The sequence below is a fragment of the Lytechinus variegatus genome, chromosome 15 (assembly GCF_018143015.1).
Source record: "Lytechinus variegatus isolate NC3 chromosome 15, Lvar_3.0, whole genome shotgun sequence".
Taxonomy (NCBI): Eukaryota; Metazoa; Echinodermata; class Echinoidea; order Temnopleuroida; family Toxopneustidae; genus Lytechinus; species Lytechinus variegatus.
Genome location: NC_054754.1, coordinates 18,271,510 through 18,343,598, shown reverse-complemented (window position 1 = coordinate 18,343,598; position 72,089 = coordinate 18,271,510). Strand labels below are relative to the sequence as shown.

The 72,089-nt window shown below is 38.7% G+C and overlaps 1 protein-coding gene across 1 annotated transcript; it reads right to left on the bottom strand.

The window, feature by feature from the left end:
• Positions 1 to 27,101: 27,101 nt before the first annotated feature.
• LOC121428821 lies at positions 27,102 to 71,886 on the bottom strand. The gene is made up of 7 exons (XM_041625671.1): positions 71,778 to 71,886; positions 71,299 to 71,383; positions 57,054 to 57,159; positions 53,773 to 55,837; positions 53,041 to 53,124; positions 48,148 to 48,277; positions 27,102 to 27,322 (listed from the first exon to the last, which is right to left on the bottom strand). Exons 1-7 carry the CDS (start codon positions 71,820 to 71,822, stop codon positions 27,144 to 27,146), a joined length of 2,694 nt encoding a protein of 897 aa, XP_041481605.1. The 5' UTR covers positions 71,823 to 71,886; the 3' UTR covers positions 27,102 to 27,143.
• Between the last annotated feature and the right edge of the window lie 203 nt (positions 71,887 to 72,089).

The following is a 72,089-nucleotide window of genomic DNA, read 5'->3' as shown; positions in this document are numbered from 1 at the left end:
TTATTGATAATACCTGCTATTATGTAGGGGCACAGTGATTTTCCGCCATTTCACAGAATTCACGAAAACGACCCTTTGAAAGTGGCTTATCAAAGAGAAAATCAGAGAAAAAAATATTTTTCCTCAAACTGCACAGAGCAGGAACTGAAATCATTCCAAAATCTCAACAAAATACTAACCACAAAACACGATCTCACCCCCACTTATAATATTATAGCGAAGTGGGGGTGAGATCATGACAATCCAAACGTGACTACACTCGACTACATTTGATCGAATAAAAAAACAGCACAAGCTCAATTTTAGCAAAGTACCAACTAACGTAGACGGCAGCTAGCACACAGCCGTGTGTTGCTGCCCTCTACGTTCAAAGATGTACAGCGCGATATCAAAATGGTGGATAGGTGAAAACGTTGACTGCTCAGAACGATGTCCATAAAGCCCCAAAATTATCTATAAAACTTCATCCAACCCTAAATTAATGCTCACAACAGGAAAGGTGAGGATGTATTTTATGCTAAATATGTTTGTTAAAAGATGTTATGTAGTCATTTACATCCAATCAACGTGGATTTTAAAGCATTCTTAGTACAGTGGCAGATAAAAAGTTTGACCAACGCGAGTATGTGACATCGCTTTAATGCATAAAAACTGCGTACTGATTATGTTCTTTTGTCGATAGTTATTGATATCGGTAAGATATTTTTAGCATGATATCGACAGAGAATTTTCTCAACGATAACAGACCTATATCAAAGTGAAATTGATGATTTCTAACAAAATAAACTAATTTGCATATTGAATATATACTTAATAAGAATCAATAAAGATAAAGGTGCGCAATCACGCTTGAACTTCAACTTTTCTTCCAAAGTCGTTTCACAGGGTTTTTTGTTTACATTCAAATCAGCTTTCTTCCATAAGATAAACAAAGTCACTGATCATTTGATGGGAACTATTCTCTATTTCAAATTGTCTTTTCTACTCATCCCACCACCCACCCACCAACAAAAGGAAATGAAGAATTAGGAATCTGCGCTATTTCCATACACCACATAAATATAGTATCTAGGATACCAAGCTAATGTCAAAGCCTAACAAGTAGGCCCATATACTTTATCTTTTTCAATCATGTGAATATTACTCTATGTATTCATATTCATTCACGCAACCTCCATTTTTCAACATAATTTTCCATTTAGAAAACATTGTGCATACCACATGATCAGGACAATTGATCTTGATTAAGCCAAGCGTTAGTATTATCATTCCCGGTTGGAACAACGTCACACAATAAATTGCAATATAATTATCATTATTGTTTCATGCAAGGAAAGGTCTTTAAAATCATAATGAATTGTTAACATATCTTAAAATTCATATCATTAGAAATGACATACATGTATAGTTAAGTCAAAATGCGATGAAATGGGAATTCAAACTGTACTAAAAAGAGAGTAATGCTAAAAAAAAGATGAATATCACCAACACTAATAGCAATATGTGGGCACTGACATTGATTACACCTTGGGGATGGACACCTAATGACAGAATACCTCACTTATTTTGCTAATTAATTAGTATTCAATCACTAATCATTGACTGGAATCGGTCAGGAATTATTCAAATAAAGTAACACTTGGTGGCCAATTATTAATTTTCATTGTTATAGTTGTATCCCCAGAACAGAGTTCGGAGGATATTATGGATTTTTGGCCTCGTAGCACTGCGTCCGCCGCCGCCGAAGAGATTTTCTTGTGAGCGCTCTATCAGTTACATTTCGATTGTTATAACTGTATTTATGATGGATTTTGTCTACTGTTTTGTTGGAAATGAGAAAAAATAAAACTGAACTGAAAACTGAAGTTGCATTTCTTCTCCGATTATCTTCAAATTTGGCATGAAGGTAGAGTATGGTATAGGGAAGCCGCCTATCGATTTTGGTGTGGGCGGAGACATCGTTGCCATGGTAACAAGAGTTTTTGTCTTGCCCACCAGAGGTGAAGGTGAGACTTAGGGATCCAAATGTCATCTGTCCGTCACAAACCTTGCGAAATATAGAGCTCACACAGAAATTTGTCAAAAAAATACAATCATTATGGCAACAATGACCCTGCCCACATTCTGCCTGTGGGTACCAAGTTTGATGACAATAATATGACGTAGCAGATCTCTAGGTCGTTTTGTGATCATCACCAAAACTGGATTGCTCTTTGAACCATTGTACTATAAAGTGCTGATCAGACATTTCAACCATGTACATGAATAAAATTATCTCTTCTATACATGGCAATCCCACATCCATTAGGGATCAATTTGAAATGAAGCATTCATTACAGCCTTGAAGCTGAGTGACATTGATTAAATATCCAATATAAAGAGCTAATCTACCCCCACATTAATACACTGAATGAGCCCCCCCCCCCACAAAAAACATTAAATTGCTGGCAGGCCCACATTATCTGTAAAATAGTCACATATAGATAGTGAGTAAATGGGCAATTCTGATTAAAAGCACACTGAAATTGTATTTTCCCTGATATTGTAGATCCTTTAATAATGTGAAATTGTGTTGAAATCCTCTACAAATATTCATTACAATAAGCCCCCCCCCCCCCCCCCCTACCTCCATTAAAGTAATGGTCTTCTAACTCCAGCATAATGGATAATGTAGCAACGAATGAAAATCTAATAACTGAGTGAGCACTGAGTGTCTTTTTTGCTCTTTCATCCCTTCAACGTGAGCAACATCGGTAATACATGTTTTGATGTGATTACTGAATACCGATGACTTTTTCTATGAACAGAAACAGCACTTGAGTTTTCACTTTTCTATTTCATTCTCCAATGCATATTGCCGTGTCACATCCTGGCGGGTAATCACTCGCAACAAAACTTTGAGCATGCTCAAAACTTTCCTCCGTGCAAATCGGACTCGCGTGCGCTTCTGCGGGCCACCTGCCAACCTCTGGGAATGAAAAATTGTATTCCATGATAAAAAAGGTGTATTGATCCCCAAAAAAGTGTATTTCAAAATGAAATATGTGGCGCACTCGCTCATCGCAGCTCTCAAGCTGCATACAAGCTAAAATGCGAACTGCTCTTGCAGATGAAAAAAAATTTAACATGTGTATATCTCACCCTGGTTTTAACAAAATGATTGAAAAAAAAAACAAGTTACCTGAAATTACATTGATCTAATAACCATATTTGTGTAAGTTTTATGAAATAGAGACATACAGAGACGATTTTCTCAATAAATTACGATTTAAAAAAAAAAAATATTTTTTACAAAAACATTTTTAAAACAAAAAAATGTACTGCTGTATTTTGGTTGCAAAAACGTACTAAATATGCCAAAAACGTACTGGTTGGCAGGTCTGGCCATTGCGTGTGAGATTCATGCAAGATACTGTCAATGCGGGTGACATGTGGGTTGCAAAAATCATCATCCACAAGTCACACGGAATTATGTTGTTTAGGCCTGTCACTCTAACAAACATTGTTTAAGAAATAACAGGCTAGATAGGAGAGACAGAGAGAGAGAGAGAGAAAGGAGGAGACATGGATATCATATGTAGTCTTGGGATATATCCCTTTTCCAATTAAAATATTAAGTAGAGTGCAAAGGAAACAAACAAAAAAAGAAAATAGAGCATATAAAGAGAAGTACGATGGGGTCCTCAGGTCTGCGCAGCTAACAATTTGAGTTAAGATTAAACATGAATTTCTTTTTATTTCAAAAAATCTTTCAGTTGATATTTATAATGTTCCTTACATCATTATGAGTAAGTGTACCAAATATCTCATAAAAATTGAAAGAAATCATAGGAATTTCTTGGAAAAAACGTCGGGCAGTCATTGTCAGATTGAACAAAAAATGGCACCCCATGTCTGTGCACCCCATTCACTTTGCACACAATTCGGGGAATTTGATGAGAAAGGCTGCATTTTGAGGCCGTCAAATGAAATGCCCTAAATTCATTATTTTTCCACCGTTTTGAATCAGATTATTTAATGAATATCTGTATATGTATTGCATGTGTAAAGTCTGTGTTTGTTGCATATCTTCTCTTACGAGAATCTCGCAGACTTGGGGACCACCATCATACTTCTCTTTATATGCTTTATTTATTTTCTTTGTTTGTTTCCTTTGCCATCCTATGGTAACTTTCATGAAATCCTTGATTTTTTAATAGTTGGTGATCAGCGTTACCATGGTAATTACCATTGGATAACAAAGCTACCATAATAATAACTTTTATGCAATGGGGCCCTTGCGAGCAAACAAAATTATTTTTGACACAACTATGTCAGTTACATTGATTGAAGGGCATAGAACAACATTTTCCCCTCATCCATGAATACGCACACTATTTCAGTGTTGTCAGCATGAAGCGCTCCGTAAATCTAAAGCAGGCTAAGTATGAACGCACCATGAGAGAGCTAATCTCTCCCAATCTTCCAAGCTTTGGGGGTGATAGATGCCTAAACGATGGCATCCAATTTCCTCCAAAAGAGGCTGATATTAATGGCTTCCCTTTTATTGTTTACATAACGAGATGGTTGTTTAGATCATCCTAATAAACACAGCCAGATCGTGAAACAGATACTCCACAAAGCTCCAGGATTCTTCCAGTTAATCTAATATGCTTTTCACACTGCATTTCCTTAACCCCATACTATCCTTAACCCGGACTACCCTTAACCCCATACTATCTTTTTTTTTAATTCACACTGTCTTTCTTAACCCCATACTATCTGCTAAATCATGGTTAATGCCTTAACCCCGGACTATCCCTCAGCTCATGAATATTGATGATTTTACGTACCATACAGAGCGCGATTAACGTGCAATTCGACTTCTGTGTTTGGATAATGCTTAGCCCCACTTTCCTTAGCCCTGTTTCGTTTTCACACTGCATCTCTTAGCACCGCAATGATGGTGCTAGCACCACAATAAGCCAGCTAACCCTGCTTTTTTACAGGGCCAGATAGTACCATACTATTTACCGTGCTAGCCCACTTTGCTAAAACGTAGTGTGAAAACGAAGTGGGCTAAGCTTAACCCCGGGAAATTGATGGGTCTAAGACCCCCCCCCCCTTAGCCCACAAATTTCCCGGGGTTAAGGAAAAAAAAGTGAAGTGTGAAAAGCATATAAGAGACTTTGGAGTCATTTAAGAATTCTTAAGCATGCCTTGATTTATATCCATATGGGATTCAAATATTGAAATTAGATTACTAGGTTAGGGTATGAGTTTGATCAGCCTATATTTAAATGGCTTTTTAATGTGCATTAAAACGTAAATCTATGCCAAATTGATTTTCATGGAAATAGAGAAATCTGTGCGCTCTCTCTCTCCCAACTATCGCTCCCTATCTTTCTCTCTCTCTCTACAATGAAGCATATATCTCTCGATGTCTCATCTATCTACATCTCTCACCCTCTTCCCTCTTTCTGTATTTTACTCTCCCCTCTCCCTGTCTTTCTCTCTCCTTATCTTACTTCCCTGTCTTCATTTCTCCATTTGGCCCCTTTTAGGGGAGTTGGGAAGTATCCTGGAAGTAAGTAAGTAAGTATAAGTGAGTAAATAAGTAAGTAATTAAATAAGTAAGTAAGTGAGTAAATAAGTAAGTAAGTAAGAATATGTGGCTAAACCCTGCTAACTAGAGTGCATGAGAAGAGATTAAAGTTAACTTCCAAACAGTTGTAGGGACTAGATGATCTTGAAAACAATATTGTGCAAAAGAGAACAAACCCCTAGCTCTGAAAGACACACCAAAGCAGGGTCACATTATTGTAGACAAATTCAATCTAGAAATTTTCAATCATTCTAGTATGCACCCTAATGCAATTGCCATTGCACGCCAAAGATGAATGAAAATCCAAAGGGTAAAATTCAATCATTTACATTTGTTTAAAAGCTCTTAAAGCTTGTGTATAGTTTTGGTAAATCCACCAAAATGCACCTATCACTATTCCAATTCATTGCTAGCTAATATGAATGGATATGCCCTATAACAGTTATGATGTGGAGGATATGAAATGAAAATGTGTTTTACAGGATAAATTTTGCGATTTTACATGGAAATTTAACCTGATCGGGTCACCCGATCAAATTAAAATATCTGTGTGTTTTTGTCTTTCAATTAAATCCTATTCCAAATCATGGAATGGGCTGAAACTTTCAAGATATGTTCTTTGTCTATACTTTTGGATATATAATCACTAGATTTATAAGATAAGTGCTTGAATGCCCATTTTTTAAATTTAAAACAAGCATCGCCGAGAGAGGGCGCTATATATCCAAGATTTGAATGTTTGAAATTTTCTCAGAGAAGTGCAGTTGGAAAAATATCTAACGGTCTCTACGCTTCAGTAAGACTGTCATATTAGATGATATTCGATTATCAATCACATTATTGACCCTTTACCAAAGCTATATACAGGCTTTAACATTTTTTGTTTTTTATATTTCTGATTTGCAATCAGTTGTAGAAATAATAATGACAATAGTCTGCTTTCGTATGGTGTTCAATACAACAGAAAACTAAGTCTTTCAGCACTTTATCCTGGCTTGCCCACACACATTGTATGCACTTTCTCCACTCCCTGGGGAACATTTTACAAGAGTTTTCAAACTCAGTAGGTATGCATACGAGGCCTCGCACCCTACCAGTTACTTTGTAAGCACCTGGGTGGAGAGTAGCAAAGAGAAGATTAACATCTTGCCAAAGGATAATAGGCTGGATTTGAACACACGACCCTCTGATTACAAGTCGAGAGTCAGAATTGCTATACACCAAAACCCTCCACAAATTCAAGCCAGAGAGTGAATCCTAGTTTCAGATGTCATATCGGTAACATCCTTTAACATTTTACAAGATGGATTAAAATCAAAAGAGCTAAACTACATCATTCATATTTTTCCAAAGCTCAAAAGCATGAATTGCATCCTAAAACATGATAAGAGCAAGAAATGACTTTTCAGAGATGTCAGGTGAAACAAATTTGTTCAACATCGCTTAAAACATTTAAAACATCTTAGAAATCATTTCAATGAGATGGATAAAATTCCAGACATTTAACTCCTCTCCGAACCATTTTTTCAAAAGCTCAAAATATATGTTTATGTATTTCTGACCAACAACCACTGGCAGACCAAAAAGCACCATAAGTCTTCTTGATGTTAAGTCAGATGAATATGTTGAACCTCCTTTTAAAACAAACACCACATTAAAGATTTTCAAAGAAGAATGATATTCAAGAGTCTAAACTGCTTCCTGATTTTTTTTTTTGAAAAGCTAAAAACATTTGTTGGTACCAGTAACCTCCAATAAGTAGTATAGATGAGATAAAAGCACCCAAAAAAAAATTCGCAATGACAAATCAAAGAAATTTGTCAAACAACTAAGACAGACAATATGGTAATGAGATGAATAAAAGTTCAAAGACTTAAAACAATTTCCTGCACATTTTGCAAAAAAATGCAAATTTATATCGTTTGCTGGCATCACTAACCTCCAAAAACTGGTAGAGATAAAAGCACAAAATGATTATCCTAATGTAGATGTCTGTGACGGAAATTTGTTGAACATCCTTTAAAACAATGGCACACAATACTAAAGATTTTCCTGATTTAACACAATTCCTAGATTCCTCCTCTCATGATATTCTCCAGCACACGTGTGCATACCTGGCTTGGGCAGAGTTCGGCTAATATCGCATTGACTTTTTTTGGGGAACGACAATCGGGTATCATTTGCCCGAAAAACTGTGAACTCCCGACATTAAAAGGGCGCTGTGACACTGAGAGCTTCGCCACCCCGGTGCAATAATGTGGAATGGAGTGAAACAAGAGTGACTGGCCGCACTAATCTTGCTCCTACCGCTCACTTCTCTCACTCTCATCATCTCTTATCTTCATGGAATGCGGATGGAGAAAGAGAGGGGGGGGAGAGAGGGAGAAATATGATCACTGTCAAGATCTGACTTTTCTTACATCTGTAAAGCAGAGGTGGTTGACTTGAAGCTATACAGAAATCTTTGCCGGGCTTCATTTGGCGAACGTCCGAGACTTTAATAGGGTGATATCAATAACCCTCTTCCTCGCCTCACCTTTTTTTCCTACCGGTAAACCGATGGAGCGTCCGAGCAGACAAACCCGGGCAGTGTTTCATGGAGTGATTTGTCAGTGATATTCATTGCCAATTGTTATAAGCTACTGAAAGGCTTGCATTTGATTGGCTTAGAGTTAATTAGTCAGTGAAATACTGCCCAGGCTGCGTGCAGAAGATCTCCATGAATTGACCAATCCATTCATTATCCAGAGGGGGTTAATGTATAATGAGGGATAGAGTTCAATCTTAATTTGGGAGATATTAATATCTTTCGACCTTAACGACCTTCCATCTTAATGTCTTTCGAAAAAACTGATTATCCTGCAGGATTGAATGGAAAAGCAATTACAACAGCTTTCAGTGTGCTGGCCAATCAATGAAATTTCCTTCCATATGACAAAAGAATAAATCACTTTTCATTCATAAATATGAGAGTAAATAATAAAAATTACCATTATAGAAAGAAAAAGCACAGCAACATTAAAAAGAAAAGATAATATGATTATTTTCTAGACAACAGGATATGTCTGTCCACAATATGTGCTAGTCTGTACTCAACATGTACATACTGTGTTGTCCTAACAGCTCCTACCGTTGCTCAATGTTGCTTGTTTTTCTGTAATTATATGGACGAGTCAATACTAGACTAATTTAGGGTCTGTTAACAACAGCACAATTGACCTTTAAAGATCTGCCTCCAATATAGAAAGAACAATAAGATACGCTGAAAATAGCTTCGAAGGATGTTTTTTCTGTCTCATGATAGGAGGAATTAAACGATCACTCTGCCATATACACACCATGTAAAGAAGAAAGTCTGGGTGCCAATTAGACAGTATTTCTTGATTTCTGTAGCAATGTAGGGGTTCTCCAGGATAAACTGTCAAAATGAAATTTACGCCAAAGTTGACTCTGTTTTGACTTGGAATTGACAGATTTCCACTTGTTTAGAGTCAAAGTGACTAGTTTCTGAGTTGTTTTGACTCGCATTGAGTGACGTTCACCTCATGTAACACCATTCCAAGTCAAATGATTTGAAATCTGAGTGCCTTTAACTTGGAATTCCATTGACTCCAATCTGGGTCAAATTTGACTCCATCAAAATAAGTGTAGAGAGCTCCAATGAAGAGGATAAAACTAGGAAGTAAAAAAAAATGAATGAATCGAAAGTAGGCCTATATATAATGTTGCATGCCGTCTGAAAGCGGATATTATGCTATTACGAATTGGTGTTACAATCAGTCAAAGTTTGAATTCCTCTCTTGCCACACACCCGACTCAAATTCTGACTGCCATGATAGAAATATAGATACTTTTGGTCTTTATTCATGAGCGTAACACTTCCCTTATATTGCTTGACACATCCAAACAAAGTCAGTGGAAATGTTATGCAGATAAAAGTAAAGCATGCATCAGAATAATGAGTTTTCCTGTCATACACAAGGAAGCATGTTTGCACACAAAGCACATGGAAGGACGTTTGACTTTACAGAGCGCCATTCCTCAGGGAACAATTCTACCAATCTTCTCTTAATTACTTTTTTTTCCTCCACATTCTCTTTGATGTAACATCCTATATTTATGATGACAATCATCTCCCTGGTATATCTTGCCTTGGATACCATCTCGATAAAGAAATAAAACATGAGCCCCATTTCTAGTTCATCAAATCATACTAGCAAGAATGTCGCACCTTATTTGATCAGAAAGCGGAATGGTTGTCAGTTCTGTTTGCTGAACGACCAGGGAAGGGTGCCATGAATCATCTTCTCAGTGATTTTTCACTCACTAATTTGCTCTGAGCCTATCAGATCCCAGGATTTCGGTAGCTTGTAAAAGTTCTCTGTGCAAACCTCAGACGAGTGAGGCTGCGTGAAATGTGTGACATTCTCCCGACTGTCATGTATTGAACATGTGATCATTGTTGAGAGATTCAATGTTACACTCACATTGTAACTGGAGATAATTTTTTTTCAAACAAGTTCTTGATACAAGTAGGGAACGTGAAATTTATAAATAACAGCAAATGGTGTTCAAGTAACAACAGTTATGTGTAATATAACACAAATATGTGATGATAATAATAATATAGGGTATTTATATTGCGCACATATCCACCTTGTTAGGTGCTCAAGGCGTTCCTATATTACCCGGCTAAGCTAAGCGTTCAGAGCGCACACAGCTTCTTAAGGAATTACTTCCTACCGGTACCCATTTACCTCACCTGGGTTGAGTGCAGCACATTGTGGATCAGTTTCTTACTGAAGGAAATTATGCCATGGTTGGGATTCGAACCCACAACCCTCTGTTTCAAAGTCCAGAGACTAATCCACTGGGCCACAATGCTCCACATGTACAACCACAGCATGAATTCAAATACTGGATTACAATGCTTGGTGTGGTCATCTGCAAGCACTGGTAGATTTAACACCACAACATAAGACCCAAACTCTCAGAGAAAGCTTTTTTTTTAATATGCTGACAAAGCCCTGATGGGGGATTGGCAAGAAATTAACACTCAATTGGAAATCTATATCTAGCATCCCTACTTCAACCATACACTGCAAAATGCTGGTGTTAATTTAACACCAGCCTGGTATCTATATCATTCCACACCAGAGAGGTGTCAAAAGTAAAACACCCGTTTGGCATTAGGTTAACACCAATTAATGTTAAACCAATATTGGTCTAATTCTTAACTGGTGTTGTTTAAACACCTCTCTGGTGTGGACCGATATAGATACCAGGCTGGTGTTAAATGAACACCTGCGTATTTGTAGTGCATATGTCTTGCAATTAATCTGCTAATTTGCGATTGATTTCTTTCTATTTCTTTCAACAAGGAATGCTATCTCATTAATTGCTACAGCTAAATTGATCTATCAACTGTAAATTTTGTGAAAGATGTAATCGATTCCAAATATTTTCTTGTAACACCCCCCCTAAGAAGCCTCAATGCAAAGGAACTCGGAAAGGTTGAGTGGGTGTCCTATTTACTTTGGTTACACATGAGATCCCATCATGTAATGAAGAGACTACTCTATCAGAGGCTTTGACCCCGTTCTCATCTACTTTATTGAACCGGTTTCCCTGAAGTAACTTCGAAACACCAGTTTAAGATTGCTTCGTTAGCATTCTCATCTTAGCCTCCCGAACTGCCTTCCAAAACCAATCCGTGCATAGCAATCTTAATGCTTTGGAGATGCTCTCAGTGGGGTCACATGTTACGTATGAAAGAGCCACAGCATAGGCATAACACGGAGCATACACTGAGTAGAGCACCCAAAATGCACACACCAATCGCACCTCCATGCAAAGATATCTTTCCAAAGAACAGTTATCAACAGTTTAACGAGGCAGAGCGGTCTCAAAAACCATTTCCCAAGGTGGATTTCCAAACTGGTTTGGTAGACCACTGAAGATCGCTTCAAAGACCGCTTTGACGTTCACATGGCACGTTAAATTGGATTCCACAAAACTTGTTTGAAGAAAGCAGATGAGAACAGGTCCTAACAGATGATTCATTAGCCATGTTCACACCTGTCTGATACGGAAGGTACCTGTAAAATTCAATTTAAGAGTTCAGGGCTGGTTTTCAATTTGATAAATAAGTTTAAGTATCCTACTCAGTATTTTGCTTGAATAAAATACTTATCCATCTTCAGTATTCAATGACATTTTTTGGCTAAGTACTTTGCTTTAATCCAAGTTAGCCTCCTACCAGACTTAAGTCTGGCTCGCGCGCAGTTAACAAACGTGATGTGCGCAGTTATACATTTGCGCACAGATGAACACATACATTGCGCGTTATTTGGCTCAAAAGTTTATGATGTCGCAATGGATATTTAACTTAAATTTGACTTGATAAAGTAAAATACTGATCTAAATACAAGTTGAAGCATTTTCCTTAGCCAAGTTAAGTGCTGAGTAAAATGTTTACAAAATCAATGCTTTCAATTGAATGCCGGCCCTGTGTGCCAAGTAAAACTGGCACAGCTCAAGGTAATCTTCTAAAGATATGAAACCATTATGCCCGAGACTGCCTTCATCTTGTTGGGGAATGTTGTCCTTCCTAGCAGCCTACCATTGGGCATACAGAACAAAAGGACAGCGAGACACTATTGCAAGTGGCAAAATAAGCAGATTTGAATCGGAACAAAGGGAAGTAGAAGCAATTTCCGCCGACAAGGACTACTACACGCTCTGAAGGGGACTTCTGTGTTTGCAGTTATTCAATTATCCTCGCAATGCCAAAAGAAAATCAATATGAGCAAAATGCCAGCTAAATGTTAGCTGATGCTTAAGGGCACAGGACAAGGAGAAGTTGGGGGTAGTATCGATACAATGTTAGGTTCATAATCAGTGTTTTCACACCGGTCTGATCATGAAATATCTGTTAATCGTGAGAACTTGCTCAGACAACAAAATATCCGATATAGCCTTTGGACAATCACACCTGCCGGCATCAGACTGAATTTCTTAAAGTTTTGAGCCAGCACCGAAACTCTTGTGTAATGCGCTGTACAAATGATGCACATTCAACTTGTCTCACATGTCTTCCTAATTTCTTGGATTAAAGAATCATGACTAAATACATGCCACAATGGATCCTACAGCAAGTCCCTCTTATCTTAAAACATACATTCAATTTGCCTATGTTGACTTTAAAGAGTTGTTATGGTCCTTTGTATTTCACACTGGAAAAACAAATACCTGGTATCTTCTCATTGGAAAGGAGTAAAATGGTTCCATCACATTTGCTCTGGCAACAATGGCTCTGCTATGAATTCCACACACTTGACACTCAAACCTCTGGACTGAACTTCAAACCTGGATTTAACATTATACCCTACCCTAAACCTAGCCCTACACATAACGTATAATCCCATTGCTACCTTTACCCCAACCCTATCTATATCTTAGACGAACTGAAGCCAAAACCAAATGTAATGTCACCGGTAAAATCATCAAAAAAATACCTGGGGAGTTTCATAAAACTTTATAGTCAGTGATTTCAACTGACTTTGTTATAAGCTACTGAAATCCTCGCATCTGATTGGCTCAGAGCTAATTGGACAGTGAAACATTAATGAAAAGTCCTTGTAAGAATAATAGCTGGATTTATTAAGGGCTTTTTGCCTGAGGATACCAAATGCTAATTACCCCGGATTTAGCTTGAGGTACATGTATCATCACTGGTGCTCAGTGCATGCAAGGAATTACTCCTGCCGCATACACAAAATGCTGCCCAGGTATTGTTTATGACTGGGCTGGTGTGAAAGGACCCGAGAAGTGAAGGACGTACACGACTGGGGTCGGGTAACAGATTTATCAGGACTTATGCTGCCTTCCATTCAGTCTTTTCTTCATAATCTTCTTAATATTAAAGGTGGTGCTCTTCGTGATTAATCTCGAGAATCAAGAAACCCCGTCTCCACCATCGCAAGAATAAGAGCGATTCTTGCTCGAGAGGAGTATTGATGCATTATGGTCTGACGCCGTGAAATAAGTAATCCTGAGTGCGTCTGCACCTGCAAATTCGCGGGATAATTTGTAAAATAGCACGCTATTTTGCAAATAATCCCAAGTTGACTTGGGATTGCAATCTCGAGATTGATCCTGCAATAATTGCGTCTCCATTACAAATAATCTCCAGATCAGATCAGGATAACTTGCCAGATCAGAAATAGCATGCTAATTTGAAAACTCGATATTAACATCACAAATTACAATTGAAAAAAATATGAATACTGCTAAAAACTGGAAGTATTAATATACTTCCAAATAACAAGGGTGAGGAAAAGAAATGGTAATTCATATGAAAAAAATAGAAAAAATTAAGAAAAAATAATAGAAAAAAATTAAGAGCAGCAGCACAATGAGGAGTTTAAGGACGTTTTTATTGAATTCCAACCTAACGCATTTCTGGTTCGCAGAAAAAAAGATATCTTTCCCTGAAGAAAATATTCTTGCATTACTGTCAGGTAAATCGTTAGGGCTTCATCACATCACTTGCTATCATGACATGAAGTACGGCTAGCCTTTATCTTCTTGATATTGATTACTAGGAGTCCATATTCAATTGAACCCCAAAATCTAATTGTAAGAATGTGAAAAAATCTTTTAATTTCGATCTCAGACAAATATGAGCAAAAGGCTTTGCGAAGAACTAATTTACTACTGACAATCAATTGTGGCTATCAATTTTACAATAGTAATCAAATTCAAATTTGCAAATTATGAAGACTTGTGATTGAATTTGGGACCTAAAATTGAATTACAATTAATACAAATCGAGAGAAATCGTCTCCCAAAGACCGTAAGAACATACTATTCTCGCCCAAACGTTGAGTTTAGTGGGTAGTCCTTTTCAGGATGAAACTCAAAGTATACGCTATATTAAGCCTCTATCAGGCAGTTCTTTACCATGGAACCTTTCAGAAATCAGTGGGGCCGTAACACAAAGCTTAGCAATGATCGTAGAACATTTTTCTACGATTGATTCCATTGGCTACAATGTACAATCAATCGTGAAAAATCAAGCGTATGATTAATGGTTACTCTTTGTTTTACAGGACCCAGAAGCGTCTTTCATTGCGGAATCCCAAATTGAAAGATGATATGGAAGAATTAGAAATCAGGATTAAAAAAAAAGAGTGATACAACATAGTGGTTGAATGTGAGTACTTGGATTATGGCAGGCAGTGTCGTAAGCAAGATGTTTGTTGTAAAGAGGAAATAGGGCCCCCGTTCAATATGGCAAGTGCAAGTGTTATAAGTGCAATTCAAAGTCACACTTAAATCTTAGTGAACCCCCCCCCCCCACCACCACCCAGCTGATTATCACTAATAAAATGATTAAAAGGGCAAACTGGTATAAAAACCCTTGACTCATACAGTACATGTCACTGCTGACCTAAAATAACTGCAATTCTACATTACCGTCTCCTAAACATTACAATAAAGTCTGTGTTTGTAGACTAGTAGCAAAGTGCATGGAGCCAGTGCACAAAGGATAGAGAGATGATAATTCCGAGATAAGTTTCCATTGCTGTGAGCAATTCACCATCTACAATCAAAAGATCTTTGCAGTCTACCTGATTCCTCCTAATTCTCGTAAGTTTAAACTTCCCCCTCAGAAGTGGAATAGAGTATTACGATGACGCTGCTTGTAATTCTACACTGGCAGTGCAAGGTTTTAAGGTTAAAAGGTTCATGGGGATTTTTTTTCTCTTCCGCTTCTAAAGTATGAAAATGAAGAGGGAAACAAGAAGAGACCTTACTTGATAGCTTTTTTTTCATGATTTTTCAAGAAATTTCTGAAAAGCATCCAAGAAATTTCTTCCTACCAGTTCCCATTCACTTCACCTGGGTGGAGTGCAGCACAATATGGGTAAATTCTAGCCAGAGGAATACATGACATGGCTTGGAATCAAACCCACGTCCCTCAGATTGAAAGACAAGACTCATAACCACTCGACCATGGCGCCCCTGTACTGCAGTGTATCTGTATCTTATCATTCAAGTGGGCCCTTTGATACAAGACTACACTGCAAAGAGTGTTGCATTGTGGGTTAGGAACCTGACCAGATATGAGCAGTTGAGGACTGGAGGTAGTGACTAGGCTGGTGGCTTGTTGCTTTAAAACAGACGCTAGCCCTTGTCCCAAACCCCAATGCGTTAATTGAGACCTTTCGTTTTCTGAGACGAGCCATGTGGACGTACGAGATTAAGGGATTTTGGGAGCACTGCGCATGCGCGAAGTATTCTGTGACGAGCCTTCTCGTTCACTGCCCAAATCTGTGACTCGTATTTGAAGGTTTTGACGTTCGCTGTCATAGTGCTCGAACGAGCGCTTGTTCGTGCATGATGACGTCATCCAAGCTTAGCAAAAATGAATGAAGCCGCATCAACTTGAGTTTCGTTGATTCAGCAGGGCTGGTAAACTGCAAATTACTGCTTGTTACCAGCTTTTCCATTACATTTAGTGTGTCCTGTTTTCAGACACTACATATCCGATAGGTAATTGATGTTCTATTTCCAAACAACTGTGTTTTTGCGGCTTTTTGCGCAAGAGTGCAAGTGTTGCACCCTCAGTCGCCCCACTGGTTCGTAGGGTGATGCTGCGCCTGACTCTCCGGCCGAGCATCGGCCCACGGCCCGCTCGCTATCACGCTGGTATATGCTGTGGTCTGGTACGGGCCCAGTACGGGTACGTCGATTAAGTCGAAACTGTTTTCATCAATGTACGAACGTGATACTGAACGAGCGGTGTCACCACTTCCGGTGAACTAGGAATACGTTGCAGTCGCAGACAATCGAAATCTCTCTAATATTACACCCCAGACTTTGAACATACACCCAAAGTGTTCAAATTCCAACTCAGTGTATTGAATTCATACTGACACAGCCAGGTGTTTGCCTTAATAGAGCAAATTTGAAACGGGTGTAGTGTAAATCGATATGATCCTCCATGACTAACACAACACTTTGTACTTACATCCGAATATCTGCTTATCTGCTTTTATATAGCACTTAATACATCAGAACAACGTGTCTATTAGCGCTTTACAGTCTGTATATTACCCCGATCATCAGATTCAATCAGTCATTCCTGCATACAATGTATGCACATTCTCCACTCCCTGGGGAGTATTCCAGTCAGTCGCCGGAGAGGCGCACACGACTTACACATCCTACCAGGTACCCGTTTAGCACCTAGAGCAGCAAAGTGTGGATTAACGCCCTTGCCAAAGGATGCCAGACTGCGGTGGGATTTGAACACACGGCCCTCTGCGAGAGTCAGAACCACTACAACACGGCTCCTCCACAAACATAAAATCTTACCCTGATACTAATCTTAATCCGTATCCTTGTATTATCATGAATGAATTTAAAAACTCAAACCAAAATCAAAATTTATCAAAAGCAAAATCATATTTCCTAGTACACGTACATGTATCTTTAGAAAAATTAATAAAAGAATTGTTAGGTCAGCATAGTGGTTCTGATTTAATCTTCTTAAAGGTCAAGTCCACCCCAGAAAAATGTTGATTTGAATAAATAGAGAAAAATCAAAATAGCAAAACACTGAATATTTCATCAAAATCGGATGTAAACTGAGAAAGTTAAGACAGTTAAGTTTTGCTTATTTAAAAAAAAAAGTGATATGCATGACTCAAATTGAGATAGTAGATGATATCCCTCACTCACTATTTCTTTTGTTTTTTATTGATAATTTTGAATTGTATAATATTTCATTTTTTATAGATTTGACAATAAGGACCAATTTAACTGAATCATATAGTAATAAACAATACTCGTTCCACATGTTCAGGAAGGAATTAATCGTTGTTTCACTCGATAATGAGGAGAAAAATAGAATATTCCCTATTTCATATAATAAAATACAAATGAAATGGTGAGTGGATGACCTCATCAGTCTCCTCATTTGCATATCCACCAGGATGTGCATATAACTGGTTTGTGAAATTAAGAAAAACTTTAAAATGTAATAAGTTTCTTATTTAACATCCCATTTTGATGAAATTTTCAGTGTTATGCTTGTTGAATTTTTCTCCTTTTATTCAAATCAACTTTTTGTTGGGGTGGACTTGTCCTTTAATCAGAGGGCCATCAGTCCAAATCTCACCTTATGACAAAGTCAAATTCTTTCAGCCAAAATGTTACAAAATACCTTCATCCACTTTGTGGATACATCACTTCAGCAGAAGTAAAATTTCAAATCCCAAGCAAAAAAAAATCTTATAATAAACCAGATTGCACCTCACGACTCTGATTTTATAATAAAAACAAGAAAAAAGGAAGATGTCCTGTTTTTTTTTTTCATCCTTTCTTCGGGTCCCTCCTTTGATCATCCATTACCTTATGGGCAAAATCAACAAATTACTTTCCGACCATGCATTAGATTAATTGCAAATATTGCTTTAATCTCGTTAGCATTGTCCATATCAGGGAAAAAACAGAAAATGCTATTTTCCATCTAGAACAGAGGAGAGGTCAGAATATTTCAGTTCATAACAAGTGTTAAAGGGTGTGATTTCTTGGTACTATGACAAAAAGAGATGAGGGGTTATGTTTTATTACTGTAATTGTAAAGTATTGATAACATGATATGTATTGGAAAAGCGCTTAGAGATACTATCCACATATGTATTTGAGTGCTAAAAAAAATGGAATATTATGGTCATTATTAAAACATCATATATATTATTGTCATTATTACTACATTCTATGCAGGTCAAATACCCCCCCCCCCTCTCCCTTACCCTGTCTCCTACCCCCCCCCACCTTACAATCAATACATAGAATCTATCAAGTTGTGTTCACTGACCACCATGAATTAAACATTCTCTCTTGGAAGCCAGCCACTCTACCACCTTCCAATCAATACTTTATCACATCTACACCTGATCAACAAAAGAGATACAAAAATTACAAGTGCATGCTCCAATAGCCTCTTTGCTCAGCAGGGGATCCTTTGTTTTACGACACTCACGCACGCGTACCCTCCGCCCACTCCTCACCCCCACGATCATGCCCAAGACCCAATCTTCATCACGAAAATTGCCTTTTTAACAATTCACAAGAAGTACTTTGGATCTGGTAAAGGTCATCCGCAAAGCTTGCATCATCATCATCATCATCGCTTTCCGTGAAGCTCGTCACCAACCCGGCACGATGAGAGTTGACATTATTAATATCCTCTCCCCGGAATCTATGGATATAATCACGCCGGCATTAGCACCACGGCTGAGCACAAAGTCGGCGGGGGCAAATTTGTCTCCGGAATTTATTGTGTTTTGATGAATTTGGACGGACGGTCTGGCGGCAGACGCGGCTGATGATGAAGTTTGTCAAAGGTCACATCCAGTTCCAAGGGCCAGGGTTGGTGAGGATAACTAAGTTGAATTAATGGCTAGATTATATCATAAAAACTTAACATGCAACTCATACATTGTATTGTGAAAAATATGGGTACCAAAACGCTGAAGAACACTGAATGTAGTATACCATTATTCATGTTTCCAACAATATTTGCACAAGCTATATGCCCAACTGTGGAATGAAGTACATCGATGGCCATTTAAGACAGGTTGACTGTTAAGGTCTCACAATCTCTCAAGTATCAAAAAGGGAAATTTTATTCTTAGAAAGCATGATTAAGAAAACTGGGTCAATGGAGGCATCATTAGTCAAAGTCACAACGGTTTGCGATCAAATTTGGTGGTGAATCTAGCACGGAAAGTGGTACCATACCATGTATACAGGTCAAACACAATGCTTATGGAATAAACATTAGAAGGTGAAGAGTCCATGGCCACCTAAATCAGGCGCAATTCAATTGTTTAAAAAAAGCAAGGTCTCGGACAAAATAATGATTATCGTGTGAAAATGCTCACATATTCATCCTTTTTTTCTTTTAATGTTACAAAACAAAAGTTTTAAAGGTATTGAATAAATCGTGACTAGAAGTGATATGTCCCTTGCCCATTTTTCTTCCCCCTTTCCTTTTATTATATTTTAAGCAATATAAGTGACATCACTTTTAAATAATGAAGACCTGGTATTTCTATCATGGTTTTCATGAGCCTTTTCTTTTCCCCCGGCTGCTATTATTTCAAGCTTTCAGCTTACGATCTAGCTGGCCTCTGCATTTAAATTTATTTGTTATTGTTTACATGAATTATGTCTATATCTACTTAACTACTATACAATTGTCACCTTCGTAATTTGATCATTATGTATGTTTGATGTTATATCATTGTTATAAATTTTCAATTTTGATTATTAGTATGTAGCTTGGAATTTATTCAAATTAGTGTTTGAAGATTTTTTAAAGGAAAAAACAATACTGTTGAATGCCAAATAGTAAAATTCCATGTCATAATGCTTTTTTAATGATAAAAACCTATTTCATGATACCTTTTCAATGGCATATCCTGTTTCATAATGCTTTTTAAATGATATAACCTATTTCATAATGTCTTTTCAATGACAAAACCTACTCTAAAATCTAAATGTAGTTTCTATCAGCTGTAAATTGTGATCAGTCAATGTGTCCGATTATCCTGGGGTGTGTTCATGCTTCCATTGCGTAGACAGAATCAGCGTTTTCAAACATCGTTTCAGAACGCTGATCGTAAACGTGGTTCTGGGAGTGCTATTTATGCTTAACTTTTCAGAGACGAAATCATGATCTCCAGCTGGTTTTGCATCGTAATATTCGTTGAACAGGGAAACGAGATCGAAATGGGAGGGCCTTTTTTCAAAAGTTTATTTTTTATGAGTGTTGTTATGGTCGACTATTATCTAAACATCGAAAAATTACTGATATTTTAGTAATTGCATGGAGTTACTTGACATAGAATTTCCATGATGGTTTATGAACGAGGTTCTGTTTATACTTCCCCAGAAAGCCTGAATCTGGTCAAACAACGTTTACAAACGAACCTTTTTGTGAGCTTACAATCAGCGTTTTGAAACATCATTTAAACAAAAGTAAGCATGGACGCAACCGTGTTTTAGACTAATCACGTATGGAAATGCAGATTCTGGCCTGAAAAGTGGAAGCAAAAACACAGCCTTGGTTTATCCGAACATAAGTAGGTAGCAGAATAGTCCCACATGTACTGAAATCTGTTGGCTCAGGGTAATTATTTGATCAATATACCACGATACAAAAACCCTCCTTTAGAACACATAAAGGCTTCATTAACTTCCTATTACTAACACAAGCTTTGTTGTCTAAATGTCCATCACCTCTGTCGACGACGACGGGGATGTGCTTTACATTATCACTCATTGTACATAAATTTGCCAGCCATGGTTCCCGGCAACATCTTAATTATCAGTTCCTGCGAGATGTTTTCAGCTTTTCCAGAGGATAGGAAATGAAATATTTTCCTTGCATAGATTAGCATTTAGCAGAAGAGCCAGAAGAGGCGTCAATTATATTGACAAACAAAACATTAGCCCCCCAAAATGAAAGGGACTTTGATGGGTACGCCCTCCCGGTATCCTTGCCCCATTGTTATTCTTTATCATTGACGTATGAAAACGTCATCGTTCTGATTCAGAGAATAGTCTCTTCATTATCTTCACCTTCTTGTAAAATTACACTACAATAATACGTAACCAAGATAAGTAGCCAAGATGCTTTTTAAGCTGGTGGACACCGACTTTTCATATTCCCAGTGGCTTTGTGCGGGTCTTGAGGCTGTGCGATGTATGTTGACGAAAGCCTCATTTTCTGACGTCATATAAAGCATCTTCATATCAGCAAAATGCAGATACAATATGGAATATCTTTCACTTGACAATGAGAAGAAAATTAAAATATTTCATATAATAAAATACAAAAGAAATAGTGCGTGGATGACGTCATCTTTCACCTAATTTGTATACCAAACAGGATGTGCATATAACTGTTTTGTGAAAATAAGCGAAACTTTAAAATGTTAAACCTTTTTTTATTTTACATCCGATTTTGATGAAGTTTTCAGTGTTATGCTTGTTGGATTTTTCTCTGTTTTTTTCAAATCGTTCTTGTTGGGGTGGACTTGTCCTTTAACTCCATGTATCCATCCTTTTCTTCTTTCATCCACCTTTTATTCTCTCTCCCTCCTATTCCATCTTCTTTCCTCGTCTCCATCATAAGTTTTTCCTCTTCCCCATCCCAACTTCTACCCCATCCCAACTTCTACCCCTTTCCTCTCCCTCCCCCTTATCTACCTTTTTCCACTCCTCCTCCTTCCTTCCCTTCCTTCCCTCCCTTCATTCCATCATTTTCTCCTTCCGATCCCTACATCTACCCTTTCCTCTCTCCTAACCTCCCTTTATCCATCCCTTTCTTCTTTCGTTCCTTCCCCCACGCACTCCATCCTTTTCACTCTGCCTCCTTCATAGTTTTGTCTTCTTGTCCTTCCCATCCCTACTTCTACCCTTCCCTCTCTCCTTCCTCCATGTATCCTTCACTTTCTTCTTTTATCCACCTTTCATTTCCCCTTCGTCCTATTCTATCTTCTTTCCTTGCCTTCACCATAAATTTGTCTCCTTTCTCATCCCTAATTCTACCCCCCCCCCCTTATCCACCATTTCTTTTTGCTCCCTTTTCATTCCCCCTTCCCGATTTGCATCATCTTCTCCTCTCTCCTTCCTATCCATATTTCTACCCTTCCCTCTCTCTCCTCACCTTCCTTTACCCACTGTTTCTCCCTTCATCCCTCTTTCATTCCATCCCTCCCTCTCATTTCATTGATTTCTCCTTCCCTCTTTTCTCATTAAATCCATCATATTCTTGTCATCTTCTCCTCATCATCCTTACTGTTACCGTTCCCTCTCTCCTTCCTCCCTTTCTTCTTTCATCATCCCCTTCCAATTCCATCCTTTTCTCCTTTCCTCTCCTTCCCACTCCCCTCTGCTTTTCTTCGGACTCTTGTTCCCATCATCTATCTCTCCTCACTTATCTCCAAAAGGAGCCTGGTCATAATCGGCATATCAGACTCTTTCAAAAGCCAGATACACAGGTAAACACGAATGCTGACGATTAATCAAAATGTATCAACAATCCCGGTGCCGCCACCGTAAGTCTGAAAAATAAACCATCCTTCAAACGAATTCCTAAGCATGTCCTATCTTTCCCGATTGATAGATTTCTTTCTACTCTGGAAGAGGAGAGTGGTCAAATGGTTTACAAGTGGGAAGGTCTGATAGCAGTTAAAACATGCAAGCAAACAATCAACTGCTTGCTTGTCACTGAAGTATTCACCGTGAGGCAAATGACACATGCACAGATTTCCTCTCTATTTTTTTTTGTATCAGGAATGGACTTCTCAGTTGCAATGTGGTGCGGTTGGTTAGACTAAACAAATGGCTACAGTTTTAGACATATAACAAACCTTCATTAATTTCAAATTTCCAGGGGCATTTCGTGGGAAAAAATTGACATTTTAACTTTGTATCAAGACAATAAAATCAATGGGGTTGTAACTTTGCATAATGGGGGAGTATTGCTCTACAGGGTGACTAAAAAAAATGTTAAAAATCTGAAAATTCCTAGACATGGTAATGACGGTATATATACAGTTATGACACAAAAAATAATAATGGATTGCATTCTTTACAAAGTACTATCATTAAATTTGGCCCGAGTTTGGAAGCTGTAGTTGATGACTCTTTATAAACAAATATAATCCCATCACCTACACATACCCCCATAATTATCAATAATAATAACATAGGGAATTTATATTGCGCACATATCCACCTTGTTAGGTGATCAAGGCGCTCCTATATTACCCGGCTAAGCTAAGCGTTCAGAGCGCACACAGCTTTTGAAGGAATTACTTCCTACCGGTACCCATTTACCTCACCTGGGTTGAGTGGATCAGTTTCTCGCTGAAGGAAATTATGCCATGGCTGGGATTCGAACCCATGACCCTCTGTTTCAAAGTCCAAAGACTAATCCACTGGGCCACAACGCCACAATAGCAGGACTTACATGTCCAATCAAAAGGTTGTGATGGTGATGGTTAAATATACAGAGCTGCCGACCTTTCATAATAACGAGTAGTATTCCAGAAGCTCAAAAGTCATAATTTTGACATGTAAAAATCATAATTTCATATGCATAATGCGGTACTATTGTAAATTTCTTTGAAAAGGTAATATAAAGAACAGTTTCTTAAAAAAAATGAATCCTCTAAGGCTCAGATTCAGAATCATTTCTGGTAGACTACTCTCTCTTTTGTGTAAATCAATGATAAATCCAAGAGGAAAAAAGACAAGATCGAGTCAGTATTTCATGAGATGATAACATTCAAAGCAATGTAAACAAAGATACACGATCATGCAAATAAAAAAAGAGCATCGTTGGCCCTTTTCAGATGAGTTCACTACTGCCCAGTGTAGTATAGTATTATATGTTAACATGCTTCTTTGCCCTGAAAAGTGTAATATAAAGGTCAAAGCATATTGGCATAATTTGACATGAAAATCAAAATAGTTGGCAGCTCTGAATATCATCCATCACATTTGTAGTTTTATGATAATTTATTAGTTTAGTGTTGGTTATGAAGGGGGACATGTCTGAACACCTAACTATTTAAGTTAAGATTAAACGTGAATTTCTTTTTATTTCACAGAATTTGTCAGTTTATAGTGTCCTTTATATTCTGAAGAGGTGTGCAAAAAATCTCATAAAAATTTTAAAGAAATATATGATTTTATGGCAAAAAAAAAGCTCGCCAGTCATTTTCAGAATGAATAAAAAAGTGGTGCCCATCTCTGCGCACCTGCTCACTTTACACACAATTTGGGTATTTTGATGAGAAAGGCTGCATTTTGAGGCCATCACAATAGGGCCTAAATGCCCGAAATTCATTATTTTCCCACCATTTTGGATCAGATCTTTTGATAAATATCTGTCTACGCATTGCATGTGTAAAGTTTGTGGCCGCTGCATGTCTTCTTTATACTAGAATCGCGCAGATACAGGTTTGCGTGTGCGCAGACTTAGGGGACCTTACCATACAATTCTGGTAAGATCACAAGTTTGTTAACTGCAGTAGATATGAACTCATTATGGGGTGATATGTTCATATCAATGGGTGCACTGCTCAAATCCCTGGAAGATATGTTTCAATCATTGGAGATCGAGTTCACATTATTTAATCGGTAGATCTGTGAACATGTTAAGTAGATGTGTTAACATCATCTGGTGATGCATGTGTTCACATTATTGGGTAATATGTTCAAATCATTGGAAGATAAATTAAAATAATTGGAGATGTATTCATATTATTGGGAGATGTGTTCATACAATTAATGTGTTTACATCACTGGGCCACTGGAAGATGTGTTCACATAACTGGACAAAGTGATTAAAAGATGATTAAAAGGAAAAAAATGATTAAAAGGAAATGAAGGACATTGGCACTATTTATGCTAAATGTATAACGTTGTAAATTTCCCAGAAAAACTATAACACAGGAATACATATTTTTATGTTATACTGATGAAAACAAATGATAAAGGGGCCATTCAGGGAGGATACTGGAACAAACATGCATTTACACACAAGACCAAAGAAACAATTAAATAAAAACTTGTCCAACAATTGCAAGTAGAATATATTGAGATTAGTTTACCATTTTCTCTCTCTCTCTCTCTCCCTCTCACTGTTATGTTTTGCTACATAGTGACACATTTCAAGGAATATATTGTAAGTTGAAGATAATCATTTTGTTGACCACTTAGAAATGACCTCATCATATGAAACAGACAAGACCCTCTACTGCTGTTGAAAAAAACATTTTATTCTAAACAAGATGCCAGGGGATATTGTGTTAAAGGATTTGTACATGAAATTGTAATGGCAGAGAGTTTGACCATGTGCTGTAATTTGAAGAAAACGGGTATATCGTCGGCCTTATGCCAAAAGGGCCTTAACCCGATTTTAGGGGTTCTGAATATTTTATAATAAATTTAACACATTTCATGTAAAACTTAATAACTTAACACGTTTATCGAAATTGGCTTCAAAAGCAAAAAAACGACCACAAACTTTTGATTATTAGAGAGGCCAAAACCTTTAAACGCCATTATCTCGGAATGGCCAAAAGCAGTTAAGGCCCTTTTGGCATAAGGCCGACGATATTAGGATGAATTTCTAATAGCCTATTAAGACAGATGTAGATATCTGCTTTGCATTGCATTGTCACGTTATCTTATTCAACAGTGATTTAAATATCACAGAGATCGTCTTTCATCATCGTCATCAATCAACATTATCATCATCCATGTCGGTGTCTCCATAAACGACATCACCACCACCAACATCACCACCACCAACATCACCACCACAATTATTGTTGTTATAATTATCCCTACAGCTGTCACTACCACAACCATTACAACCACCATCATCACTAGCTGTACCAAAGATGTAACCATTACCTTCATTAGAACTGTCATTGCTACAGCCTTTAATTGAAATCATGAACAATTTACTATCACAATAATTGCCAACACATTACAACTACTACAATCGTAGACTATAATTAGTCTGCTATGCAGACTCTGAATGGCTCATGAGGTGGGATCTCAGCGGGCGAAGTGCACTGCTGCTGGTTTGTTAAGCAAACCAGACTGAAAGGGTGAGCAAAAGCGAGCCACAATCTGCAGCCACACTAGACCTACATGTCGTCTGCTATGCAGACTCGTTGAATCAGCTGTGGTACACACACTGCAGATGTGGGTCTACAAGACTTGACTAATAATCACTAAAACCGTCACCACTTTACACCACCCTCATCACCATCATCAGCTTCTTCATCACCGTCACCATCATTATCATTATCATCACCATCATCATCATCATCATTATCATCACCATCATTATCATCACCATCATCATCATCATCATCATCATCATCACCATCATCACCATCATCATCATCATCACCACCATCATCATCACCATCATTATCATCACCATCACCATCATCATCACCATCATCATCACCATCATCATCATCACAATCATCATCATCATCACCATCATTATCATCACCATCATTATCATCACCATCATCATCATCATCACCATCATCATCATCACCATCATTATCATCACCATCATTATCACCACCACCATCATCATCATCATCATCACCATCATCATCATCATCATCACCATCATTATCATCACCATCATTATCATCACCATCATCATCATCACCATCATCACCATCATCATCATCACCATCATCATCATCACCATCATTATCATCACCATCATTATCATCACCATCATCATCATCATCATCATCATCATCACCATCATCATCACCATCATCATCATCACCATCATCACCATCATCATCATCACCATCATTATCATCACCATCATCATCATCATCATCATCATCATCACCATCATTATCATCACCATCACCATCATCATCTTCATCATCATCACCATCATCCTCCATCCACATCAAAATTCTCCTACCTTTCCAAGGCTGGTGTACTTGACCGCCATGGCCTGCTGGGTCAAGACTCTCTGCCAGGACCTCTTCAGCTTGACCGAAGGAGCACGGAACACGATGGAACCCTTGTGGCAGGCCGCATCATGACCCCCAGATGAGAGCACAGGAGTAATGTGAAACTCACGAGCTATAACGGTGCAGAGAAATAAATTAAATAATTTTTTTCATATTTTAAAAGCACAATTTTTATGATGGTATATGATAAACTGTGCAATAGTGTACATAGTAAGAGTTTTCATGTTTCAGGGGATAACCTAGATAAGTAATTTTATTTTTGTTAGCCACTCCACTGCATTATAATATGCTTACTTTGTACACTTTCATTTTGATTGTGGAAATTAAACAAATTCATTCATTCATTTAATTCATTCACTCACTCATTCATTCAATTAAGTTAAATTCAATTCAATTAGTTAAAGGTCAAGTCCACCTCAGAAAAATGTTGATTTGAATCAATAGAGAAAAATCAGACAAGCACAATACTGAAAATTTCATCAAAATCGGATGTAAAATGAGAAAGTTATGACATTTCAAAATTATGCTTATTTTTAACAAAACAGTTATATGAACGAGCCAGTTACATCCAAATTAGAGAGTCAATTATGTCACTCACTTTCTTTTGCTTTTTTTATTGTTTGAATTATACAATATTTCAATTTTTATGAATTTGATGATTAGGACCTCCTTGCCTGAAGCACAAAATGTTAAAATAATGAAATTCCACGTGTTAAGGGAGAAATAAAACTTCATTTCACATGACAATGACGAGAAAATACAAAATATTTCATATTTCTTATAACATACAAAAGAAATAGTGAGTGATGTCATCAGTTCCCTCATTTGCATACTGACCGAGATGTGCATATAACTGTTTTGTGAAATGAAGCGAAACTTTAAAATGTCATAACTTTCTTATTTTACAACCAATTTGATTAAATATTCAGCGTTATTTTTGTTGATTTTTTTCTTTTTTTTCGAATCAAGTTTTTGTTGGGGTTGACTTGTCCTTTAATTCATTCATTCATTCAATTCATTTGATTCATTCATTCAATTCAATTCAATTCAATTCATTCATTCATTCAATCAATTCATTCAATTCAATTCATTCATGCATTCATTCAATTCAATTCATTCATGCATTCATTCATTCATTCATTCAATTCAATTCAATTCATTCATTCATTCATTCAATTCAATTCATTCATTCACTTTATTGTATGAATAGCAATGGAGAAACAGTATACAAATAACAATACAGATACATTTTATACATTGAATAAGACATAACAAAAGAGAGTCCGAGGACCAGTGGCAAATCAAGCCAGGTGAAACACACAATACAATCTTGGATGCCTTACATGGTCTCTGAACAATATTCACCTATTGCGTCTAATCCGGCTATATCAGCGCCTGCCCAGAACACCAAAGCAAGGCAGATTACCTTAATGTTAAAGTTATTTGCAAGAACAATACCATAACCGAATATCAGCTGAGCTCAAATAAAAATTATATGCATAAAAACTAAGATCAATGTCTGTCTTGGAAAGAAAAGGGAATACTGATGAGAGGACAGTTTTATCGGGGTGATGCGAAACTAATAAGCAATTAATTTTCAAAGGAAATTAGACAATGAGAAAAGTCTATTAGATTTTGGATTTCCTTTTCATTTATTAGTGCAACAAACAAAATTGTAAAAAAGTCCAAGTATGAATAAAAACGAAATCATGGTTTTTAGAGGACAGCACCGGTGTGATGTGAAACCTACAATTTATTTTTGGTCAGAGAAATTAAAACAGTGGATTAAAAACATCTCTAAATGCAATGTCCTAAGTATGAACAAAGCGGTACTATGAAAGAACAGGAAATCATGGTCGGAGGCCACCATGAGTATGATGTGAAACCTACAAGCTAGTCAGAGAAATTAAAGAAGGAAAAGTAGTTTATATCTATGTTTTCATTCATTACCATCTCTAATACAATGTCCTAAATATAAGAGGCCCCACTGTGAAAGAAAAGGGAGAGTTAAAGGTCAAGTCCACCCCAGAAAAATGTTGATTCAAATAAATAGAGAAAAATCAAACTAGCATAACACTGAAAATTTCATCAAAATCGGATGTAAAATTAGAAAGTTTTGGCATCTTAAAGTTTCGCTCATTTTTCACTGAACAGTGATATGCACAACTCAGTGTCAGTCAATGATGTCCATCACTCACTATTTCTTTTATTTTTATTGTTTGAATTCTACAATATTTCATTTTTTACAGATTTGACAATAAGGACCAACTTGACTGAATCACACAGTATTAAACAACGCTAATTCCACATGTTCAGGGAGGAATTAATCATTGTTTCACTTGACAATGAGAAGATTAAAATATTTATATTTTATACAATAAAATACCAAAGAAATCGTGAGTGGATGACATCATCAGTCTCCTTATTTGCATACCGACCAGGATGTGCATATAACTGTTTTGTGAAATTAAGCAAAACTTTAAAATGTCATAACTTTCTTATTTTACATCCGATTTTGATGAAATTTTCAATGTTTGTTGGATTTTTCTCTTTTTATTCGAATCAACTTTTTGTTGGGTTGGACTTGTCCTTTAAGTTCAGAGGTCAGCAAGGGTGTGATGTAAAACCTTCAAGCTATTATCAGTCAGAGAAAATACAACAGCAAAAGTTGAATATTCAACTTTCCAACTCCATTATCATCTCTTAATGCAATCCATCAAGGGAATGTCAAAAAATATGATCAAAGACCTACTGAGAAAGAGCACAAATTAAAGGTCAGAGTTCAGCATGGAAAAGTGAAGGTGAAACCCAGAAGCTATTATTAGTCAGATATATTCAAACAGTAAAAGTATTCTATTCAAATGTTTAAATCAATTTTTAACCCTTAATGCCATGTCCTAAATATGAAGAAAGCCTTTCGTGTAAAAGAACAGGAAGTACAGGTCAGAGGTCAGCTTGGGTATGATTTGAAACAATGGTCAGAGACATAAACACAGGACAATTCCATAAAATGATCAACCTTTTTGTATGTCGGACCAACATTTTCTCAAGTCTTACCGGTACTTCACTTCATGAAGTCATGGTCTTTAGAGAACATTGAAGACTGTCAGAAGAACCAGAAATCGGAGACAGAAAATTTCATGAAGGTCCCACATATAGGGGGTCGGACGTACATATCTTATGGAATTGCCACATAATGAAAGTAGGCAATTAGAATGGTTAATCTATTTTCATCATTCGGCAAGAACTAGGTGGTCCCTGTACTAATGCCTATGGGAATTACAGAATTGAGTATTCAATCAATTAATACGTTTAGTCTGAACAAGTAACTAGGTGGATTCAGACCGCCTTGTCAGTTCCAGGTATTTTTTATCAGGAAATTCGCCCTGAGCAGAAAATACCACATAATTTTGGCAGTGTGAAAGCAAATTACACATAATATCCCCGATTTGAATCTAGCGCATTGCCTGCTTATTAGACCATTCTGCCCATGCTTTGTAACTTTGGGAACTTTCCCCGAAGGATATGTTTTGGGTTGGTGTGAATGCAGGAATGATTATCAGGGGGTTTTTTTAGCCTGAAAAAGTTCTTGTAATTTAAAAGGGATTCTCGTGATCAAGGCAGTTTGAAACCGCCTACTGAGATCAATTATTCAAATGTCTAGACTTGATCAAGAGAAAAACAAATAAAGGAGCTTTTATAATTGACTAGCATAGCAGATGTTCTGTTCTTTGTCAGGTGCAATGTACTTTACCTAAACAGTAGATCCTCCATGATTTTACTCCCAAAAATGGATGTGATTTCATCAGTTAACTTCTACGTGAAATTTCTTTTTCAGGAAAAGTACTATATTTCTTAAACCTCAGTCACATTTGCTCTACAGCAGCTGTACGGGGAGTAGTAAACGGCCGTTTTAATTAATTCATCCAGTAATCTTGAAATAACAGTCAAAAATTGAATCATCTACTGGAATTTGTTGAAAATTGAAAGTATTAACTTACAATTCTCTGTCGTCGCGACGTCGGGACCGAATCCTACGGGAAGTTCAAAGCCGTCTCTCACAGGATTAACTTCCGCCCCTGGGGAACCAAGTGACGCTACGGTCGACTGACTCTGGCGCGGAGTCACTTGGAAAGACGTGATTGGCGTTCATTCGCCTGATGAAGCCAACAGCGGTTGGTGAAACGTCGCGACGACAGAGAATTGTAAGTTAATACTTTCAATTTTCAACAAATTCCAGTAGATGATTCAATTTTTGACTGTTGCTACATATAGGTGGTTTAAATAAAATGAATAAAACGGCTGTTTACGACTCGCATAGAGCCGCTGTAGAGCAAATGTGACTGAGGTATTACAAATGATCTCGGCAGGGGAAAAAATACATGAGTTTTGCCTCCAAATTGTAGAAAATACCCCTCGAATCAGAGAAAAAAGGCCCTTGTATTTTTATAAGCTGTGAATGAAATCTATCCAAGAGGAATAAAACTAGGGGGAAAAATCCCTCTGCAAAAAAAAATCATTTCAACCTATTTTGTAACCAATATTCATATTTCATAATGAATACCGGTAAATTCATGCAAAAGATAATTACTTTGAGTAGATGTGTGCATTGCGTGGAATCTTGCACATAAAGAGAGATTGGTAATTAACTGCGACCTTTTCAATTTTTTTTCAAATTAGTTTTACTATTCATCCAGGCATTCTCCGAGTCAATTTTGCATCAGCAAATATCGGAAAATGGAGAATTCAAGCGTCAACCTTTTGCCACAGTCACACTAACTCAATACTGACTAAAGTTATTGCGTTATTACCGTGACATAACATTCATTGGTTTGGTGTTAGTTTCATTGATGTGACTGACATTGATTTCCAGTGCGGTGCTGGCCTTGGTGTTGGAATTTGGATTGTTTCCCCTACATGTAGTTCTAAAATTTATTAAGTTTGTGAAACTGAACAAGATCACATTATTGGCATCTCAACAACTAGTGAGCGACTTTTCAGGACCATCTTCATTTTATGTTGGTGGTATGATGGTGTAAAAATTTACATCAGCATCAGCAATATATGGAAGAGAAGGTAGTCCTGTAAGTCTTCCGGTCGCTTTACCTTACACCAACACCAAAAGGTCAACACTGAACTTGAAATTCCCCAATGTTCCATCATGATTTGTTTTTTATTTATTTTGCTTGGTTCTTGTTTTTTTTTGCTGCTTTTTTGTGTGTTTGTTTTTTACTAACTCTCCTCCCCCTTTATTATGCATTCCTTATCAGGGAGAGGAGTGGTAAAGCAGATGAAAAAAAAAAAACATTGAAACATCTTTATCTCACCCTGGTTTTAACAAAATGATAAAAAAAAACAATTACCTGAAATTACATTGATCTAATAACCATACAGTATTTGTGTAAGTTTTCTGAATTAGAGACATTTAGAGATGATTTTTCTCAATAAATTGCGATTTTGTTACAAAATGAATAAAAAAAATAAAGTTGTTTTTTACAAAATCATATTTTTTTTAAAAGAAAAAACGAACTGCCATATGTTGGTTGCAAAAACGTACTAAATACGCCAAAAACGTACTGGTTGGCAGGTCTGTAAAATGTTCATAGTATGAATTATGATTCAATTTATATAAATGATTTCATTTTATTCATTATTTTCACATGTTACATATAATGAGTGAAGAAATAAAATAAGATCTAAAAAAAAAAAGTCCATCTACAAAGCTTTACAATCTCACCACAGTGAATCATGATCTTCAGATATTTTTTTCAAGTACATAGATATCAACAGCAGAGGGAGCTATCACTATTTCATGATGCTGTACAATATCAAAAGTGTTACATGTATCTTCCATAATGTCTGTACCACAATGGGTGTTCAAAGAAGTAGAGAAGATCTGTTTTAATTTCCTTTGGAATGGTCATGATAAGATAAAAAGGAATATCCTTTACACCAGTTATGATGCAGGAGGTTTGAAAATGTTAAATTTTAAATATATGGTGTGTGCTCAGCGTGTGATGTGGATAAAAAGACTTCTTGGTGGTAATAAGGAAATGAAATGGAAACTATTTTTTCAGCATGTTTTCAGATCTTTAGGAGGGAGGTTAATATTTCTCTGTAATTACAATCCCAGAGCTTTTAACATCAATGCACCTAACCTCTACTTGGAATTTTTGGATATTTGGAATTATTTAAAAGAAAGGGAATTTATTATCAGAGAAATGCATAGTGAAAACCAAATAATTCTTAACAATACCTTTATCAAAGGCAGGACCTTTCCCTTTAATGAAAAACTGTTTAAAGTCAACATTTTTCAAGTAAAACACATTGTTGACACAGAGGGCAAAATGAGAACAGGAGATTTTTTCTTTAAAAAAGGTTTAAACGTAACTGATTTATTTTCTCTTAACGAATTGTATAACAAGATGCCAATTGAATGGAAGAATTGTAGAATATCATCTGGGAGAGGTGACACACGGCACGATAACATTGATTTTTCTAAAATCTGTTTTGATATTAACAAGAATGTGCTTTCCTTTACCTCTGTGTCGTCCAAAATGATCTATAACATATTTATTAATACAATACAAGATTCATTCATTTTTAAACATCCAGATGTGTCAGCTTTAAACTTGAATAAGTCGGCAGTTGCAACCTGTTTTTCTCTCCCTCGAGTTTCTACATTAGACTGGAAGTTAAGAGAATTTCAATACAAACTTTTACATAGCATCATATATTGTAATGACAAACTTTTCCAGTTTGGCATAATACATTCCAATACTTGCTCTTTCTGTAGAAAAGAGATAGAAACATATTATCATGTCTTTTATAAATGTGCTGAAGTGTCTAAGATTTGGACTGAAATAGGAAACAATTTACATCTTTTAAAATTCCTTGATATACAGTGGTTTGAAGTATTACTTGGTGTTAGAGACAATATAAAACACAATGCTTTCTTAAATCATGTAATAATTTTGGTCAAATACATGATTTACAATAACCGTAAACTAGGAAGGATCCCTACATGTAAAGAAATATGTAGTGCCATTAAAAGGTCAAAACAGATTGAATATGAAAAGGCAAAAAGAAAGGATAAGTTGACTTTACACCATACAAAATGGGAAATTTTTTCCCAATTGCCGTTTTGAGTCACATTGTACACTCATGTGTTTATTTTTTTTTTCTCTCTTTTTTTCTCTTTTTTTTTTTTTTGTCTCGCCCACCAGAGGTGAAGGGGAGACTTAGGGATCCCAATGTCCTCCGTCGTACATTACAAACTTGTAATGATACATAACTCCATAACCGTAAGTCGCTTTTCAACCAAACTTGGATGGTAGATGGACTTGGGGGACCTGCATGTTATGCTGCAGTCTGAGGTCACATAGTAAGGTCAAAGGTCATTTTCAGGTCAACGTTATAGTTTACATGCAAGACTCTTATGACACCTAACTCCACAACTGTAAGTCGCTTTTCAACCAAACTTGGATGGTAGATGGACCTGGGGACCTGCATGTTATGCTGCAGTCTGAGGTCACATGGTAAGGTCAAAGGTCATTTTCAGGTCAACGTTAAAGTTTACATGCAAGACTCTCTTATGACACCTAACTCTGCGACTATAAGTCGTTATTCAACCAAACTTGGATGGTAGATGGACTCGGGGGGACCTGCATGTTATGCTGCATTCAGGGGCGCATGGAGGGTCAGGGGTCATTTTTAGGTCAACGTTAAAGTTTACATGCAGGACTCTCTTATGACTCCGCAACCGTAAGCCACTTTTCAGCCAGACTTGGATGTTAGATTGGCTTGGGGGACGTGCATGCTATGTTTTGCAATCAGAGGTCACATGGTAAGGTTAAAGGTCATTTTCAGGTCAACATTAGTGTTTACGTGCTAGGCTCTTATGACAAGTGTTATTCCAACCCAGTCATTTCACAATGAAGCTTCGATATAATTCTCTTGCCCGCCCTCGCAAAGCACGATATTTTTGGTTATTTTTATAAGTGGGCGAGACACAAAATTGTTTTTGCCTTGTTTTCTTTAAACTCTTTCTCCCACTGATCCTTACCCATCAATTTAAAAAGATAAAGAAAATGGGTTTTAGTTTGGCTGCTTCCCCTTCACATTCACTGTTTTCTGTTTTTTGTTGTGTTTTGTTGTTCTGTTTTTGTGTGTTTGGTTGTTGTTTTTTTGTGTGTGTGTTGATGTTTTTGTGTGCTTAATATATAATTTCTTTATTCAGATCGTGGTACATTTTTTAAGTATAAACGTAGAGACCTATTCTTTTTTGTATTTTATTATAAAATACAGAGATAGAATTTTTTTTTCCTTTTTTTATCATGGGACAACTTATTTACATCTTTATTAAGCAAAGTATTATATATATCAATTTTATTATTTGCTCAGAATTTAAAAAAGTCTTTATGTTTGTTTTTGTTTTTTTTTAAGTATACAATACCACATTATTATACAGAAAATACATGTGAAAATAATGGATTTCTTTGCATTATGGGTTGTGATAATCTTTGTTTAAAAAATGATCATCACAATGTATATTTCATTTCTTATATTGCGACTTGTATTTCACTTTACTTTGTATATTTTATTTATTACTTTTGTATGCATAAATGTGATGTTATCTGAATAAAGGCTAAAAAGCATTAAAAAAAAAAAAAAAAACAATTAATCATGCCATCACGGGTGAAAAATATAGTAGATAGGTTTTGGTTTGGCTGCTTCTCCTTTCACATTCTTTTTTTGTTTTGTTGTCATTTTGTTTTTGTTTGTGTTTTATATATAAAATCTTTGTTCATATTGCTGTATATTCTATTTTTTAAAGGTCAAGCCCACCCCAGAAAATTGATTATTTGAATCGATAAAGAAAAATCGAACAAACCTAATGCAGCAAATTTCATCGAAATCGAATGTAAAATAAGAAAGTTATGACATTTTTACATTTCGCTTATTTTTCACAAATCAGTTAAATTCCTAACTCAGCAATAGGCAAATGAGAGAGTTGGTGATGTCCCTCACTCACTATTTCTTTTGTTTTTTATTGTTTGAATAATACAATATTTCCTTTTTTACAGATTTGACAATAAGGACCAAATTAACCATAAACTGTTAAAATAATGGTAATTTCACATGTTCAAGGAGGAAAAACATACATGTATGTTTCACATGACAATGAGGAAAATAACAGAATTTTTCATATTTCATATAATATATGGTCAATTCCAGCGTAACGGACATGACATTCAGACAAATTTTTGTAATTCAAATGTTTATACAGTAGAACTAGCAGTCTTTTGATAATTGTTACTAAGCTTATCAGACACATTTAAGTATCAGTTACATACACATAAAATTTCAAATCGTTTCATTGAACAGTTGCGGAAAAATTGCACTCTTTGTGAGCGTAACGGACATGACACGAAATGGACGAAGCATTTTTACCTCCTATTGCTTATCAAAATTCCTGTGAATTCTTAGATTGCGTGTACCTGACATTGGTGTTAATTTAACCTTAAGATCATGCTCTATCCATAAAATGGTGTTTAACAACAGTTTTGCAGTGCATTCTGTATTCCTAGCTCAAAATGTAGCGTAACGGACATGACACATGAAGCGTAACGGACATGACAGTTTTGTCCACTTTTTGTAAGCGAATATAATTATTTTATTACAAGATATGGTACAAGTCTAATTGTTTACATGTTAAGGCTAGAGGTTAGAGACACATATCGTAACTGGTAATCTGTAATATCTCCTATTATTTTGCAATTTGAGAGGGGGTCTTTTTGTACAATATTTATAAAACAAAAAATGTTTAGAAAAAAATATTTTACACCGGTTAACAACAGTTAATGAGTATTTTCCAGTTTCTACCATCCACCACACCTAATTAAAGGAGAAAAAGTTGATAGAAAAAATTATTTTTTATTCATGCCCTAATATTTGATAATATACTAGCGTAACGGACATGACACCCTTACGAAGTGAACTTCATCAGCACTTCTTAGTTTGAAAATGAAAGAAATATCAATAATGAATGTAATTATGTAACAGCAAAGTACCTTTACTAACACTCTAATGAAAAATATGTAGATATTATTAGCAGGTATCATTAAATTAATAGCTATAGCCTAAGTGATAATTTTATATTGAATACAACGTTTATCGTACCACTACGATCGACACACTGAGAAGACCAAATCTCATTTTTTGTGAGAAGAAAACAAAATTTACCAGACCTGTACAAATCCAATAAGAACATATTATGGAATGTATTGTATGATAAAGAACATGTACTAGTATTAATGTCAGTTATAAGATTACAAAAAATGGTATTAAAATTTAATAGCAGTACCTGGAAACCGGTCTTTCATTATCGATTATGTATGAGTTTAAAGGTAATCGGAATGCTTGTAAATAGCTTCTGAGATTTTTTTTCATTCAAAATAACTATCATCCTGAGTATAATCATCCTTTCATCAAATCTTGGATGTTCTAAATCTTACAATCTTGCTTGCTGACAAATGTGGCTGTATCTAATTTCGTTGTATTGTCCGCGCTGCTTGTGTACAATTGAAGATACATCATTCAAATCGTGATTATGGCTGACCAAAATACTATGATGACATAATTTATTGATCGCGCCACATTCTTTCCACGGCCCCTTTGCTTTGTGATATTGCAAAGAAGTGCCACTGTAGATTCATGGATTCATAGAGCTACATCATGTAACACAGATATCCGAATACAAACTTGCTTTTAAATGTGAGCCCATGCCATCACTGAAGAAGTACATGTAGAGGTTGGTGAAAGTCAGATACTTTGAAGTAATATCATCAATGATCATTAATTCACAGTTGGAGTTTTATCATGCTCCAAACTGTCAGTGCAAGAACCTAAGATAATCAAATGTTTGTTCAAACACGAATGATGCAGATTGTGATCTGAGTATGTTGCCAGATCTAGCTGCATCTTATCCTAATATTATGTAACATACCGATAATTCTCAGAAAAATCTACCAGAACAAGAGCTGAACTTTCATCATCCACCAACTTCTAAAAATAGCTTGAATGACATGCAGATTCTAGGAAATATTACATTCAGCTATCCTCAAACAATTGAGACTAACCTCAGTCTGTGACACTGAGCCTAATATTTTGTTTTTGTAAATGCTGTCATTTGCCATATATAAGGCGTCATGTCCGTTACGCGAATTGTCATGTCCGTTACGCCACTTTTATGAAAATGAGAAGTGGTAAGGGAAAATGATTGCTACACATGGTAGGGGGTTTAATTCTAACATAGAATCTGAATCTGCAGTACCTTTAGACAAATTTCCTGTAAGCTGTGAAAACTTTAAGTGAAAAACGTAACGGACATGACACTGATAATGGTAAAGAAATCACACAAATCTGAAGACAGATTTCTGTAAAATTGATGAATGGCATAAAATTTAACGATTATTTTCTGTTGATTTAAACATTAATCAACTATTCAAAAGTTAAAAGAGACCTCTGGGACCTTGTTTGCTTTTAGTAAAGACAGGAAAGATGAATTGTTAAAAAATAGCCACATTTTTCAAATTTTGCAATATACTATTCTATTATTTGGATGATGGAAAAAACTACAAAATTTTATCAATATTGCGATTTTTCTATTGGAAATTGAGACTTTATAGATTACTTTTTAAGAAAATTTGACTGCTTGAGTGAAATCTGAAACTTCATTTTTTCTCTAAAGTGAACATTTTCCATGGAATTGCCCATATATAAGAATAATTGTAGAAGAATTGTGAAAGCAGTTACATTAATCTATTAGTTATTTCCTCTTTAAGAATAGCCTAGAATGATCAAGTACATTCCACAGCATGTTTGTAAAGAACTTTCCAGAATGTCTTTTTATTATGCAGGCCTTGCCTATTTAAAGGCCAAGGAGTTTTATTGTTGAATAGGGAAAAGCCAAACAATAGAATTGTATTGGTAGTGGAAATGAATAGGCTTAGGTATTTTGTTTACCCATGTTGATTTCAATGAGGTCATTCAAGAATGTTTTAGAAATAAAGAAGCTTCCAGAAGAGTGAATTCTAGAAGCTTGTAGATTAGTTGAAATTTGAGAATGATCTAGAACACTTGTAATTAGTATAAAGCTGCAGATTTTTCAAGATGATCATCACATCATATGAGAGCAGGAGATCACATCACATCATATGAGATCACTTCACCAGATCAGATCAGAGCAGTTTATGCCCACCATCAATGAACTGTTTGCAGTTATTTTGAGAGAGAAATTATCAGTTCTCATCAACAACATCAACCTGTTCAATGAACACGTTTCAACCCATGGATTGCTGAAATTAACTGTTAATCATCATCAACATCGTCTTCACGGACATTTCAACTCGTTACAGTGACTTTTATTATTCATCGGACTTCAACATCAGTTTCATCATCGCCATCATCAATAAGGAATCTTCCCAGCCTACCTGGAATATATATATATTGGACTATAACAGTGAACTATAACCCTGGATTGTACATCAGACACTTCAAGAGATTTATGTAAGATCATTATTTGTTTTATTTATGTATAATTATTTCCTGTAATAAAAAAAGGGAAATTTAAATTACATCTTGATTGTTATTTGTTGCAGTATCGTAACAAATAATTTTGGGGGCTTGTCCGGGAAACGGAAACCAAATTTGTACAAGCCAGTTTGAAATTAAAAACAGTTTTTCCTGGAAACGAAAGCCAATTTGAGACTAAAGTCAATTTAAAACAAAAGCCAATTTGAATTCGAAACATTTTGGAAATTTTTGGAAAGTTCTAGAATATACTGTACTGTGTTATTACGTGCTTGTATTTGTGTATATTCACTATGGCTACATTTGATGTTGAAGAATTTCTTGCAATGACAGAATTGTCATATGATCATTTGAAGTCACTGAAGAAAGATGATTTGATAACAGTTTGTGATCATTTGGGTGTATCTCTAGCCCCAGGTTTAAAGAAGGCAGAGATAATTGACTTGTTAGCTAGTCACATGAAGCTTACAGAGAAGTCTGAAACTTCTATCAAAATGTCAGAGGATGCTCAGATCCAACTGGCAAACATTGAATTGGAAAAAGAGAGAATCAAACAAAACCTTGAAAAGGAAAGAATCAGAGAAAACATTGAAATGGAGAAAATGAGATTGGAGTACCAGTTAAAGTTGAAAGAAATGGAGTTAGCTCATGCAAATACTAATACTAACTCTGTTAAAGATAAATCTCCCCAAGGCTTTGATGTGGCGAAAAACATTCGCCTTGTGCCAAAATTTGATGAAGAGGGAGTTGATACATATTTTGTGTCATTTGAAAAAGTGGCCAAGAGATTGAATTGGCCCGAGGAATACTGGACTCTTCTCCTCCAAAGTGTTTTTGTTGGAAAGGCTGCAAAAGTCTATTCTTCACTCTCTGAAATGCAATCATGTGACTATGCTACAGTAAAAGAAACAATTCTCAATACATATGAGTTGGTACCAGAAGCATACAGACATAAATTTAGGAACATGCAAAGACAAACAGGCCAGACGTATGTTGAATTTGCTAGGGAACAAGAAATGATGTTCGATAAGTGGTACAGATCACTGAAAGTTGACAAAGATTTTGTTCACCTTAGGGAAGTTGTCCTCCTAGAAGAATTCAAAAAGAGTCTTCCTTTTGGCATTAAATCTCACTTAGATGACCATAGAGTTACTGAAGTCAGTAAAGCAGCCATAGTAGCTGATGAATTTGAGGTCACACATAAAGGTAGTGGAGATAGGCCTCCTTTCAAGAATTATTGGAAAAAGAAAGGTAAAGGGTCATTTGAATCCCACAATAAACCTAGTGAGGGAAAATATGCAAGCAAGGATAAAGACACTAACAAGAATCAGGCTAGTGCGGGCACAGAATCAACCAAAAGGTCTGAGAGTCGTAGTTCCAAAATTTGTACTCATTGTCATAAATCGGGACATTTGAAAGAATCATGTTGGAAATTGGTTGGAATGCCAACCAAAACTAAGAAAGACATGGGTTTTGTCAAGCAAACAAGGGTTCCCTCGATGGAGTTTGTTCCATCAGAGCCCAATCAAGATGTTGAGAGTGTTTCTCTGGTATTTGCTGATAGAGTCAAACAGGTTGATGAAACTTTTAGAAGTTTTTTGCATGTTGGTGAAGTATCCCCTTGTTCGACTGGTGCTGCTGGTAGGTCAGTGGTGATCCTTAGGGATACAGGGGCTGCACAGTCCCTGATGGTGCCAGGGGATTCGGCTCTTCCTCCGGAGAGTTCAGAGAATGCCAACGTCTTAGTTCAAGGTATTGGCCCAAATTTCATGTCGGTTCCTTTGCATAAGGTCGACTTAAAGTGTGACCTAGTTAGTGGTCCTGTGACTGTTGGTGTCGTTCCAGAATTACCCATGAAAGGTGTTGATTTCTTGTTAGGTAACGACTTGGCTGGAGATAAAGTTGTTGCATCTCCAGTGGTTTTGGAAAAGCCCGTTGAGGTAGCTGAAACTGAATTGTTGCAGGAAGATTTTCCAGGGATTTTCCCGGATTGTGTTGTTACTAGGTCTCAGACTCGTAGAGCTGAAAAGGATGATGCGGAATCTGCTGATGTAGAGGAGAGTACTGATGTCTGGTTAGCTGAAACCTTTTTCAAGGATTTGAATGGGGATAGTGTTGAAGGCTCTGTTGCTAACAATGATAGTTTGTTTAGTAAATCCTCCCTAGTACAGGCACAACAGGCAGACCCAGAATTAAAAAGCTTGTCACAGAAAGCATGTTCTGAGGCTGAGGCTGATAAGGTTCCTGAGTGCTTTTATGTCAAAGATGACATTTTGATGAGGAAATGGAGACCTCCCCGGAGACCAGCTGATGAAGATTGGTGTATAATTCACCAGGTTGTAGTTCCTCCTTGTTACCGCACAGATATTCTGAAAATGGCTCATGAGTTACCTATGGCAGGTCATGTCGGTATTCGGAAGACAGAAGATAGAATTATGAGGCATTTCTATTGGCCTAAGATGCACAAAGATGTTGTGCATTTCTGTAAGACATGTCACACATGTCAGATTATTGGTAAGGCACAGCCTTCTATCAAGCCTGCTCCATTGATACCCATTCCTGCATTTGATGAACCTTTTACTAGGGTTCTTGTTGATTGTGTCGGACCCTTACCCAGAACGAGGTCGGGTCACAGATTTCTCCTGACGATTATGGACTTGTCTACACGGTTTCCAGAGGCGATACCTTTGAGGAGTATCACTGCAAAGACAGTGGTGCAGGCGTTAGTGCAGTTTTTCACTAGGTATGGTCTGCCCAAGGAAATTCAATCTGATCAAGGGTCAAATTTCATGTCAGGAATATTTCAGCAAGTTATGAAGGAGTTGGGAATAAAGCAGATCAAGTCCTCTGCTTATCACCCACAGTCCCAAGGAGCGTTAGAACGCTATCATCAGACTTTGAAGACCATGATTAGGGCTTATTGTGAAGACTATCCCGATGACTGGGATAAAGGGATCTCATTCCTACTGTTTGCAACTAGGGATTCCCCAAATGAGTCCACAGGTTTCAGTCCATTTGAATTGGTCTATGGTCATGAGGTTAGGGGTCCCCTAAAGCTTATCAAAGAGAGGTTTATGGTTCAGAATGATGATGTAAACCTTCTAGACTATGTGTCAAAGTTTAGAGAAAGGCTCTCAAAAGCTTGTGATGTGGCTAAGGAACACTTGAAAGAGTCGCAGGGAAAAATGAAAGCTCAAGCTGACAAAAATGCAAAAGAGCGAAGTTTCAAGCCTGGAGACAAAGTGTTAGTGTTGTTGCCTTTGCAAGGTGAGCCCTTGAAAGCTAGGTTTAGTGGTCCCTACATAGTCAAAAAGAAATTGAATGATGTCAACTATGTGATCAGTACCCCTGATCGAAGAAAGTCTCAAAGAGTTTGTCATGTAAACATGTTGAAAGAATACTTTGAGCGAGAGGCTAGTCAGCCAATAGGTACAACACAGGTCAAAGAAGAAGAAAAACATGTAAATGTACATGAAGAAGAATGTTATGGAAAGACAGATAATGAATTGTCTTATACAGATGTATCCAAGAACGAACCATGTGGTATAAAGTTATCTAACTCAGAGATGTTAGGAAACATGGATGAGGCATTAAAACACCTGCCTGAAGATCAAAGAAATGATATATCTGGCCTGTTAAGAGAATATGAGAATGTATGTAAAGACAAACCAGGTCGTACACCTTTAACTGTACATGACGTAGACATAGGTGATGTAAGACCTATCAAACAGAATCCTTATAGGCTCAATCCAAGCAAGTTGGAAATGGTGAATAAGGAAATACAGTTTATGTTAGATAATGACATAATCGAACCGAGTCAGAGTAGTTGGAGTTCTCCCATTGTAATGGTTCCAAAGCCAGACGGCTCTCAGAGATTTTGCATTGATTACCGAAAGGTAAATGCAGTAACTAAGACTGACTCGTATCCAATTCCTAGGTTAGAAGATTGTATTGATAGGGTTGGAAATTCTGCCTATATCACAAAGATAGACTTGCTTAAAGGATATTGGCAAGTGCCACTGACTGACCGAGCCAAAGAGATATCAGCCTTTGTTACACCTGAAGGCTTGTTTCAATGCAAAGTCATGCCTTTTGGAATGAAAAATGCACCAGCAACCTTCCAAAGGTTGACAAATCAAGTGATTGCCGGACTTGACAATTGTGTCGTATACATAGACGACATCCTAGTATACAGTGATACTTGGAATGATCATCTGAATCATTTGCGAGCACTGTTTGACAGGCTGGACAAAGCCAATCTAGTAGTGAATCTGAAGAAGAGTGAATTTGCCAAGGCAAAGGTCACATATCTTGGTCATGTGGTTGGTCAAGGGCAAGTGCTACCAAGAGAAGCCAAGATACAAGCTATCTTAGACTTCCCAATTCCCACAACTAAGAAAGAATTGCTCAGATTCTTAGGTATGAGTGGCTTCTACAGGAAATTTGTTCCAAATTTCAGTACAGTGGTTAGTCCTCTGACAAACCTGCTGAAGGCAAAAGTGAAGTATGTTTGGTCTGACGAATGTCAAAGATCATTTGAGAAATTAAAGGCCATTTTGGTGAATGAGCCTGTTTTGGCAGCTCCAAACTTCACAAAGCCATTCAAAGTAGCTATTGATGCATGTGATGTTGGAGTAGGAGCAGTATTGCTCCAAGAAGATGAAGAAGGCATCGAAAAACCAGTGTGCTACTTCTCTAAGAAACTCAATCGGTTTCAAAAGAAATACTCAACTATTGAAAAAGAGGCCCTGAGTCTCGTACTAGCCCTTCAGCAGTTTGAGGTGTATCTAACCAATGGAGAGATTACAGTCTATACAGATCACAATCCTCTTGTGTTTTTGGAGAAATTTAAAACAAAGAATCAAAGACTGTATAGATGGAGCCTAATGCTCCAACCATTCCCTTTGAAAATTGTACACATAAAGGGAAAGAATAATGTAATTGCTGATGCTCTATCAAGAGTATAAAAAGTGAAATTATTCATGATTTTGACCAAGTGTGTCATTTGAAGAAAACATCTTTGATGTTCATTTATTTTAACATGTTCGTTAAGTACTATATCTTTGTACACGATAACTGTAAATGATTTATCAAGATGACTTTGAGCAGTTAAAAGAAAAAAAAAGTAATCTTAAAGAAACCTTTACTACGGTAAAGCTTTCTTTTCCCCGTGGGGGAGGTGTTATATATAAGAATAATTGTAGAAGAATTGTGAAAGCAGTTACATTAATCTATTAGTTATTTCCTCTTTAAGAATAGCCTAGAATGATCAAGTACATTCCACAGCATGTTTGTAAAGAACTTTCCAGAATGTCTTTTTATTATGCAGGCCTTGCCTATTTAAAGGCCAAGGAGTTTTATTGTTGAATAGGGAAAAGCCAAACAATAGAATTGTATTGGTAGTGGAAATGAATAGGCTTAGGTATTTTGTTTACCCATGTTGATTTCAATGAGGTCATTCAAGAATGTTTTAGAAATAAAGAAGCTTCCAGAAGAGTGAATTCTAGAAGCTTGTAGATTAGTTGAAATTTGAGAATGATCTAGAACACTTGTAATTAGTATAAAGCTGCAGATTTTTCAAGATGATCATCACATCATATGAGAGCAGGAGATCACATCACATCATATGAGATCACTTCACCAGATCAGATCAGAGCAGTTTATGCCCACCATCAATGAACTGTTTGCAGTTATTTTGAGAGAGAAATTATCAGTTCTCATCAACAACATCAACCTGTTCAATGAACACGTTTCAACCCATGGATTGCTGAAATGAACTGTTAATCATCATCAACATCGTCTTCACGGACATTTCAACTCGTTACAGTGACTTTTATTATTCATCGGACTTCAACATCAGTTTCATCATCGCCATCATCAATAAGGAATCTTCCCAGCCTACCTGGAATATATATATATTGGACTATAACAGTGAACTATAACCCTGGATTGTACATCAGACACTTCAAGAGATTTATGTAAGATCATTATTTGTTTTATTTATGTATAATTATTTCCTGTTATAAAAAAAGGGAAATTTAAATTACATCTTGATTGTTATATGTTGCAGTATCGTAACAATACAATAAAAAGAAATAGTGAGTGGGTGATGTCATCAGTCTGCCAATTTGCTTACCAACCAGGATGTGCATATAACTGTTTTGTGAAAATAAGCGAAACTTTAAAATGTCATAACTTTCTCATTTTACATCCAATTTTGATGACATTTTCAGTGTTTTGCTTGTTGGATTTTTCTCTTTTAGTTTCCAATCAGATTTTTGTTTATACTGTCTTACATATATGAAGATACATATGAAGATATTTTTTTTCAATAATGCTATAATTTTCTCTCTACATCTCTCTCCATTGAAAAAAAATCATTTCATATATCCATTTTATTATCTGCTCAGAACTTAAGAAAAGCCTTATACTTTGGAATAGTTTTCATCATATGATAAATAAGAGTGAAATTAACTGTTTTCTGTTTGAATTTATAGATTATGATCATTTTTGTTTTAAAAATGTACATGGAGAGTTTTGTTCCGAAAAGAGCTCAATCCAGTTTGGTATTTTTCTGTAAATCAAGGGTTTTTTTAATTCACCTCTTTCCCTTAGCCACTGCTGTTTTATTTTGATATATGATAGCACTATCATCTTGGATTAATTAAATTTCGAAAATCTATAGCATTCATTGTCAGTTTTTAAAGAATTGTTGAAATTTAATATTTTTGATGGATTTAGCTCCTTTTGCAACAAAACCTTAGTAAAATGTCAATTTTTGCCAATTGAAACATATTGATATTGGAAATTGAACACGAAACACATAAATATTGCTAGCAGAGTACATTTCACATCTTTTCTGATGTTATCAATTGAAAATTACAAAAAGAAAAAAAAAGATATTCGTCATCTTTTCTAATCCAAAAGTATTCATAAAAATATCAGCAAAATTTGCACTGATGGTGTAAACTTGTATCCACAACATGTACCTAAACAATTGCATGTATAACTTAATGTAAAATAGAGAATTAACCAATTTTACATAACCATGTAGTTGATTTAGCGCCTTATGAAACAAAACTGTTTTGGATTTAGCTCCTTTTGGAACAAAACTCATATTTTCAATCAATTTTTGCCATCTTTTCCAATTTTTTTTCAAATGCAATATGTTGCATTTGATTCCCATGTCTAAGATACATTATACACATATTTGTATAAAAAATTTATTTGGTCAAAAGTGGATTAAATAGCCCCTTTCGGAATCAAGCTCTTCATATCACGATGTATATTATTTACCCTTGTGATATTGCTCTACACTTAATTTTGTATATGTACTTTATTAACTATGTATGTATGAGAAAATGTAATATCTGTATATGAATAAAGGCTAAAAATCATTTTTTAGACAGATTATTGGTTTCTGTCTGTATTTCACAGGCTATGATAATATCTATCTATAATTGTAAACATTTATGTCACGAAGTACATTAGTTTCCTTTCTTTTTTATATTGGTGAATATCTCAATTTGTACCATATATACTATAAACAAGAAAAAGGGTAAAATTATCATCTGAATACAGGCTAAAAAAATTAATACAGTATTGAGCAAATAAAGATGATGAAGATGATGAAGATGATCATAAACATGATGATGGTGATGATAAAGATGATAATAAAGATGATAAAGATGATGATGCTGATAATGATGATGATGGTGATGATAGTGATGATTAAGATAAAGATGATGATGGGAATGGTGATGATAAAGATGATGATGATGGTGGTGATGATGATGATGGTGGTGGTGATGATGATGGTGATGGTGATGATGATGGTGATGATGATGATGGTGATGATGATAAAGATGATAAAGATGATGATGACAATGATGGTTATGATGATGATGATGATGATAATCAGCTGGTTTTCTTTTACCTGCTTTGGTCAATTCCCATCAAATTTACTTTGGCTTTTTTAACCAATTCATTTCAATGCAATCAAGGGGGGATTAAGTTCTGACTGCAGAGCAAGAAAACATCCTTTCCGTACTAGATATCAAGCATACCTATTGTATACTTGCAGACTTACACAAGTTAGATTCTCAAGGTCACAAGACAACAAACAAAAAATTTCATAAAATCATGCCAACTTTCCCAAGATCGTCAGCCGAGAGCTCAAAAAAATGGGGTTGATTCTCCCCCCCCCCCCCGTGCCAGCTAACAAAACCCATAAAAGCCTGGCTTGGTTAGGCTTTGCAACCCTAACCCTACGTCTTAGATAAAATAAAGCCCAGAGCAACTATTGCAGGAGCAAACGATGTGTCGCATTTAAGAGGTACCCACCATTTTCACAGTTGAAGTCAAAGAGGCTGATATCAAGGATGAAGAGTTGGGGATAGATCACCCGTAGGCGGCCATCTTGATGCTGGGATCGGGCCATTACAAGGGCATCATTGAATAGGAGCACAAGGACCTACAAGAGAGAGACAAGAATATATTACTACTAACAATTAATATAATAGTGGGGTGTCCTGGGGAGGTGTTTCACAAAGATTATGTATGACAATGGCCCAAATTCACAAAGGTGGTTTTGAAAACCCATTGGTTGAGTCCATGATTTATGCAGATTTCCTGTATGAATTACGCTTAATTTCGCGCGGATCGGGCGCGTGTATAAAAAATGTCAAATGCTGATGCGCGCTTTTGTCACAATGCGCCAAACTGACGCCTGTTACCATGGTTAGATACGCTATTTTATTCATGAGTGCACTGTTTGAAGAGTGGGCTCATGAATAAAAACAGTGGACTTATGAATAAAATAGCATACATGTATCTAACCATGGTAACAGGCATCAATTTGGCGCACTGTGACAAAAGCGCGCATCAGCATTTGACATTTTTTATACACGCGTCCGATATGCGCTAAATAAAGCGTAATTTATACAGGAAATCTGCATAAACCATTAAAAATCAACCGTGGGTTTTCAAAGCCATCTTTGTGAATTCGGGCCTTAGAGTCAATCTTAAATGCCTAGTTGTGTACAGCATAGAAGTCATGACCGCATTGGTCAGATCATGCCAAGAGGACGCGCACTACTGCGCAACGATAAAAAATATGGCGCGTTGCAAATCACGTACGCGTCGGCATTTAAGTGCAACTCTAAGTCACACTCAAATCTTTGTGAAACACCCCCTTTGCCTAGTATTTATGACTCTCGTCTTTCAATCTGAGGGACGTGGGTTTCCATTCCCAACCATGGCGTGATTTCCTTCAGCAAGAACTTAATGCAAATTGTGCTGCACTCAACCCAGGTGAGGTTAATGGGTACCCGATAGGAAGAATTTCCTCAAATGCCAGAGCACCTGTAGGCAGCACAGTTAAAGTAGGGTTAATAATAATAAAAATGACATTATTGTAATGCGCACTTGAGTATATACGTATAGAAATTGGGCAATATAAATGTACAAATAATAATTATTATTATTAATAACAATAACCACTCTTATTCCCTGCACTCATGGATTAGCATCCCGATATAGTGAACAAATATGTACGGCTGCCAAAGGAGGTGGTTGGAACTATGGTTCCCGAAATGATGATGGAATATAACTATTCTCGAGCGTTGTGTGGAGCGTTGTGGCCCAGTGGATTAGTCTTTGCACTTTGAAACAGAAAATCGTGGGTTCGAATCCCAGCCATGGCGTAATTTCCTTCAGCAAGAAATTTTATCCACACTGTGCTGCACTCGACCCGGGTGAGATGAATGGGTGCCCGGTAGGAAGAAATTCCTTGAATGCTTTGAGCACCTAGGCAGCCCAGCTAAAGCCGGGGTAATAATAATTGCAGGGCCCACTGGGAGAACAGTTTTCGGAACTGAAGCAGCTTCCCTGGGTAAATATACCCATATTATTATTCTCCTGAGGGGCACAGCCCTGAAGGAAAATGGTTGCATTCGTATCACTGACGGGATCTGACGTCACGGCTCTTGGTACTATTCCCAGGTTGTGACGTCAGATGCTGGGATTCATGGCATTTTGGCCAATTTTGTGACATTGGTTGGAAACACTGAACTAGTGGTTGGAACTATATTAGGTTACATGACGGTGTTTAGACTGATCATCTGTCTAGATTATTATTATGATGGATATAATCTTCTTTATATCAATCATTACATCCTAACATCCGAACTAGGTCTCTGTGCTCTCCGATATCTGGTTGCCTTTTGGTTGCAAAAGATTCAAATGCTTGGGGTCCCATATTGTGGAATAGACTTCCTGAAGACAAAGATTGTATCTCTGTTGAGTCCTTCAAAAAAATTCTTAGAACCTTTCTTTTGACTTCTTAATTTCTTTTATACGCCTTGGGCACTCTACAGACTGAATTTGATGCTTCAGAAGTCATATGTATCATCATTATCATTCACTCACTTTGTGACTTCAATTATTAGTTTATTTTCCAAAAGGCCAATTTATGTATGATATTCTACACTGTATGTATTCTTAGCACTTAAGGGTTCCATTTTTTTATGTATTTACAGATAAAATTTGCTTATAACCAACACAACCCCAACAGAAGAGTTTCACCAGCAGACTGAATGCATTTCCCCTCCCTTGAGGATTTATTTTATTATAAAATTCAATGATTCAATCTATTTTACTCCGTTCCCTCGGTCAGTAAAGATTAGAAAAGCTTGCAATGTTGTACTGTAGTAGAAGTGTTGAAGCTCAATGGATTAACCTCCCGACTTTGAACCACTAGGTTCGGGGTTCGAATCCCACCGCAGCACCCTCATCCTTTGCCAAGGCGTTTATATATACTTTTGCCACTCTCCACCCAGGTATAGTAAATGGGTGCCAGGTAGGAAGTAATTCCTTGAATGCTCGAGTGCCCGATCAGGGTAGCCTTGCTAAAGCCAGGGTAATAGTATGCAGCGCTTAGAAGCATTTGTATTAAGTGCTTCATATATGTTGCATATTATTATTATTATCATTATTATTAATAATAATAATAATAGTACATTTCTTAAATACGCATGACACCTACAGGTCTCTATGCGCAAGTGACTAAATCAAACATTCTGGAAAAGGTGGGTTTTTAATTGAACTTTGAATTTCTCAAGCTGGGTAATATTTCTTAATGTCGATGGAAGAGAATTCCATTGTGCTGGTGCAGCTTTCTGGAAAGCCCGATCCCCATATGATTTGGTCTTGACAGTAATTTCAGAGAGAAGATTTTGTGAGCCAGAACAGAGATTACGCTTAGGTTTATGAATCTGGACAAGTTCTTGAAGATAAGCAGGGGCAATACCATGAATACATTTGGATGTTAATATGAGAAGTTTATATTTGATCCTTGATCGAATGGGTAGCCAATGAAGGTCAGATAAGATCGGGGAGATGTGTTCAAATTTTCCTTTTTGAGTTTATAAGTCTTGCAGCAGAATTTTGGATATGTTGTAATTTATCGAGAAGCGATTTCGATATTCCGAATAGTAAACTATTATTATTATCTAAGTGACTTAAGATGAAGGCATGTACTAATTTTTCTGTTGTTTTCCTATCAAGATATTTTCTCATTTTCCCAATTTTGTGTAACCCAATTGCAGCAGCCCTACAAATATTGTTAACATGGGACTTCATTTCTAATTCATTCTCGACAATTACCCCTAGATCTCGTGCCTTGGAGACTGGCTGAATAATAGAACCAGCAACATTTAGAGTTGAGACATTATCTGAGTTTCTGTGACGCGATGTTATGTGCAAGATTTCAGTTTTCTCAGAATTCAACTTGAAACCATTCATAATTGACCATTTCATAATTTCATCTAAACAGGACTCTATCCTAGTGATAATTGAACTACGGTCCTTATCTGAGAACATCATATATAACTGGGTATCATCTGCATATACAATTCTGCTCATACCTTGCTCCTCAATAATGGATTCTAGAGAAGCAGTATACATTATATAACACAGCGGTCCCATTACAGAACCCTGAGGTACGCCATCTGACAACGAAAACGGTGCAGATGACACACAATCAATTACTACACTCTGAGAACGATTTCTAATATATGAGTTGAACCAGTTCAATGCTAGACCTGAAAAACCATATCTGGAGGACAGACAAGATAGCAAAACATCATGATTAATACAGTCAAAAGCAGAAGAGTAATCAAGCAACACAAGAAGTGCTTCCTTGCCCTTATCAGCCGTTAGCAGGAGGTCGTTGTAGATACGAAGCATAGCTGTTTCAACACTATGGTCCTTTCTATAAGCTGATTGTGTTTTGCCATACAGATCATTGGATGAGAGATAAGCATGAACCTGCTTAGCACATGCCCGCTCAATTATCTTACCAATGAACTTCAGTTTAGCTATCGGCCTGTAGTTTTTCAGCACCTCAGGATCTAGTCCATGTTTTTTCAAAAGAGGATTGACATTTGCCTGTTTAAGCGAATCTGGAAAGTGGCCATTTCTGAATGACAGGTTGATGATTCGAGCAATCACAGGAGACAATTCATCCACACATTTCTTGACAAGCCATGTCGGTAGAGGATCCAGCTCACAGGAGGTAGATGGGGAATCTATAATCAATTTCTTCACTGCTTCAACAGTAACACAGTCAAACTCTAACATACAAGGATGCTCTCCTGGTGGCACATCAGTGGCTGGTTTAGGTGAACTTACAGGTGCTGACGCAAAAGAAGACGTGTCCCGGATCATATCCAACTCACACTTGATGTTGTCAATTTTGTCAGAGAAGAACTGTGAGAAATGTTCTGCAAGTTGGCGCCTGTTCATACCCTCGTTTGAAGGAAGGGTTTTGCTTGAAGATGGTGAGGATAATCTACAAACTTTCTGGAACAGTTGACGTGCACTACAGCCTTTAAAAGAAAGTCTGTAATATTCTTTCTTTCTATTATTATTATTATTATTATTATTATTATCATTATTTTTATTATTATTATTATTATCATTATTATTATTATCATTATTATTATCATTATTATTATTATTATTATTATTATTATTATTACTACAACTATTATTATTACTACTATTATTATCATTATTATTAATTTATTATTATTATCATTATCATCATCATCATATTCATCATCATTATTAATCTATTATTATTATCATCATCATCATCATCATTATTATTCTAGGAGCAACTGTTTCAGGAGCAAATATCCTGGAACCCCCAAACCTACAACATGGTCAACTCACCTCCCTGAACTTTTTACGCCTGTTGAAATAAAATAATCTGCCAGCATGGACCAGATCCCGATCAGGAGGACCTAGGGGAAAGGGCTACGGTGAATGAAAGAAAAACATACAAGAAAGAAGTGAGAAAAACAGAGGGGTACACTGACTGTTTGGATGGTCTAGTGTTCATAAAACGATTACCAATACATCAACATCAAACAAAATGTGTTATCCTACATGAATAATAACGATATTAAAAATACTAATATTCAGTTCTTAGAATGTAAAATACCATACAAATAGTCTTGAAGCATCAGAAAAGTGAATTGTAAAATTAATGGCTAAAAGCTATTGATAAAAATGTCTTCAACAATGGTTTGCATTCATTAACCTCCGTGACTGATCTCTTAGGGAATACTGTTCAACTTCGATGGTACAATTTGAAAAAAAGGCTCTCTCAGCAAACGTCTAACATATCTGATTGTAAACACAGATTTTGACTAGATTGATATTTAATGACCATCAAGCCTAACAAATTTTGACAAAGATTCTGTTGTGTACATTTGTATCTTCATAGATTACCTTTTCACAAAAATATCACAAATGCAGCTGGATTGCATTGTTTGCGGTGGGGTGGACAAGAAATAGAAAAGAGCTCAAGGTTGCATGAAAAAGAAGACAGATAGCTGCATGAAGAAAGAAAAACTCTTTATAAAACAGGCTTAAAGAGGGAAAACAATGAATTTCATGTACCTCTATTCCTTTTGCGAACAGCACCTCTTCCATCCTTCCAAATTGGGCAAAAGAGCATCTCATCTTGGTACTCCCATCTTCATCATCTTCATCTCCATGGTCATCCTTCCGGAAGCTACGAGTACTTGCTCCCTTAACGCTCTCCCCAGGACGGCCTCCGATCCTTTCATTCACATAGTGTCTAGGAGGCACGGGAGGTTTTGCCTTGGCCTTCTCGCGGCGGAGTGATCGTGACAGGGCAGCAAACGACTGGCTCTTCCCTTTCTTCATGAGGTGCTGATTGGCGTAGAGACTGTCTGATGATGTCACTTGAGGCTCACGGAAGGCGTTGCCATCGAGAACATCTTCAGACTTACTCCTGAATGTCTCCCGTTTGATTGGTGCCACTTTGGCTAGTCGTCGCTCTGCGACATGGGGCTTTGGCTTCACAGGAGATTGTCTTTCTAGTTCACCAATAGACATGGCAGATGAAGCGAGCTGCCCATCGTAAGGGCTTGACTTGTATAGCTGGGGTAAACTGGATTTACGTTGTGCTACTGGAGGAGACCTTCCATGTTGCCTTTCAGAAAACAAGTCCTTCTTTGTAGCACTCTCGTCAAGTTCCCCTATGGTCATTGTGGATGATCCAAACTGGTTGTCATAAGAGCTTGCTTTCATTATATGAGGTAAACTTGTTTTCCGTCGAGCTACCACTGGAGGTTTAGCTAGGTTTCTATCAGAATGTGATGATTTCAGTGGACTTCCATTTTCTTTCATATCCATCTCTCCTATTCCCATGGTCGATGCTGAAAATTGCTTGTCGTAGGAGTTGGATGTCTGCAGGTGAGGCAGGCTCATTTTACGTCTTCCTGTAACAGCTTGTTGTCTTGTCAGGTGCCTTTCCGACAGAGAGGATTTCAAGGAGCTGCTCATGCTTCCATCAAGTTCACTCAGTGACATACTGGACCTGGCCAGTTTCCGTTCAGTCTGTGGCATCTGCTGTAAACTATTTCCACCATCTTGGACACTAGCACTCAGTGTCGCCTCGCCATCAGGACTCCATCTTTTGGGCAGCTTAGGCTGCACAATGATCTGCTGGGTGAAATCTTCAGACAGTTTCCTGATTGGCGATCTTGGAGGAACAGGAGGACAAGTTGGACAGAAACAGTTGGCTTTTTCATAAATGCTGCTTTCCTCCTTGGAACTCTTTCTTGGCATCATAATCCAAGCGTTTTCATACAGAGTGGTTGACTTCTTAGATGAATCGTCAGATTCTTTACTTCCTTCAGAACTACTCCTGGACGGTATGCTCACTGCATCCTGCAGAGAATTCCTTGCAGATCCTCTCGGACTATCCTGGGGAGGGTTCTTCAAGAATTCTTTGGTTGCTTCCTGGAACGAGTTCCTTAATGAAGAAATCCTCAGAGAGTCCCTTGCTGTGTCACGCTGTGGACTTGGTATGGTGATGCCAACTCCCTCGGGGATTGAATCCCTAATGGAAATCCTTGCAGAATCCCTCAAGGACTCACTGAAAGAATCTCGCATCGAGCTGACCATAGATTCTCTGGAGGACGAGGAAGATGAGGCCCCCTCTGGTGGCATAAAGACATCATCATCTCTACTCTCTGTAGTAACGCACTCGGTACTACTTGACCACCTCCCTTCAGGGCCGTTCCTCTCTCCAAGAGAGGTATCATCTTCTTTCTTCTCATTCCCAAGAAATACGGCCTCCATCAAGAGCTGATCTTCCTCACTCAACACCACCATCCGGTCTCGTCGCCTGGCGACCGTTGCAATGAGTTCCCGCTTCAATCGCTTCTGGACTAGACCGATGGACGGCACGGTCATGGAAGATCCTGCAGGCAATGATAGCATCATCCCTCTCTTCTGCATCATGGCCGTAGCTTTCGCTGCAGAGACCTTGACACTCTTCATTCTCTTGTTGCGGATGTTGCGCTTCATCTCCTCCTCTTTTTCCCCATCTCGAAGCTTGCGTCGGGGCTTCGACGGGCGCGGTGGAATAGCCGGTCTGGTGGTCGGGTCAGAGTGACGCTGCACCAAGGCTTCAATTTCGTTATTTGTTTGCCTAAATTATAAAATACAAAACAATAGAGATAACCAGAACAGTGACATAAGTTACAAAGGTCAGCAGTTAAATTTTGCAATGGAAATTGCAGCAAAATTAAAAATGTAAAATGGCTGAGGAACTGTTGCCGAAGGCTCACTTCTACTAACATGTAGAAAGATATTAATTATAAAAGCATATTTTTAGTTGAATCGACATCCTATATGAACACATGTATTCTAATTTTGACATCGATATCAGGAATATTTTCGATTCAGATAGAGATCAGCTTTCAAAAACTCATTAATGCCATCAATATCTTTTTCTCTGTACTTCAGATTCATTTTCACACACAAACTTGGTTTGTTGTATGCATATTTTGGACTCCTCATTTGAGTGTCTCGACTCCTGCTAGCTCAGCTAAATGTGCAGTAATTCCCCCAAAAGACATAGGTTCCATTACACAGCGCTTGCCAACTTTCATCCCCAATTATTAATTCCTGTGACAGGTAACATCAGCCCTCATGAAACTCCTTTTGGTACAATTCAGACGGTCTTCTTTGATTCTTCATTAATCCATGATTAGGTCCCTTAACACAAATCACAGTAATTGATCATAAAGTTGATTAGTATGATTGATTGCATTGTTCCGGTAGTAGAAGTTGAAGCTAAATGGATTAACCTCCCGACTTTGAACCACTAGGTCCGGGATTCGAATCCCACCGCAGTACCCTCATCCTTTGCAAAGGCGTTTATATCTACTATTGCCACTCTCCACCCAGGTGTAGTAAATGGGTACCTGGTAGGAAGTCAACAATGTAGTCAATCATGAATCAGCTCTACAATCAAACACTACGCTTTGTGTTACAGGGTTCGGGGGCGTTGAAAGTTGTCAGCACCGACAATTTGGTCAGTGTGGACAACTTTCATTGAAATACTTGGTTTTGATTGGCTGAGAGGCACTGGCCTCTGGCTGTTACTATGGTAATCCTCAGAGAAAGACAACTTGTCAGTGCTGACAACTTTGATGAAACAGTCCTTAGAATATCATATAGATTAGTTGTGATTTGTAATGTTTATTACTATCATTATTATTTATTACTACTAATTTGTAGTTTAAGAATTTATCTCTTCTTTCAGAACTCCGTCTTACAAATAGTCACGATTGAACCGATCAATCGTAACTCTTTGTAAGACAGGACCGAGGTCTATGTTTCCTTTCACATCTTTGACTTACTTAAGAACATTCTTGATTCCTCTGCTGTTGATCCCAGCTACATTGTAACCTCCAATCTCAAGAAAGTAGTCTCCTTTCATCAGACCCGATGATTCTGCTTGGCTCCCTGAAAATATTCAAAAAAATCTTTATTTATTACGAGGCTTAAAGACAGTATCCATTATCAAGACTACGTTACTCTCTAAAAATTGTCAATGAATTAAAATTTACTTGCATGGAGCTTTGTGTCCATCCAACTAATTGACAACTCAACAAAACATGTCACCGATTCTGATATTTTTACAAAGGGGTTTGGGCAGGGACATGTTTGGAAGGATAGGAATGTACTCGCTTAGTACAAGCCTGCTTTACGAACATGTGACAAGCCGATAGTGGCAAAGTGAGCAAAAATTGTTGAGGGTGCCAGATATTGTGTATTGTACAAAATTTGTAAGCAGTTGCAAGCAAACGAAGCGAGCAAGCAAAAATTTTGACATTTTTTATTGCAAAAAATCAATATTTGTGATAGATATCAATAAAAAGGATTCACATTTTTGTAAGCAAAATGGCAGGCATCAGCGAAGAGAATCAACAATAACTTGAGTATTATTAAAAGTTGATTATCTCAGATTATGAAAATACTTACCTGATTTTCTTATTTACGAGATAACTCATACATCTACTTGATTTGCTAGTTCAGCCCTCTGGACTGCCATACCCGAATAGAACTCCCAAGGATTTAAAAAGCGCGAGCGCGCCCTCTCCCGTTCAGGCTTACTACCCATGATCACCGCGCAACTAGCGTCCATCTTCCTCACCTTTCGCAAGCCCATACGTTGAAACATGTTGCTACGCAAGGCGGAGGGTCGGTGGGAGGGTATCAAGTAGATGTATGAGTTATCTCGTAAATAAGAAAATCAGGTAAGTATTTTCATAATTTACTTCAATAACTCCATACATCTACTTGATTTGCTAGACCAGCACGGACTCAAACCGTAGGGAGGCATGTTTTCAATTGTAAGCCTAAGAAAATTTTAAAAGAAAAAAACAAAAACAACGAAATTTAGGGAGAGGGGGAAAAAGCCGCAGCTGCTTTAAGCGCCGAAGCAGCAAATCTCGCCTCGCTGGACGGAATGTCCTTCAAGTAGAAAGAAGTGAAGGAGTTAGTTGAGCGCCAAAAGGCGGCCCTCAAAAATGTCCTCGAGAGGAATGCCCTGTATACTCAGGAATACTAAGTATCATGGGCCCTCGGCCTAGTGTCAGGAGAACAACATCACCTGCTGACTAGAGCGTAAGAATCGAAATTTGTTGAAAATTTCAACAAGAATCGTGATCGGAAAACTGAAGCTTTTAAGGCTCAGTAAGTGATCAATCGACCAATCTGAGAAGGCGAGATATCTCAGAACCCCTACCGAAATTTAAGCGTGCCGCTTGCTAGTAACTAGCATGCGACTAGCAGGGCACTCGCTTAATAAGCGAGTGCATGCTAGCGAACAGTCCCTGCTCGCTAAAAGATCGCTTAACTATTACTCTGCATGCATATCACACGCTTATTAAGCTAACCGCATGCTAGTTACTAGCATGCCGCAAGCTTGCGCAAGCTAGTCGCACGCTTCCCGCAAGCTTGGAAATTTCTGTAGGGGAAGCCTCCGCGTGGGAGAAAGCGCCCAGAATTCGATATCTGTCTCAAATGCGTGAGGGCAGAAATCTGCAGAATTCTGATAGAGAGCTGTGGTAAAAAGTTACTAGCGGTCCGAAGGGGACCAGGAACGACGGAGAGTAGGGATTTAGGAAGAAAACCACTCGTAAGGCAGACAAGGGTCGAGAAAGCGACTGAGTGCCATCCTGTTAATAAGGAATGCCGCGGACATGTTGCCTATGTAGAATAGAGCAGTCTGGTCAAAACAGCTCAACCGGGCGTGTCAGGGATACAGCGCGGTACACATCACGACAAAAGTGTGTTAGACCGAGTGATCGAGAGAGAACTCAGGATCCCCTTTCTCCCATACTGATTGAAGCACCCATCTGAGGGTGCAGTGCCCGCGGTGGAAGAGGTGGCTTGGCTCAAGCCACCATCGCCGAGAGAGCCCGTGAGGCTAGGCTGCGATGGCTGTCCGCTGGGCGGGGGAATCCCTAGCAGCAGCAAGTGTACGCCAGAGGGAGCTGGCGAAAAAAAAATCTGTCACGATATTACGTGTAAACGACCATCAAGAGATGCTCTAAACGAACAGACATCGCCAGATATGATACCTCAACCGTTACATTCCCAACGGAATCGAATGAGGTAGCAACGGCCCTGTCCTATCAAGTTAGGGACGGAAACTGGCTAAGAGTGTCGAAGTCCTCGCTTGAAGAAACAAGCGAAGGAGACTTGAGGAAGTAATCACAAAATTTCCATCAGTCTGCGGTGAGAACCAGTTGTTTATGAAAACAGTCACAAGGCCTGTTTCTCAGGTGATCGTAAGAGCGAGCACCGCCGGCGCCGGTTGCGGCAGCGTGGAACAGTCCGATATCGGTAAGATAAGGAGCTCCAAAAAGCTGCGGGGGGCGGCAAAAATGACGCCCTAAGCAGCGGGGGATGAGAATCTAAATTTCTAAAAGAAGAACTCCAGTGAAGTAAATCACTTACATGGAGAGGCTCATCCACAGTCGGCCCGGGAGAAGGCGGGTCGTAGTGATCGTGGTTAGGAAGGCATAAGCATACATCCATCCACTGTTACATCATCCTCGGTCGTGCGGTGACCCTGGCCACATGCCTTGCATGGAAGGAGGATGAAAGCAGCATGCGGGGCGACTCGAGTGTGCCGTGAAAAAATTTCTAAGAAAGAAGCCGATTCGACTAACGGGCACGGTAAAGACATCCACCGTAGACCACTCCGCACAAGGAGGGAGCGGCGGAGACGCCCGCAAGATTGACCCACATAGAGGGCAGTCTATAAGATAGACAGTTAGAGCTCGACCGATGGTCTGGCGGTGTACAGTTTGGTGTGAACTCGCCGACCCGGTACGGTGGGTGTGCCCAGAAAGTAGGCATAGAATGCCGACAGAGAATCCTGGGGCTTTAAACAAGTTTGAACGCACGTACATAGCCAACAATCTCATGAGATGTACGGCGGTTACTTTCCTCCGAGATGATGTTTACCCAACCGGGAAAGACTCGGGGAACAGCTGTGAATGTCAACAGGAGGGATATCTAGCATATGAAAAGCTGATTCCTTCCACGTATTCGGTGCGGGTGCTGCCGGCGGTGTCCTGGGGGACGACCGGTGATGGCAGCTCGGGCAGGGTTCGTACGAGCCGCCCGAATACGAGACAAATAGGTTAACATAACCATAATGCACCGGGTGGTGAAGGCATAGCGATTATTAAGCACAGAACTTTTAATCGCCGTGACATTCAGATCCGATATACATACTCATAAGCTCGGAGAGCTATGAGATAGTGAGACATACCGCTGAGCGGTGATGGTGCTCATATCAGAGTCGCCCTCTCTTCAGCGGCGATCGCTGGAGAACGGGTGTCTGTACTATAGCCCTGACTCTGGCGTTGCAAGGGTAGGAGCTAAGTAAGACAGGGCACCCTTACTTTCGAATAGAAAGTGAGGTTCAGGCCAGAAAAGCGACGGTCCCGTCGCCTGGGCGGACGGTCTGCGGACGTGATAGGTTGTCCTCTCAAAGCAGCCAAACATTCTCACGAGAGAAGTGCGGCATGCGGTATGTAAGAGATTCATACCTCCAATCTACGGGCCCGCTTAGGGGGAAGAATGGAGAGAGTTACCGCTGAAGGAGTCGTCGCCGTATGTGAGCTTGACGTAGAGGGCGAATTCGGGAGTACCTGCATAATAATCGCCCCCCCCCCCTGCCTCTGCCTTCTCGCTAGCCTCGAGAGGCTTGAAAATTTCGAGACGGCGGCGCCGGAGCCTGGCGCTTCCGGGCAGCAGCAGAGCGGGGGTGGGTTTACACCCACGGAGCTGGCGGCTTCCTCGTCGTAGGAGCCGCCTCGTCTAGAGCGACCCCGTCACTCTCCGAGACCCCCAATTCGGCCGATTGAGCTCGGAGCGCCTGAAGAGGCGGGGCGAGAAAATATGGACTCCCTTGCTTCATCAATACCCCCGCTCGGAGGGTAGATGTGAGGTAGATACTTGTCAAGCAGCGCCTGAGCGCTTACTGAAAAGTCGCCCGCGGGATAGGGGTTGTCCTCGTAAAGGGAGTCTCGCTCTATGGACTGAACCGGGAGGTTGTCCAGTAAGCGCCGGGGTGGCCCCGCGTGTCGGCTGGGACACGTGCTCTGAGATCGACGAAAATGCTGGAAAGCACACGCGATCTTGGGGCACCCGGTTAGTCGGTGCACTGGCTGGCGATTTAACAGAATCGCTCGAGGATTTCCCGGGTGTCTGGTGGTTATTGCCCACTTGTCTCGCTTGATGCTCAGGGGCATCAGCGGGGTGAGTAGACGTCGAGGGTGGGGTGAACCCGCACTACTCGAAAGCAGAATGTAGCAGCATGAATAGCTGTGACATCTGACCACCGACACAAGGGTCTGAAGGAGGGACGCCCATGGCAACAGGGCTGGCCGACCTCACCTTCGACCTCTTCTTCTTCGCGGCCTCCGCCGGTGTGGCCGGGGCAGAAGAAGGCACAAGAGGCACGGGTGATTTCTTACGATTTGCCGCCCCTGGCAGGGCGGCCGTCAACAACGAAACTTCACCCGAATCTGACGGGGTCAGATTGTGGTCACAGTCTGATGTGTGACGCCTCTCGCGGTAGCAGAATGTAGCAGCATGAATAGCTGTAACATCTGACCACCGACACAAGGGTCTGAAGGAGGAACGCCCATGGCAGCAGGGCTGGCCAACCTCTCCTTCGACCTCTTCTTCTTCTTCTCTTTCTGCGGGCTCCGCCGGCGTGGCCGGGGCAGAAGAAGGCATGAGAGGCACGGGTGATTTCTTACGATTTGCCGCCCCTGGCAGGGCGGCCGCCGACAATGAAACTTCACCCGAATCTGACGGGGTCAGATTGTGGTCACAGCCCGATGTGTGACGCCTCTCGCGGTAGCAGAATATAGCAGCATAACATGTATGACTGTAACATCTGGCCACCGATAAGAGGGTCTGAAGGAGGAATGCCCATGGCAACAGGGCTGGCCGACCTCTCCTTCGACCTCTTCTTCTTCTTCTTATTTTGCGGGCTCCGCCGGCGTGGCCGGAGCAGAAGAAGGCACAAGAGGCACGGGTGATCTCTTACGATTTGCCGCCCCTGGCAGGGCGGCCGCCAACAACGAAACTTCACCCGAATCTGACGGGGTCAGATTGTGGTCACGATCAGATTGTGGTTACAGTCTGTGTGACGCCTCTCGCGGTCAGGGGCTGGGCGATCTCTCCCGATGCTGTCAACGGAGGACGACTTATACGGCAGAGATCCTGACCTGTGCCGGGGGGAGAGAACCGCACTCTCCCTCCGGACTTCTGGTGACCCGGTAGCCGGTGGGTCGCATAGCCCTATGGGTGCTGCGGCGGCAGGACCTAGTTTAGGCTTGGAAGCCTTGGCTACCACTTTTTCCTTTGTCCGAGACCGTGGCACCACAGTCTCGGCCTTCCTTCTCTTAGCATCCGACCGCAAATTCGGAATGCTGATCGACGCACCCTCATACTCACCGCCGCTGGGCGCTCACCGCGCCGTCCCTCCTGCTCGCCTGGAGGCGGCCGACTTCTGTAACTTGCAATCGGGACGGTCCCCGTGGAGGGCACCAGGTCCTCTGGGGCTGTGTTAGTCCCATTCAAAGATACCTCTCTCTACCCTGAAAAAGGAAAAACAAGAATTTTTCTTTTTCTTTTTTTTTTTTACAAGATCTCGCTTAGATTAAAAGTGGAGACCGGAGTGGTCTTTCCCTCCTCCTAAAAGGAGTTTGTTTGAGCAAACAGAACAAAACAAGAGGGGAGGGGTAGGGAGGAAGAAGAACCTAAGAATAGTTAGGTATCTGCCTGTAAGAAAATAAAAAAGGAGATCGGAGACTTTGAAAAAAGAAACTCCTACAAGGTTCCCCTACTATATTCTCTTTTTTGTGCCCGAAGGAAAAATTCGAAACAAAAATTCAAAAATGAATGCAAGTTCAGAAGAGAACGAAGTTTCCACCTGCGAAGAAACACAAAAACAAGCATTTCAGAGCAGGAAGAAAAGGGATTGAGAGACAAAAAATTCCAGATAAGAGAAATTTTACGATAATTTCCAAGAGGAAAAAAAAAAAAAGTAACCTCCTGTGGAAAGGTAAAGAAATTCAGAACAGGAGGAAGGAGGAACGTCTCTAGTAACGATTCCAAGAGGAAGAACGACACAGTAAATCCTCAAAGGGAATCGTAGAGCCCGCCTGTCGAAATAAAAAAATATATAAGACTAGGAGGGAAGAGGGAATTGAACGAAGAAAACAATTCCGGGACAGGTCAAAAAAATTTCTAACAGGAAGGAGACCCCACCTGTAAAGAACAAAAATTTTTTTTTTTTTTTTTTTTTTTTTTAGGGGGGATTGAATAACCAAACAAACATCAGGTATAATTGCGTAAGCCGAATTAAACAATCCCCGAAGCGTCTGTGAATAAAATATTAATCAAGAATTTTATTCAGAACAGAAAGGAAAAGGAATTGAGCTTTAGGATCCGCCTGTGAATAAAATATCAATCAAGAAATTTATTCAGAACAGAAGGAAAAGGAATTGAGCTTTAAGATCCGCCTGTGAATAAAATATCAATCAAGAAATTTATTCAGAACAGAAGGAAAAAGGAATTGAGCTTTAAGATCCGCCTGTGAATAAAATATCAATTAAGAAATTTATTCAGAACAGAAAGGGAAGAGAATTGAAGAATTAATCAATCAATAATCAATCGAAAATCTTAATAAATCAATTCCAGAAAGCAAGGAAGGAACAGAGTTGAAGATCCCAACCTGCAAAAAGAAATAACAATAACACCCTCGACAACAAAGTGTAGAGGCTGTCTAGAAATTAATTCAAAAACGGCACCAAAAGCCACCACGCTTTGAACGTGAAGAACAATAACCATGACAGGTGGTGAAGGCTTGCTGCCACGTAGGCAGGCCAAGCCCGGTGCCTCGCGAACGCGCTAGCGATGCGGCGCGACGAGAACTCAAACGTTAGAAAAACAATTTAAGTGTCACCAAAAACACGTCTAAAAAGTCACGCCAAGTGTAAATTCTGAACACAATCTTACACACAAATGGAAAGATTGAAATTAAAAGGGAGAATGCACCACAGATAAGCGAAAATAATATACCAAAGCTCAAAAAGATTTGAGCTCTTAGGAGACTTATCTGAGCACGTCTTGACAGGTGGCTTGCCGAAAGCAAAAGAGGAAGATGGACGCTAGTTGCGCGGTGATCATGGGTAGTAAGCCTGAACGGGAGAGGGCGCTCTCGCGCTTTTTAAATCCTTGGGAGTTCTATTCGGGTATGGCAGTCCAGAGGGCTGAACTAGCAAATCAAGTAGATGTATGGAGTTATTGAAGTAAATTACTATCTCGCATCTTCAGCAAAATAAACCCAATGCGATTTGTTCCAAAATAGGTTCGTGGACCTGGATGGTGTTTCATAAAGCTGTTCGTAAGTTAAGAGCGACTTTCAGAACGACTGGCGATCCTTTGTTGTGGTAAATGATACATGTATGTTCACTGGTAATTACTTAGCTCGTAAGAAAGGTTCACCAGTCGTTCTTAAAGTTGCTCTTAACTTACAGCTTTATGAAACAGTCCCCAGATGTGCAGAGGTCTTTACACACAATTAGAGAAAATTTGCAATCGAGCTTTAACCTTCTGCTAACAGAAACCAGGTGGCTCCTATACAAAGTCTATGGGAGTTACGGCATTCAGGCGCTGATGGGTTAATACTAAAGTTACATGAGGGTGAGATGAAAGTGTGGCCCAGGTTGATAGGTCTATATTTAAACCTTGTATTCTAGAACACAGGAATCTTGAGAGGAAGCAGGAGGTAGTAAGCAGCGAATTATTTTCATCTACGTTGACGCAGACTTCCTTTTGGAACATTTACGACTTCGACGCTCTTGTGGGCCAGAGGTGGACCTCATGAAGAAATTTCCTCCCTAAATTTGATAATTGACCCTCTAAAATGTAATGATTTGAACATATGCATGCAAACATGTAGGTTTACTTCATGGTAAATAAGTGAAGAAAGTAAGAGGGATTATGGATTGGCTTGGCATTTACCCAAGGAAAAATATTGAAGAATATTGAGGATTTTTTTTTTTCTTTTGGGGGGGTGAAGCATAAAATTAGATGATGAAAGTCTCCTGTCCTTTTCCACCCCCCACCCCATCCCTCTCTCTCTCTCTCTAATAATCAAAAATTTGTTTCCACAGTGATTACAGGCTCATAGTGCAGTAAAGAGAAGAAATAGAAGAAAACAAGGGAAGAGGCAAGAGCAATGTACTCAACTAAGCATGTCTGGATAGCCAGGTATTCAATGAGAAATCAAATACTGAAGTATATCATCTCTTTCTCACTCTCTCTCTCTCTCTCCATCACTCTCTGCTCTGTCCCTAAGTCACACGCCCTTGAAGAGTGGATAGCATCCACAAAAGTCGTACAGAAAAAATAACCCTAAACGAGGATTTGCAGGGTAGACTGCTAAGACACGCTAAACATCGATTTTGTGCAGATCCCAGATTTGCACACTCGAAACAGGAATTTTTTGTGCAGATTTGGAAATACATGTAACATGTGTGCGATTTACAGCAATGTAATTCAGGATTGTTGTTTTTGTCCCTTACTTTTGGTGCTTTTGATACTCTACTCGCATTCCGCGCCCACCCGCTATAAAAAAAACCTTTTCTGTGTTTTTTGCTTTGTTTTGGGGTCTTTTTGCACATGCCATCCCTTCTTAATAGCAGTGACCACCACACAGGTGTTCATCAATCGGTAAACTTGGTCATTTGGCAGATGTAAAACTCTCAATCTACAACGTCAATATCATCCTGTTTCTCATCCTGTTTTGCCTCCTTCTTTACTTCCAACATTCCCTTTCTAGGTTATCTAAGTCATCTTTTGACTTTTTATTTATCAATATTTTCTTGGATATTCAATATTCTTATCTATCCCCACATTTTCCTCTGCCCTTCCCCTCTTTTGATACCTTGATATCCCCCTCTTTTTTTCTCCTCCTCCTCTTCTTCTTCCTCTTCTTCTCCTCCTTTTTCTCCTCCTCCTCTTCTTCTTCCTCTTCTTCTTCTTCCTCCTTCTTTTTCCCCCTCCTCTTACTCCTCCAACTCCTCTACCTCCCTCCCCTTCTTCCTGTTCTTCTCCCCCTTTTTCTCTTCCCCCTCCTCCTTCCTCTTCTTCTCCTCCCTTCTTCTTCCTCCTTCTCCTCCTTCTCTTCCTCCTCCAACTCCTCTACATTTCTCCCTTTCTTCTTCCTCTTCTTCTCCTTTCTCTCCTTCCTCTTCCTCCTCTTCTTCTTCCTCCTTTTCCTCGTCCTTTTCTTCCTCCTCCTCTTCCTCCTCCTACTCCTCTACCTCCTTCCCCTTCTTCTTCCTCTTCTTCTCCTTTCTCTCCTCCCCCTCCTCCTCCTCCTCAGTCTTCTTCCTCCTTTTTCCTCTTCCTCCTCCTCCTCTTCCTCCTACTCCTCTACCTCCTTCCCCTTCTTCTTCCTCTTCTTCTCCTTTCTCTCCTCCCCCTCCTCCTCCTCAGTCTTCTTCCTCTTCTTCTTCATCCTTTTTCCTCTTCCTCTTCCTCCTCCTCCTCTTCCTCCTACTCCTCTACCTCCTTCCCCTTCTTCTTCCTCTTCTTCTCCTCTTCCTCTTACTTCTATTATGGTCTCTACTTCGCAATATTCTCCCTTTCTCCCTTTTCTGCATTTATTGTTCTTTCTTCGGCCCAGCCACCTTTTTCTTATATTCCCTCCTCTCATTTTCTCATCTATTTCTAATAAGCCAGTTCACAGTTAGCTCATGATCAACTTTTCTCAAATGACCTTTGTGATTTTTCATTAGGATAAGCACTATCATTGTAGATGTTGAGTAAGCTTTACCGGTAGAGTATTCAAATTCTAAGAACAAAAGGAATTGTATACACCAGGTGACTAGAATAGTACATCAGGGATAAAGTTTGGAAATCTGTTTTATTGTCTGCCTTTGGCACATTTGACTGTTTAGGCTACTGTCATATACCAGTGATTATTAAGGCTCTATTTATTACTCTTCAGCTTGGATGAGATAAAATGAACATTCTGAAAGGAATACATGAATAATCATCAAATCACAAATGCCTATGTCAGTGAATATGAAAGCCACCTATATGGTTTATCTCAAATGACCTTTTTCTGCTCATGCACAGTTCACAACCGTGAACAGGCTTATTATCTTATTACTCTAATATCACTTCCCTCTTCCCTTAAGAAATAAACGTTAGTAAGAAATATTTACTAGACAACATTCTGTATCAGACAAGTCATTGCAATACCTCAGCTACTGTTACTCTATCTCTCTTTTTTTCTCTCTTTCCTTGACAAATCGTTGCAATACCTCTCCTACTCTCCCTCTCCTTTTCTCTCTCTCTGTCAGCACCTGTTGTTAGGTAGCATGACTCGAACCGACACGCACTTCCATCTCTTAATCCTAAGCCTCTCACGATCATCAGAACCCCTAACCTCAATCCCACACCGACACATTATTAGCAGTCAATATCATAAGGCAGTTTCAAACCGCCTCGATCACAAGAATCCCTGTTAAATTACGAGAACTTTTTAGGCTAAAAAATACCCGTTAATTATTCCTGCATTCACACCGCCCCGAAACATACCCTTCGGGATAAGTTCCTGTAGTTGCAAGCATGCACAGTCTGATAAGCAGGCAAGGCGTGAGATTCAAAATCACTAGCCCAGCAGCCACCCACAGCTCTCGCGCCCAATGACACGCTAGGCTAAAAGTTCTGTAAATTGCTTTCACATTGCCAAAATACCTGCGACCTTGGAAAAATCCCAGCAAAAGTTCTCGTAATTTTGCCAAGTACCAACTATCTAGCGGGTATTTTCTTTCGGGGAAATTACGCGTAGTTTGCTTTCACATAACCTAAATACCTGGTATTTTCTGATCGGGGTAGATTTCCCAATCAGAGATTACCTGGAACTGACAAACTTCGAGGCGGTCTGAAACCACCTATAGTGAACCAGAAATCCAATTGGCAAATTCACAGGGGCTGCCGCATTCCCAAAATATTTCCTACGTTGTCAAAAACGTCAATGGATGACTCATGCATGTCAAACTTATGACAGTTATGATTGTAAGACACCTAGATAGATCCTTGTCATTTGATTGGTTGTTTGTTATCGATCATTCAGCCCATTTACAATGACATCATCAACCGTGCAATTTCAGACCCATTCATCGTGCAATTTTGGATCCATACCATTTTGTCCATTGCACGCGCGCACCGAGACTGCGGGCACCACAAGTAAAACCACTGGTGTTTGCATGTAGCGTGTAGGTTGTATGTACGCAGAGATGCCAACTTTTGGAAATCAGAATTAGGGAGGATTTGCAACCGCCACCAAATTATGTGCGCATAGCGCACATCTCGAGCGCAGAGCGCTCGACCCTTGCGGCCGGGGTCCAGGGCCCGCCTTAGGGCCGTGGAAGCTCTGGGTTTCTAGATGCTCTCTGGTGCAATCTGACCCTTATTTTGGGGCATTTCACATGTTTTCAAAAAAACATTGTTCCCACTTTTTTAACATAAAAATATCAAATAGGCCTATGCATTTTTACATGTAAAAAAAAATGAGGGGACAAAAAGAAGTACCTGTTCAACAATAATAAGGAGGAATTATCACTATCGGCTATAGGCAGGTTATGTTCCACTATAAATCCAGTAAAGAAAAGCTCAGCGCTGGTCCCTTGCTTGGTGAAATAAAGACAACAGGGTACTAGTGGAGCTCGAAGATCTTGTCTTCGCAATGTCCGTAGGCCTAGGCCTATGCCGTTTGCTCCCGAACGTTAAGTGCTTCCGAATATCATCACGACCTCCGTGCTCAACTGAAATGTCCACGCTGCAAATTGCGCAAAATGCATGGTAAATTCCTCTTTCGGACTTCCGAACACACAGGTACTGGAGACTGTATTCAGTCTTATACTTCTGAGACCATTTCTTGATCTTCTTTTGTCGATTTTCCGCCATTTCGTGTCAATATCAACCCATCAATACGCCAAAATCACACACCGATATTCCACCGCACGACTCGACAAATCCAGTGGCCGCGAGCGCACACGCATCGCAAAGCTAGCCGGGCCTACCGGCCTGGTGCACAGTGGATTCCCGTTGGGCATATCACATGCACCAGCTTTTCGCTGCTCCTTATTTATCTACCTTTCACACAGAATTTAGTAGCAGCGAACGTAATGGAGTTACTACATGCTAAAGTTAGCAGACGATACATGTCCTTCCAATCCAATTTGATCAATGCAAAAAATCGTAATTTCGGGAGGATAAGGATGGTAATCGTAAGGGCGGGAGTTGGGATGAATTTTCGGGAGCCTCCCGATGAAATCGGGAGGGTTGGCATCTCTGTGTACGCGACAATGAACAGACTGAACTTGCAATGCATGATCATATTTTGCATCGAAATCGATAAATTTCATTAAAAATTTTTTTAGGTGTCATATAAACCAAATAATGAATGTTCAGAGAAAGATGAAATGAATGATCCATTCAACGAGGTGTAGCCGAGTTGAATGGATCATTTCATCTTTCACCTCATGAAGTATTCTTTCCATCGCACTCATGAACATTCATTATTTGCATCATGTGTCCCCCCACCATTATGATAGAAATCTATGAATGATACCCTCTTTCAGGAGAGACATTCTACTCATTTGGAGACAGTTCTCACTTTATGAAAACAAATATCCTTTTTGCCATTTCAACTTATTTTATCTCGGCACGACATGATGAACAACCTCCACACACACCAAATTGACATGAAATGGTTTGTGGTGGTCCAATGATTGTCCAAATGAATATATAATAGGCCCCCATTGAAGTCAGTGTTAATTAGTGCAGTTTAAAACCGAACCAGGCTTATTCAAAGCAGAGGCGGTGTTTCACAAAGATTTAAGTATGACTTTATTAGAATCGCATACATGATATGCAATGTGCAATCTTATTGATCAACACACAGTAGTGTGCGTCCTCTTGGCACGATCTGATTTATATGGTCATGCCTTTTATACCGCATGCAACTAGGCATTTACTTGCGACTTTAAGCCATACTTAAATCTTTGTGAAACACCCCAACCCCCTGGCTAATTGCCACTGCTTTCTTTATAGTTAAGTAGGTATTCATACAACCACGTTGTGGGCCTCCACTGACCAACGCAAAAGTTGGGTTGTGGATCATTTTTTTTTTCATCATGCTTCACTAAGATAACTGTATGTAATTAAAAATGAAAAATGTTGAAACACAAGAAAAAAGTCTTTTGTGACATCACTGCTTCAGTACTCATTTGCAAGATGTAAAGACACATTCTTCTTGCCTGGAAATAATCATTCTTGTCATTCACTTTCACACGGTGAATGTCCAACATCCTGTGAGAAACTCCTGCACAAGTTCTAGTAACTATGTCATGGTTCTACTATTTTTTCTTTGGTGATATCTGGGCCCTGTCTTACAAAGAGTTCCGATTGATCCAATCAATCGCAACTATGGAAAGCCAGCAACATCAACATGTATTACGCGTGTTTTTTTTCAAAATATTTTCGAGCTATGATGTATATCAATGCATGAATTGTTTTCTTAAAAATTCAGTGTGCTTCACTTTCTTTACAAAGGGCATTGTGCAAATTTCCTTTCGAAAAATTTATGACACTGATGGATTTCCATAGTTACGATAATTGGATCAGTCATAACCCTTTGTAAGACGGGGCCCTAGAACTACTTTGCTATTACGCAGACAAAATACTTGATAATATTATTGATCCGGCCAGGAGGCATAATTATGTATATTGAATGCTCTGGGGAAGTTCACTTTCTGACATGATTTCCAAAGAGTTTCAGTGGAAACATGGAGAACAAGAACATAAAAATAAGTATCAAAATTCTAAAATGTGAAGTATCCTAGTGTGGGAGTGTGAAAATTGTAAGTGCTCAGAGCAAAAAAGCTAGGTATTTAGTGCTAAAGGCTAAGTCTTGAGGGACTAAGTGTGAAATATTGAGTGTTTGGTGCTTAGTGTTAACTGTCAATTAAGTGTTAGCGTTACCTGTTTCCACACTCCCGACCTGAACCGGAAGAGTATCGAGCAGCGTGAAACCGTATTTGCCATTCTTATCCTTGCTGAGCACAACCTAAACAAAAGTTAAAACGTAAAAATGAAACATTAAACACCAGGGTCAAAAAGGTATACAAGTATAATTTTTCTATGTCTAAAAATATGATTTATAACTGATTGATGTGTTTCATTATTAAATGAAAACTACTGAAGCTGTCGAGTCTCAGGGGATAAGTCTCTGGATTTTGACCCTCAAGGTCTGGGGTTCAAATCCCACAAAAGCACTTGCATCCTTTGGCAAGAGGTTCATCTACATTTTCCAATCTCCATAAAAAATGGGTACCGATTAGGAAGAAATTCTTTGAGTGCTCGAGCACCTGATCAAAGTAGCCATGTTTATGATGTCAGGAGGTCAAGCTGTCAGAATGCATATTTGTGACACAGCCAATGAATCTAAAAAAAATGCTTACATAATGAAGACTTATCCAAGAAAGTAGCGAGTCTGGTCGATCCATGCAGCCTGTCTCTGAATCACTGGAGCTTGGTCCTTTGGTTGATGGTTCTCCCTTAGCAGCAGAGCTCTTCTCTCCTCCACCCCAAGTTCCTGTATCCTTGAGGTTGTCCGATCTTGCTTCCTGTGACCCACTACTCCCAGAATTTATACTTTTCGCATCAGCACCCCAAGCTGGTACCTTGTCCGCAAAGTCAAGGACCTGGTACCCATCAACAAGAGTCTCTACGATCTCCCGATCTCCATGGACTGTGTCTATCTCTTTGTGCCG

Bases quoted from the DNA above. Each gene is read 5' to 3' on its own strand.
- LOC121428821 (XM_041625671.1), bottom strand. From the start codon at position 71,822: ATGGATCGACCAGACTCGCTACTTTCTTGGATAAGTCTTCATTAT. The intron at 57,160-71,298 runs GTAACGCTAACA...GAATATTTTCAG, and splicing joins GGTCGGGAGTGTGGAAACAG to GGAGCCAAGCAGAATCATCG. The intron at 53,125-53,772 runs GTACATGAAATT...CATTCACCGTAG, and splicing joins TGTTCGCAAAAGGAATAGAG to CCCTTTCCCCTAGGTCCTCC.